The 72,089-nt window shown below is 37.2% G+C and overlaps 1 protein-coding gene across 3 annotated transcripts; it reads right to left on the bottom strand.

The window, feature by feature from the left end:
- Positions 1-39,892: 39,892 nt before the first annotated feature.
- LOC127076068 (uncharacterized) lies at positions 39,893-47,270 on the bottom strand. Of its 3 annotated transcripts, none has more exons than XM_051017617.1 (9): positions 46,313-47,270; positions 45,855-46,049; positions 44,544-44,636; positions 44,253-44,435; positions 44,071-44,173; positions 43,775-43,960; positions 40,934-43,353; positions 40,232-40,821; positions 39,893-40,161 (listed from the first exon to the last, which is right to left on the bottom strand). In XM_051017617.1, the coding sequence occupies exons 1-9, from the start codon at positions 46,544-46,546 to the stop codon at positions 40,137-40,139; spliced, it is 4,029 nt and encodes a 1,342-aa protein (XP_050873574.1). In that variant the 5' UTR covers positions 46,547-47,270; the 3' UTR covers positions 39,893-40,136. The 3 variants fall into 3 exon arrangements, with proteins under 3 accessions (XP_050873574.1, XP_050873575.1, XP_050873573.1); XM_051017618.1 differs by having other exon boundaries at positions 40,232-40,824; positions 45,855-46,043; XM_051017616.1 differs by having other exon boundaries at positions 40,232-40,824; positions 46,313-47,269.
- Positions 47,271-72,089: the final 24,819 nt, after the last annotated feature.

Raw genomic sequence — 72,089 nt, 5'->3', positions numbered from 1 at the left:
CACCGTAGACATCCCTTGTTCTCCTTGAAGGCAAGTATATGAGGCAAGTGCGAAATAAACCACTTGTACAACAGAGGCAGACAACACACAATGGAACCACCACCCTTTGCATTACTCATATGCAAAGAGAAATAAGTGTCACTTAACAGAGTCGAAACGAGATTAAGAGAAGAGAAAATCCTAATAGCATTCACATCCACGAAGTTGTCGATGTTGGGAAATAACACTAGCCCATAGATGAGGAGTACAAATATGTATTCAAAAGCTTCCTTACTCATGGCCTTCCCAAACAAGGTAGCTTTGGCAATCAGAAAATCAGACTGGAGACCTTGAATTCCACCCTTGGTAGTCATATTGGCAACAATGGCAGATACCTCCACGTGAAGCATATCAACAATCTCTTGAGAAGACGGAATCTTCTCCAAACCACTGAACGGCAAATGGTCAAGAATAGGTATACCCACATGATATGCGTACTCCTCCAATGTAGGCAAAAGCTGGAAATTCGGAAAAGTGAAGCACCGATACAGAGGATCGTAGAACTGCACCAACACACTCATCAGACCCTCATCCACTTTGGTAGAGAGAATAGCTAGAAGCTTCCCATGGCGAGCTTTGAACTCCAAGGGCTCTAATACATAAGATGTCAGACGCCCTAACTCTCTTAAGTCGGGTTGTCTGAAACTGTACTTCTTCGTATTCCTTCTTTGCTTATCCATGTCTGAAAATTTGCAAATAGACCTCTTAAGTTCCTTGAAAATTCTTTATTGTTGATGATATCGATGCAAATGAAAATTCTTATTTATTGATGACATGAATGCGGATGAATGCATGAATGCATGGATGCAACAAACACACTCAAGGATCAAGCAAGTCACACCACACAAAGGTCACGGGATGGCTCAAGTCATCGTCAATATCAATCATCCATTTTGGTGGATTACGGTTTACACCTTATCAACACCCAAGTTCCATTGATTTTGAGGATATACGAGAATGGATCGACCGCGAATCACGGGTTTATTGTAAGTCACGAGCATGGAGTCTCGGTTAAGAACCACCCAACGGGAGTGTACTATGGTTTAAACCTGACAATCATGTTCTAAAAAGGTTCCCATAGTCATCATCCCATCTTTCAGATATTATCGGATAAAACGACTACTCGTCCTCCAAAAATATTCTCAAGAGGGACTCTTATGAGTGTAGTATCGCGTAACAATCGCATTAAGTCTTACACTTGAACGACCTTCGCACTACGTCCTAAAATAGGCCAAGATGGGCGAGGTATCTAAGGTCCTTGGTTTCTAGGGTTCCTATTGGAAAGAGTAATGCCTAACCACGACTACTCGTGTGACATTAGTGATCCCAATAAGACCTCCACCAAGTGAATGGACTTGCAAGTTAACTTGTTAAGGAATAACTCCACACAAGTCAACAAGACTATGCCATTCTCCTATCATAAGTGCACTCGATTTCGGGTATAGAACTCATCTCACAAGAAACCACCAAGCATACAAGCAATATATCAAGCAATTCATACATTACAAACAATACATTCATCCCAAATTTGCACAAAAATATGTCACAAATAAATATAAACATACAACACATACAAGTAAAAAGTAGGCTAAACCCACGCGGCAAGTTTTCCCTAGCAGAGTCGCCACTTTTCTGTAGCGGGGTTTTCGTTACCTTTAGGTTTATTGACTAAACCAAAAGTCAACATACAATTCAAGTCGCCACCGCACTTTTATTTGTCCAAAGGAAAGGCTAAAAAGCGAACAAAAGCCAAGTAAGAAGTTTTTCAAATCAAAAACTAATAAAAATGTCAGAGATCTAGGTAAGGGGGTTGGTTATGAAATGGGAAGGTTTTACGCACCCAAAACATCCTTAGTACTCTAAGGGAACCCTTTTTGCAAATATCTGTTATAGGTTGGTATTTGTGAAAAGATTTGTGCAAAATATTGGAGGGATGAGAAGAGAATAGATTATATTTACAAATTTTGTTGTTTGAATGATGAACCCATTGCCTACGTACCATCATAAAGGAGGATCAAAACCTCGTAGTTCGGGGTAAAAATCTCAAAGATTGGTGAATTGATTTTAATCAAAAGCCTTAAGGTCTTTTGTTATCAAAGGAAGAAAACTCAACCTAAACCAACAATCCACCATGTGAGGAAGGCTTCAACATGCTAGTGAGGGGTTAACCCTATAATAAGCATGGAAGGCTTATAATCCAACACTAAGGATGAGGTGAGATTTACACCAACCACTATGATAACTGTAGCGGGGTATTCCTTAGCTTTAGATTTATTGACTAAATCAAAAGTAAATCATACAATTCAAGTTGCCACCGTACTTCTATTTATCCAAAGGAAAGGTTAGAAAGCGAACAAAAACCGAGAAGTTTTATCAAATCAAAAACCAATAAAAATGTCAGAGATCGGGGTAAGGGGGTTAGTTATGCAATGGGAAGGTTTTAAGCACCCAAGACATCCTAGGTACTCCTAGGGAACCCTTTTCATAATTGTTGTAAGGTGGGTTGGTATTTGTGAAATTATTTGTGCAAACATGATTGGGGAGATGAGAGAAGAATGTACAAATTATTTTCAATTTTTGTGTTTGAATGGATAAACCCACTACCTACGTACCATCTTAAAAAAAGATTAGGATCAAAACCTCGTAGTTCGGGGTAAAAATCTCAAAACAAGTTGGTGAATTGATTGGTCCAAAAGCCTTAAGGTCTTTTGTTATCAAAGGGAGAAAACTCAACCTAAAACCACAAATCCACCATGTGAGGAGAGCTTCAACATGCTAGTGAGGGGTTAACCCTATAATAAGCATGGAAGACTTATTGTCCATCACTAAGGATATAGGTGAGTATTATATCAACCTCAAGGATAACTCAAACCTAATAGCTAATGTTTATGAAAAGCTTTGGCAAGAAGTGGCCATTGAAACCACAAAAACAATTGAGTGAGTTGTATTTACCAATGAAAAGTATTTACAAAGTATGGTCAAAGTTGACTTAGAATTCAATTCAAAATAAGTGTTATGGAAAGAAGTTTGGAAAATCAAAAGCATAGTGCTTAGCTCCCATCCTTTGGAATAAGCAAGCAAATAGGCAAATAACTCAAGCAATCAAGCACACAATCAAGCTCCTAGGAATCTTCCAATGGCTTTTGTATCTCTCGCTTTAGATGCTCATGACAATGGTTCTTCTATTTGGCTCAAGTTGGAATCCCTAGCACAAGAACACACACATCAAGAAGTTCTATAATACAAACAAAGAATGGCCAAGAGGGAGTTTAGAAATTAGGATCCTTTCAAGTTCATCTTCAAGATTAAGCATTCTAAAGGCATGAGGCCTAGTTGCTCTTTGACATTATTTCTTCTTTTATAGCATTCTAAAGGCATGAGGCCTAGTTGCTCTTTGACTCCATTTTTGCATAGGGAATGTCCTAAAGTCTAAGTCCTTTTGTCCATTTGCATTTGGTTCACAACAATCAAAACAAAACACAAGCACAATAGTATACACACAATTATGTGCTCAAGTGAGCAAAAGGCAAATTGCATTTGCATAAACATGAGCTCAAGTGAGCAAAGGGCAAAAGCAAATGAATAATATGTACAAGAATATTAAATTGAATAAAAGTAAATTGCAAGAATTAAATTACTTGAATTAAAAGTTAATGGTCAATAGTTAGTGTTAGTGTGCCATAAGGCAATTTAGCGCTATGTTACGCAATCGTAAGTGGACTAATGTAGTAGTCACACCTATCTGAGACCGGTCAATAAAAATATAGGCAACAAACACAAGTTAAAGACCTTGACTAGTAAGCCACTCTCCTACAACTTGCCATGCCAAAAGAAAAGAAGAATGATCTTATATTCATTTTTAATTGTTTAAAAATAGTTTCTGGTTTCTAAAAATGCTGAAATTTTTTGTCAAACTTTGTTTGACCTAGTTGAACTTAGGATGATCCATTTGGACTTTTCAAAGTTGATTTGAAATGGATTTGAAGTTTGACCTTTAATTTTTTATTTTAATTCAAGTATTATTTTTATTTTGAAAAATGCCAAAAATATTTTATTTGTTTCTTGACTTCTAAGTTTCATTTTGCTTTTGTTTACTATGGTTTGACCTTGATTCCATTCATCTTTTGTCAATGTACCTTGCTTGTTTCATTTGAATCAAGGAAGGTTAAACTTCCCCTATATCAAGGCTAACCACCAATCTCTAACTCATTGATCAAAAAGAAAAAAGATGAAAGAAGAAGATAAATAAGAATATACATGAATTGAACTTCAAATGAAACAAGCAAGGTACATTGACAAAAGATGAATGGAATCAAGGTCAAACCATAGTAAACAAAAGCAAAATGAAACTTAGAAATCAAGAAACAAATAAAATATTTTTGGCATTTTTCAAAATAAAAATAATACTTGAATTAAAATAAACAATTAAAGGTCAAACTTCAAATCCATTTCAAATCAACTTTGAAAAGTCCAAATAGATCATCCTAAGTTCAACTAGGTCAAACAAAGTTTGACAAAAAATTTCAGCATTTTTAGAAACCAGAAACTATTTTTAAACAATTAAAAATGAATAAAAAATAACCTAATTGAACTAAAATCTAAAATAAATCTCAAATTAATTAATAAATTTGTGAGAATATTTTTCATAGATTCATCATCATTCAAAGAGGGCAAGAAAATATTTTTGTATTTTTTGGATATTGGAAACTATTTAAAATGAATTAAAAATAAACAGAAAAGAGAAAATTCACAAAAAAAATATCAAATGACAAAATAAAAAATATTAAAAATCATTTTCAGAAACTAGAATTAAAAAGACAAATAATGCAATTGGTCCCATATTTTTTGGAATTAAAATGAAAGAGTTATGATTTTTTGAAATAAAATGGAATTAAGAAAATAAAATGAATTAATTCAGAAATAACAAAAATCCACGCGCGTTGGATTGAATCTCATTAATTGACCTGGCACATCAAACGATCCACATGCGCGCGCTCACCGTAAGCCTGAGTCAACTGAGCAACATAGCGAATTAATAAAAGTCATAACATCCAATGGACCTGATTAGATCTGGAAGCATGATCACACGGCTCACATTTAATCTGGCAAAGAGACGGTGGTGTACACCACCGTCTTCTCCGGGGAGTTCACCAGCGCGGGTGGAAGTTGCAGGTTCAAAAATCTCAATAAAAATAGGCGATCCTCATATCATTGGAAAGCTGGGGTGATGTACATCACCCTTGTACAATTGGTTTCTCCTCTAGACTCTCATAGGAAGAGAAATCAGAGAGAGAAAATCATGGTGTTCAATCTGAACTTAATGGATTTGTAAAAGTAAGAACACAATTCAAATGCCTCTTATGAGAGGACTTCAGCCAAGCCAATAAACACAAGAAATGAGCTATAATTAGTGTGTTTCGATTGAAAAAAGTTTGAGCATCAACCTTGAAAATGCAGATCTATGGAGCACGATCCTTCACCAATCTTGATTGCAGTTTGCACTTGAGATGGAGATGGAGCAAGGCTTAGGAATTTAAGTCCAATAATCAACCAATGAAGTTGAAAATTGGATCTGAAAAATGAAAGTGAAATTGCACAATTCCTTTAGAGTGAGGTTTGGATTGATTTCTGCAGCATATGAGGCGCCTTAAGGTTGGTTTTTGATGAAGGTATGCACCTCTATTTATAGCAAAAGGAAAAGGGAAGCATGGGAATTTCATGTGTGCATGAAGTGAGGGCCTCCATGCATGGGCCTGTACAGGCGCATGGAGGGCCCAAATCCAATTTCTTTGGCATGCTGAAGTCACAATAAGATGAAATGGACGTGCAAATGCAATTGATTTGGAGTGTGCATGCAGTTTTCAAATGGTTTCTAAAAATGCACATAATTCTTCATCTCTTCGAAACTACCTCTTACCAAAGTGAAACATGGCCTTGTGGGTAATGGGTGGAAAGGTCTTGACATGAGGATCAATTGTTATGTTGAACAAAACTCCATTTGGAATTGGGAAATTAGTGAAAATTGGTCATAAAGTTCAAGGTGCAAAACATGTGCATGTGAAAATTTCCAAAATGGACCAACTTCAAGCCCTTCTGTTTCAATTAAGAAAGCCTCAAATGGCAAACCCTTCAACATTAAAGTTGTAAATCCTTTCAAGAAAATCACATTGGACTTAAAGTTTTCATCATTTGGATTTTTTATGTGAAAGTTATGGGCACTTGAAGTTGGACTTTTTCACATTTCAATGCCTTTGGTCCAAAGTGACCTATAATGTTTTGCATTATCACATGTGTTTCTTTTAGGATTATGAAAATTTGTTCAACAAAACAAATGAGTTAGACATCTTAAACTTTCCAATGCATTTGATCCCACCTCAATATCATGAAAAATGAGTGAGTTAGGTCCTTGGGAAGTTGACCCAAAATTAGGGTTTCAGTCAAAATGACCTATAATGTATTGAAATGGATGATGACCTTCCAAGCTTCAAATAAATTTTTGATGAACATTAACGTTGTTCATATGGTTCTTAAGAACAGTTTTTCTCTTGGGATCATCTTCATTTGACAAACACATTAAAAGTTAGGCCTCAGTGGATTTCAAAGTAGTCAGATGAATTGACTGATCAACTTCTCAAGTCCAAACTTCAAACCTTGATGCATTGATGATTGAGGACATACAAATAAGCTCAAATATGCATAAAATGATGAATGAAATAACTTCCCTTTATTGTATTTGATCATGGGTTGAGGTTGCTTCATGAGCAAGGCACAGTTGATGCACAGATGAATTAGGGTTTCCTTGGGAAACAAGCCTCAAGCCCTTTGGTTTATCTTGATCAAATTGACAAATTGAGATACCTCGGAGGCATATATGATGAATTAGAGCTTTGTGAACCATTGTCATGCTTGCCTTCAACTTCACCTGGCCATTCTTTGAGTATAGGGGCCTCCTAGGAGCCTTGGATCTTATGATTGCTCAAGCTACAAAACAAAAGATGTTAGTGACATATTTTTGTGCTTTTGGTTAGTAAACAAAAATAATAAAAGCAATAATATACAATTCAAGCATGCTTGGTGGTCTCAAACCAACTCAACAAGTTCCCACCCTAGGGTTAAGGAGTCGAGATGCTATGATCCTTGAGGCAAATGCAATGTGCAATGAATATGATGCCATGAGGAATCTTAGGGTAAAAATTAGGGTCTTACAGATGCCCCTATTTAAGGTCATTCTAGTCGGAGATATGAAGGTTAAAATCTTCGTCTCGACGAGATAGAATGGGCTTAAATAATAACAAAGAGACGAATTTTGGTCCCTAAGAGACCTCATGATGCAAATGTGTGTATGCAAAAGTTAATACTCTGTGGGGATATATGTCCACAAAGGAAAAAGAAACCAGGAGAAACTGAAAATCCATATGAGTAATACACTCATAGATGGGACAGAGACTCTGGGGAGTAAAGGGGAAAGAATGTGTGAGCAGGTCACGACTTAAAACTTGCTGAGAGACACGAAGGATTCCATGAAAATAAATCAATGGAAAGACTCGAGCCGAAGCAAAGGTGCATGTATTGGGGAATATGCCAATACAGCAAGCTACCCACAAAGGATACTTCGGATAAAAATCCGAACTCGGATGGGGGAAACCCACCAAGGGACTCAGGCTGGGAATGTCCACAAAGGACTCAGCTGAGGAAACAACAAAATGAGGTATTACCGGTTACTGGGTAATAAGCTCAAAGAGACATGTGATCAAAACACCGGTATAAGGGTGAGAAGTCAACACGCTCAGGGAGAATGAATAACTAATACTGGTATAAGGGTGAGAGATATCAATCATCCAAAACATCTGAGGAAGACCTAAAAAGGTATATTTCAACTCAGGAAGTCTGACTCCACAGGGGACAAAAAGTCATAATAGGGAGCAGAAAGGAAGGAACACCAGGGATACCGGTTACTGGGCATATAATAGGTGACCAACCAGGCGTGAATTGGGGAATATTTCCAAGACACTCATCATCTGAATGGAGGGCTGAAAAAGCAAACTCGATTACAAGATGGGCATTCGATTCCATAAGGAAATACGAATCTTACTCAACTGGGGAAGAAAAAGACTTCGACCGAAGAGCGTATGAGATATATTATCTATTATCGTCAGAACGTAGATAACATACTCGCATGGAAGATTATCCACAACCGGTTACTAGGTTAATAAAGGATAAATCGACCGAAAAGAAAGGACATCGGGATACCGGCTACTGGGTATAAAATGATGACCAATCAAGGGGAGAAACAATCATTACCAAACAGAGGGTAAATGAAAGATGACTTGCTGGGGATGAATTTCTTTATCAGAGAAATTATCCAAGAGATATATCACCGGTTACTGGGAGATATACTCGAAATGAAGGAATATCAATACCGAATATTGGATAAAGATAACCGTCAAAGAGGGGATTACATCTACCGATTACTGGATAGAAAACCACAAAGGAGAGTAACCGTCATCGGTTAGGATGAATAAAAATAAGGTTAACTCTGCAAGGGGATAAAAATGGGGTTTACAACTACCGATATGAGGTTAGAAAACCACAGCAATAGGACTTACAACTACCGGTATGAGGGTAGAAGGCCACAGACTCCGTCGGGGAAGAGATGGACAATTACTGGTTACTGAGCAATTATTCATCTAATCTACGGGGAAGTGCAAGGGAAAAAACAAGAGGAGTCAATCTAGGAACGAACTAGAGAGACACAATGAAACAAGACTCAGCCCAATGAGGATATAACTCAGGGGAGTAATTCTATCCCAACACATGTTTTGGGAGGAAACAGAAATAATAATCATCCACGAGGACATAACTCTGTGGGGAATATGGAAGAAAGGGTAAACACTTTCTGCCTATGGGGCTGACTCTAAATGGAGAGATCAAACATCAACATCTGCTTGGGGAAATATATATCACCAAGTAACAGGAGATAACAAACAAAGATATTTTGCAAAGAATGCAACATGAATATCTGAATGTTATAATTATGCATATATATGCATGGTTTATGTATGATGAATGCTGACAAACAGACATATCTAACACAACCCGGTCCAAGAATCAATGGACAAACATCTGGTACTACATCTCAAAAGAGAAAGCCAGGCCTACTGGGGAACTCCCAATCTGATGGGGCAAAAGCTACCAGGAAACACCAATCTCTGCAGGGGAACAAAGGCCACTGCTGAGAATCGGGCGAAGTCGCTGCTAGGGACAAAGATCACTGCTAAGGGGATAAAGAGGATCACCGGGAATCAGAGACTACTGTTGGGGATAGTCCAGGGATCACAATCACCAAAGTTGGGGATCTTCCAACAGTACGCAGAGACAAGGATAAGATCAATCAGATAAGCGACTATTGAGGATCTTATCTGGAAGTGACGTAGAATTCTGTGGGGAACAACCACCAAACAGAAGCACATCAAACAAATATTCACTTCTAATCTCTGCTAAGGAGAGGGAGAACCAGTCACTCCGTTGGGGAAGGAATCAACACATCTTCCTCAGAAATTCCAACGCCAAACTGTCATCAGACAAAGTCTTGGTTGGGAAGCTAAACACGGATAAGATCCTCCATAGAAGCAACTCTACTGGGGAAATTATCAAGGAGAGAGATGAAACTTTGTGGGGAATAACCACCAAACAAAAGTCCCAAAACCGACCTATTTCCTCGTACTGTTGGAGAAATCATCTCTGCCGAGGAGAAGAGAAACACAAATCCGCTTAGGGATAGAAAATAAACATTTTCATCACCCGCTCTGCTCAGGAGGAATCAACAAACAGGCTCTGATCAGACAACTTCACTAGGGAAACACTACTGATGACTGAACCGGGAATATCCTGTAGGCAATCAGCTGGAGATAACCTACTGGTGACCGTACTGGGGAAGTTAAATGGGATCAACGCTGCTGAGGGTGAATCAAGAGGCAAATCTGCTGGAGATCAATGTAGGCGAATCCATAGGGGATAAGCTACAAACCAACTTGTTGAGAATTCCACTCGTGCTGGGGATTTCCCGCTCACTCTGCGGGAGAATTCCAATCTGAATGAGGGAATACCAACTTCCTCGAAAAGAGATAGCATATCAATTTATCAATCTATAAGGGATTTTAGGTCAATCCAAACAAGGGATGACAACCATATAATTGATAACACAAATGTCAGATCCAACCTCAACTGGGTAGCAAGAAGATTAAGACCAAACTCCAGACTCTCTGGGGATTTGGTGGGATGTTAGAGATATACTCCTCTAAACAATATAGGGCCAAAACTCCATACTCTCTGGGGAATTTGGTGATGCATAACCTTCTTCTGCACTCGCGGAGGAAACAACCTGAAAGATAATGAAGAGGATACAAGTATGCTAGGAACATGAACAAATGTCTTACCCTTTTGGAGATCATACTATCCTTGGGAGAGCACTGAAGATGTCCCAATTATCCTTTTTGTCATTGTGAATGTTCACTTTGTTTAACCACAGTTTATAAAAACTTTATTTATTTAAAACAATGATATTTATCAATTAAAACATCCAAATATTTGTTGAACAGAAACAAATAAGAGTGCAAAGAATTGGATAAAGGCTTAAATTTATTTGATGGAATGGTAGTCTGCAAATGGCAAGACTCCATGGATCTTTACAAATTTGAAATTGGTGATATATATTGGAAAAAGGGCTACATTGAACATAATGACCATTTCTCCACCAACTCTGAATCCAATGTATTTGAAACTTCAGTTGACGATGACTGAGCGAGAATCTTTGACAGGAGACGGTTGTAGAACAAAGTCTTGTCAGGATACAGTTACTTGCCAAATCCCTAATTTTTGCCTAGATTTCCCCAGAGTGAGGTACTCAATCTAGCGGGATATATATTCCTTTTTTATGTCTCTAACTTTTGCCTGGATCGCCCTTTCAGGTTTTCAATCCACCGAGACGCTCATTTTTGCCTAAGCCGCCCTTTCGGGTTTTCAACTTAGCGAGCTATTCCATTTTTATTTTAGGCGAAGTATTTCTTGAATGCATCTGAATTCACATGAAGAGTGAAATCCTCCCCATCCATAGTTGTAAGTATCAAAGCACCGCCTGAAAAGGCTCTCTTAACAACATATGGACCTTCATAGTTTTGAGTCCACTTGCCCCTGGAATCGGGGGCGAAAGACAAAACTTTCTTGAGGAAGAGGTCACCTTCTCGGAACATACGAGGCTTGACCTTCTTGTCAAAGGCTTTCTTCATCCTTTGCTGATATAACTGACCATGGCACATGGCAGTCAATCTCTTCTCTTCTATCAAATTCAGTTGGTCGTAACGACTCTGAACCCATTCAGCCTCAGTCAACTTGGCTTCCATCAAGACTCTCATTGATGGGATCTCCACCTCTACTGGGAGCACAACCTTCATGCCATAAACAAGGGAGAAAGGGGTTGCCCATGTTGAAGTGCGGATAGATGTACGATAACCATGCAAAGCAAATGGCAGCATCTCATGCCAATCTTTGTACGTAACAACCATCTTCTGGATAATTTTCTTGATATTCTTATTAGCAGCTTCAACAGCCCCATTCATCTTGGGTCTATAAGGAGAAGAATTATGATGCGCAATATTGAATTCGCTACATAGCTATTTCATCATCTTGTTGTTCAAGTTAGATCCATTATCAATAATGATCTTATCTGGCACACCATAACGGCATATGAGTTGATTCTTAATAAACTTCACAACCACCTGCCTGGTCACATTAGCATACGACGCTGCTTCAACCCATTTGGTGAAGTAATCAATTGCTACGAGAATAAACCTGTGACCGTTGGATGCTTTCGGCTCTATCATGCCAATCATGTCAATTCCCCACATAGAGAAAGGCCATGGTGATGAAATCACATTCAGAAGTGTCGGGGGAATATGAATCTTATCCGAATAAATCTGACACTTATGGCATTTCTTCACATATTTACAGCAGTCAGACTCCATTGTCAGCCAATAGTAGCCTGCTCTCAACATCTTCTTTGCCATGGCATGTCCATTGGAATGAGTGCCAAATGACACTCATGGACTTCAGTCATCAACAGGTCTGCTTCGTGTCTACCCACGCATCTGAGCAGAACCATGTCAAAATTTCTCTTATAAAGCACATCGCCATTGAGGTAGAAACTGCTAGATAATCTCCTCAAAGTCTTCTTATCTTTAACAGATGGCCCAGGCGGGTAAATCTGACTTTGGAGAAAGCAGTTGATATCATAATACCATGGCTTATCATCTTTTACTTCTTCAACTGCAAATATATGAGTTGGTCTATCCAAGCGCATCACAGTGATATTGGGGACTTCATTCCAGAATTTCACCACAATCATTGAAGCAAGCGTAGCAAGTGCATCTGCCATCCGATTATCATCTCAAGGAATATGATGGAAGTCAACCTCAGTAAAGAAAGTTGAAATTCTCCTCGCATAATCTCTATATGGGATGAGGCCAGGCTGATTCGTCTCCCATTCACCCTTAATCTGATTAACAACAAGGGCCGAATCACCATAAACATCAAGATGTTTGATCCTAAGATCAATACACTCTTCTAAACCCATAATACAGGCCTCATATTCCGCCATATTATTCGTGCATTTGAAAGTTATCCTTGCTGTAAAAGGAAAATGTGTGCCCTGAGGAGTAATAATTACTGCCCCAATACCATTTCCATATTGATTTACAGCGCCATCAAACACCATGCTCCGCCAGGAACCAGGCTCTGGCCCTTCATCGAGCGTAGGCTCATCGCAATCTTTCATTTCAAATACAAAATCTCCTCATCTGGGAAGTCGTATTGAACTGACTGATAATCCTCAATTGGTTGATGTGCCAAGTGGTCAGCCAAAATACTACCCTTAATAGCTTTCTGAGCTCGATACTCAATATCATACTCAGATAACAACATCTGCCAACGGGAAATTCTCCCAGTTAAAGCAGGCTTCTCAAAGATATACTTAATTGGATCCATTTTGCATATCAACCAAGTCGTATGATTCAACATATACTGGCGTAAGCATTTAGAAGCCCAAGCCAAAGTACAACATGTTTTCTCAAGCATTGAGTATCGAGACTCACAATTAGTGAACTTCTTACTCAGGTAGTAGATAGCATACTTTTTCTTCCCTGATTCATCTTGCTGACCAAGGACACAACCCATAGAGTCTTCAAGAACTGTCAGATACATAATCAAGGGTCTCCCTTCCACAAGCGGAGACAGAATCGGAGGCTCGGACAGATACTCTTTAATATTGTCAAAGGCCTTCTGGAAATCCTCAGTCCAATCATGACTCTGATCTTTCCGGAGGAGCTTGAATATTGGCGCACATGTGGCAGTCATGTGGGATATAAATCTGGAAATATAATTCAAGCGGCCAAGAAAACCTCGGACTTGCTTCTCAGTTTTGGGCGCAGGCATCTCTTGTATTGCTTTGACCTTGGCAGGGTCAACTTCAATACCTCTCTCGCTGACAATAAAGCCCAATAACTTGCCGGAACGGACTCCAAATGTACACTTGTTAGGATTCAGGTGGAGTTTGTACTTCCTAAAACGCTGAAAAAGCTTCAACAAGTGCTCAATATGTTCAACTTTTGTTCTTGACTTTGCGATCATATCATCAACATGCACCTCGATCTCCTTGTGCATCATATCATGAAACAAGGTAGTCATAACGCGTTGATACATGGCTCCGGTGTGACGAATGTTGTCTTCTCCATATCCCTGGGTGCCATTTTAATCTGATTATATCCGGAAAATCCGTTCATAAATGAGAAGACGTTGAATTTAGCTGTATTATCTACCAACATATCAATATGTGGTAGGGGAAAATCATCTTTCGGACTAGCTTTATTCAAGTCTCTATAGTCCACACAGTCGGACTTTTCCATCTTTCTTAGGCACGGGCACAATATTGGCCACCCATTGAGGATATGTAGAAGTCACCAGAAACCCCGCATCAATTTGCTTCTGAACTTCCTCTTTACTCTTCACTGCCATATCAGGATGAGTTCTTCTGAGCTTCTGCTTTACAGGCACGCACTCAGGCTTCACAGGCAGGAAATGTTGCACGATATCAGTATCCAGACCAGGCATGTCTTCATATGACCAGGCAAAGACGTCGACGTATTCTCGTAGCAACTCAATCAACCTCTTCTTCACAGATTCTTCCAGGGGTGCCCCAATCTTCACTTCTCGAACATAATCTTCAGATCCCTAGTTGATTGTTTCCAGATTCTCAAGATGTGGCTGAATGATCTTCTTTTCGTGCTCAAGTAGACGGGTAATCTCATCAGGAATCTCTTCAACATCATCTTCTTCGGCCTCAAATACAGGGAACTCAAAGTTGGGAGATGGTGTTGGATCATTATGTTCAATGGGTTTGATCAACCTGCATAATGATTTTGGATATAAAAGAGATTTTAGAATTCAAACAAGGCAAATCATTATACAGATGAAAAGATTGATTTTATTATATTTTTAGGGTTTTATGTGATCACCAATTTCATGCAAAAAGCAAAAAGTAAAATAATTGGAAGAACAAACATTTAACATGAATTTATTGAATGAATATAATTGTATTTATGGGCCAACAATGTCATCACTTCTCCTTTTGGCATGGGAGAAGGGTTTTTAAACAAAAATGAACATTACGTTGACTTATGGACAATTGTTGGAACATCAACAGTGACTCATTTATTGCAGGCCCCTCTAGGGATGACAAAGTTGTCAGAATCTTCCTCTGCATCATCTTCCACAACAGCAGTAGCTTCCTAATCTTCAATCGTGTGGATAAAACCACCACTCTGAAACAGCCCATGCTTGTTGAAAGTCCCTGAAGAATACCCTATGTCAGCCCGTGATTTATTGTCTTCCAGCTTGATCATTTGTCCTAAACCAGTAGTTGCACCATGCTTAATGGCCAACTTTGCATCATTGTAGGATGCAAATGAAGAAGTTCCTTTCTTAGAAGGCTCAGCAATAGACAAAGCTTGGAACAGCGTCCCAACTTCGTCCTCAGCATCAATATAAGAAAAGGAAGACAGATGGCTAACCAAGAGAGCCTTCTCTCCCCCTACCACCACCAACTTTTTGTTCTTAACGAACTTCAACTTTTGGTGTAGGGTGGATGTCACGACGCCTGCCTCGTGAATCCATGGTCTGCCCAACAAACAACTATATGATGGGTGGATATCCATGACCTGAAAAGTGATCTGGAAATCACTTGGTCCAATCTTGATTGGGAGTTCAACCTCACGAATTACAGTTTTGCGGGATCCATCAAAAGCTTTCACGACCACTCCACTCTGCCTCATGGGAGGCCCCTGGTATGAAACTTTAGCCAGAGTGGATTTTGGTAACATATTCAGTGATGATCCAGTGTCTACCAGCACATTAGACATGGCATCATCCTTACTGTTCATGGAGATGTGAAGTGCCAAATTATGGTCTCTTCCCTCCTCAGGGAGATCAGCATCACAGAAACTCATATTGTTACAAGCAGTAATGTTTGCAACAATACTACCAAATTGTTCTATTGTGACTTCATGATCTACATACGCCACGTCCAACACCTTCTGCAGAGCTTCTCGGTGTGGCTCAGAATTCATTAACAAAGATAACACAGATATCTTTGAAGGCGTTTGTAGAAGCTGATCTACAACGTTGTATTCACTCCTCTTAATGAGCCTCAGCATCTCATCACAGTCCTCTTTCATCATGCCATTCTGGCCAGCAGGGACAGAAGTTTTAACAGCGGCGGCAGGTCTATTAACAGCAAGTGCCGGATTCGAAGAATTGGAAGAATTTCCCACAGGACGAACGACACTATCAATAATATCAGCCTTTCTGGTGTCAGCTTGGGGTTTCGGCGGCGCCGAAAAAACATGACCACTACGGGTCAGGTCACTGACATCAGCAATGTTAACAACAGAAGTGGAGGGTAGAGGCACCTCCTTCCCATCTTCCAATGCCACAACATTATAACGATAGGGAACAGCTTTGTCAAAAGAATATGGCACAGGGCCAGCTGGCTTTATTATGAGAGTAGGAGAAGCCTTCTGCTTGCTGCCATCATATCGGATGACAACAGGCTCGGGAATTCTGAATACTGGTGATATCACATTAACTTCATCATCCTCATTATGATTCTGAAGTATCTCTATTACACCTTGGTCCAGCATTTCTTGGATGTCTTTTCTAACTTGACGGCATCCCCTCTCATTGACAGTGCAAACACGGCAATTGTCATGGTTATGCTCGTAGTGACTGTATCCACACAACAGTCTGTGCATCTTGACCAAAGATTGTCGGATATGGATGACATATCGGACCTTATATTTTCCAGGGCAACCCTGAACCATGTTGACAGCAGATTTCCCATGCTCGGGCAATGGGTTTCTTCTTGACGTTAGGACCTACGTCCTCGAAAAACAGAATACTGCTTCTCACAAGGTCTTGAACCTTGGTCTTCAACGGGTAGCAATTCTCCACATCATGTCCGGAAGCACCTGAATGATAAACACAATGAAGCTCAGGATTATACCACCACTGAGGGTTGGTAGGTATAGCAGGTGGGTCACGTGGAGTTATCAGTTTCCTTTCTATCAAAGAAGGATATAGATCTGCATAGGTCATGGGAATAGGATCAAAACTGACCCTCTTCCTATCATAACTTGTACTGGTCTGATTGTTGTTTCGAGGCTGGTAGGCCTACTGTTGAGGACGGTGTTGTTGTTGTTGATACTGTTGATGATGTTGCCATTGTTGGTTCTGATGCTGATATTGCTGATTATCTCTGAAAACAGGTGCTATATGAGCCACCTGATGCTGATTACCGGCGGAACGCACGGTCTTCCTCTTCATAGAGGGTATTCTGGATTTGATATGGGAGGTCACAGCATGTGCCTCACCATCTTTATTCTTCGCAAACGCCCCATAACGTTTGGCAGAAGAGCCTTCTTCTCTAGTCAGGCGCCCTTCCCTGACTCCTTCCTCCAGACGCATCCCCATATTCACCATCTCGGTGAAGTCAGAAGGAGCGCTGGCAATCATCCGCTCATAATAAAATGAGCTCAAGGTCTTCAGAAATATCTTGGTCATTTCTTTCTCTTCTATCGGAGGCACGACCTGTGCAGCTAATTCTCGCCACCTCTGGGCGTACTCCTTAAAAGTTTCCTTGTCCTTCTGGGACATGGCCCTCAATTGATCCCTATCGGGAGCCATATCAACATTATATTTGTATTGCTTGACGAAGGCTTTGCCAAGATCGTTGAAGGAGCGGATGTTCCCGTTGTCCAAACCCATGTACCATCTCAGGGCAGCACCGGACAGGCTGTCCTGGAAATAATGAATTAGGAGCTGATCATTGTCAGTCTGAGTCGACATTTTTCGTGCATACATAACCAGATGGCTGAGAGGACAAGTATTTCCCTTATACTTTTCAAAGTCAGGCACTTTGAATTTTACAGGGATCTTGACATTTGGTACCAGGCAAAGCTCAGCAGCAAATTTGCCAAAGAGGTCCTTCCCTTTGAGAGTTTTGAGTTCCTTGCGAAGCTCAAGGAATTGGTCATTCATAGCATCCATCTTTTCATACACATCTGGGGCCTCAGATGGCTCAGAGTGATAAATGGTGTCATCTACTCTCGGCATAGTATGCACGACCGGAGGTGGCACAGCAAGGACCGGGCTAGATGCCGACAGAGAAGCAAACGTTGGGGCGAGACCCTCAGGAACAAAATTCACAGGCATCCCCCAGGGAAACCCGGCTGGCATAGCAGTAGGCGCGAAGTGGGCACTGGTAGCAGGCACTGTTGAAGAGGCAATCTCAGAAATGACTATCCTCTAGGGAGGAGTTGAAGGCGTTGAAGTAGACTAGCTTTGGGCGGCCAAGAAAGACTCCATCAGGGCAGTCAATCTTGCCACTTCCTCCTTCAGTTCTCTGTTCTCTTGTTCTAGGTGATCCATCAGCTTTGAAGAGTTGGCTCTGGTGTAGTACCGGTGCGTCAGCTTGTCTTCAAAATAAATGAAGAACACAGAGTTAGACCACTGAACAAGAAGCCTGGAGAAAAACCTCCTTATGCACATGATGCATGCAATGCTTGTGCATATGATTTATTTTTTTAATCAAAGGAACTTTAGAGTCCTATTTGCAAATATCTGGAAAATATTAATCATTTTAGACATATATGGAAATATCACATCAATAATATTTGGAAAATATTTTTACACCAAAGAAGTACAGTCTTGGTAACCAAATACAATACAAGAGAGAAGAAAAATGAACATCCTATGGAACCCGAGAAAAAATTGTCCAAAGCTCTCGAGACCGGAAGATAAGCTGCACGAAGCCTCTTCACCTCTCTCTCATAGGCTGCCTCCATATCTGCCTTCTCTTTGGCGAGTCGATCATACTTCCTCTTCCAAAACCTGGAAGAATGGGGAAGAAGAGAAGTCACCACATCATCAGGCTCGTCGATAACCTGATGCTCAAGAAACTCTATCAATGCATCCTTATCTCTAAGCTACTGAACTAGCTCCTCTCGCTCACGGACCCAAGCACGCGAACGATCTTCGTCTCTCAACCCCTCTACTCCTTGGTCAGGGAAGGTTGAAGACCCAGCCATAACCAAAGGTGTAGGTCTCGGATATTCATAAGGCATAAGGTACTCAGAAGCTCTCCTCCTCACCCACGAGGTATAGGGTTCCAAAGCAATACAATTCTTCGGACCAAGCTCTTTCCTTCCCTTCCTATGAATCTTGCGCCAAGCGCGGACCATCCTGCCCTTCAAGCCTTGGGGATCTTTACCCTCTTTAAAGAACACACCCTCTATCAGAATGTTATTAGGTTTATCCTTTAAGGGGAACCCAAGCTGACGACGTGCTAAAACAGGGTTGTAGTTAATCCCACCACATGTTCCAAGAAGAGGCACATTGGAGAATTCACCACAAGAGTCAATAATCTACACACCATCATATACACGGTTATACCAAAAGATATCATCATTAGTGAGAGACATAAGTCTCGTGGACCACCGTAGACATCCTTTTTTCTCCTTGAAGGCGAACGTATGTGGCAAGTGCGAAAAAAACCACTTGTACAACAGAGGCAAACAACACACAATGGTACCACCACCATTTACGTTCCTCATATGCAAAGAGAAATAAGTGTCACCTAACAGAGTCGGAACGGGATTAAGAGTAGAGAAAATCGTAATAGCATTCACATCCATAAATTTGTCGATGTTGGGAAATAACACTAGCCCATAGATGAGAAGTACAAATATGGCCTCAAAGTCGTCCTCACTCATGGCCTTCCCATACAAAGTAGCTTGAGCAATGAGGAACTCATAAGGGAGACCTTGAATTCCACTTTTGGTAGTCATATGAGCACCCACAATAGATTCATCTATATGCAATAGATCCGCAATCTCTTCAGAAGTAGGAACCCTCTCCAACCCACTGAACGGCAACTGATCTAGAATAGGTATACCCACAAGATAGGCATACTCCTCAAGCGTAGGCAAAAGCTGGAAATCCGGAAATGTGAAACAACGGTACAAGGGATCATAGAACTGCACCAATACACTCATCAGACCTTCATCCACCTGAGTAGCAAGAATAGATAGAAGCTTCCCATGACGAGCCTTGAACTCCAAGGGATCTAATACATAGGATGTCAAACTCCTTAACTCTTTCAAGTCGGGTTGTCTGAAACTGTACTTCTTTGTATTCCTTCTTTGTCTATCCATGTCTGAAACTTTACAAATAGACCTCTTAAGTTCCTTGAAAATTTTCTCATTGTTGATGATATGGGTGCAAATGGATGCATGAATGCATGGATTCAATAATCACACTCAAGGATCAAGTAAATCACACCACACAAAGGTCATGGGATGGATCAAGTCATCCTTAATATCAATCATCCATTTTGGTGGATTATGGTTTATACCTTATCAACACCCAAGTTCCATTGATATTAAGGATATACAAGAACGGATCAACCATGAATCAAGGGTTTGTTGCAAGTCACGAGCATGGAGTCTCGGTTAAGAACCACCTAAAGGGAGTGTACTAGGGTTAGACCTGCCAATCATGTTCTACAAGAGGTTCCCATAGTCATCATCCCATCTTTCGGATATTATCGGATAAACGACTACTCGTATTCCAAAAATATTCTCAAGAGAGACTCTTATGAGTGTAGTATCGCGTAACAATCGTATCAAATCTTACACTTGAACGACCTTCGAACTACGTCCTAAAAATAGGCCAAGATGGGCTTGGTAAACTAAGGTCCTTGGCTTCTAAGGCATATATTGGAAAGAGTAATGCCTAACCATGACTACTCGTGTGACATTATTGGTCCCAACGTAACCTCCACCAAATGAATGGGCTTGCAAGTCAACTTGCTAAGGAATAACTCCACACAAGTCAACAAGACTATGTCATTCTCCTATCATAAGTGCACTCGAGTTCGGGTATAGAACTCATCTCACAAAGTCAACCAAGCACACAAGCAATTAATATATCAAGCAATTCATACATTACATACAATACACTAATCCTAAATTTGCACAAAAATATGTCACAAAATAATATAAACAATACAATACAACAAAATGTGAAAAGTAGGCACAACCCACTAGGCAAATCTCCCCAGCAGAGTCGCCACTTTTTTGTAGCGGGGTATTCGTTACCTTTAGATTTATTGACTAAATCAAAAGTAAATCATACAATTCGAGTCGCCACCGCACTTCTATTTATCCAAAGGAAAGGTTAGAAAGCGAACAAAAACCGAGAAGTTTTATCAAATCAAAAACTAATAAAAATGTCAGAGATCGGGGTAAGGGGGTTGGTTATGCAATGGGAAGCTTTTAAGCACCCAAAACATCCTAGGTACTCCTAGGGAGCCCTTTTTACAATTGTTGTAAGGTGGGTTGGTATTTGTGAAAATTATTTGTGCAAACATGATTGGGGAGATGAGAGAAGAATATACAAATTATTTACAATTTTTGTGTTTGAATGGATAAACCCACTGCCTATGTACCATCTTAAAAAAAGATTAGGATCAAAACCTCGTAGTTCGGGGTAAAAATCTCAAAACAAGTTGGTGAATTGATTGGTCCAAAAGCCTTAAGGTCTTTTGTTATCAAAGGGAGAAAACTCAACCTAAAACCACAAATCCACCATGTGAGGAGAGCTTCAACATGCTAGTGAGGGGTTAACCCTATAATAAGCATGGAAGACCTATTGTCCATCACTAAGGATATAGGTGAGTATTATATCAACCTCAAGGATAACTCAAACCTAATAGCTAATGTTTATGAAAAGCTTTGGCAAGAAGTGGCCATTGAAACCACAAAAACAATTGAGTGAGTTGTATTTACCAATGAAAAGTATTTACAAAGTATGGTCAAAGTTGACTTAGAATTCAATTCAAAATAAGTGTTATGAAAATAATTTTGGAAAATCAAAAGCATAGTGCTTAGGTTTCTAATTTTGAAAACAAATTTTAATGTTTGCACAAAAGTTTTGGCTTGGGTTAGAGTGGAAGGAAGAAGAAGAATGGCTAAATCCTAAACATACAAAGAGATTAAGGAAGATAAATAAAACCACAATGGAGTTCCCTTCTTGATATCATAGTGATGATCCGAGTAACTCTCATCCTTTGGAATAAGCAAGCAAATAGGCAAATAACTCAAGCAATCAAGCACACAATCAAGCTCCCAGGAATCTTCCAATGGCTTTTGTATCTCTCACTTTAGATGCTCATGACAATGGTTCTTCTATTTGGCTCAAGTTGGAATCCCTTGCACAAGAACACACACATCAAAAATACAAACAAAGAATGGCCAAGAGGGAGTTTAGAAATTAGGATCCTTTCAAGTTCATCTTCAAGATTAAGCATTCTAAAGGCATGAGGCCTAGTTGCTCTTTGACATTATTTCTTCTTTTATAGCATTCTAAAGACATGAGGCCTAGTTGCTCTTTGACTCCATTTTTGCATAGGGAATGTCCTAAAGTATAAGTCATTTTGTCCATTTGCATTTGGTTCACAACAATCAAAACAAAACACAAGCACAATAGTATACACACAATTATGTGCTCAAGTGAGTTAAAGGCAAATTGCATTAACATAAACATGAGCTCAAGTAAGCAAAGGGCAAAAGCAAATGAATAATATGTACAAGAATTAAATGACTTGAATTAAAAGTTAATGGTCAATAGTTAGTGTTAGTGTGCCATAAGGCAATTTAGCGCTATGTTAAGCAATCGTAAGTGGACTAATGTAGTAGTCACACCTATCTGAGGCCGGTCAATAAAAATATAGGCAACAAACACAAGTTAGATATCTTGACAAGTAAGCCACTCTCCTACAACTTGCCATGCCAAAATAAAAGAAGAATGATCTTGTATTGATTTAGGTTTTTTTTACTTGATCAAGAAGCAACATATCCTTAATGCAAAGTCATTCACTTGATCTTTGATCAAGATGAATTAGATTTGAATCAAGGAAGGTTAAACTTCCCCTATATCAAGGCTAACCACCAATCTCTAACTCATTAATCAAAAAGAAAAAAGATGAAAGAAGAAGATGAATAAGAATACACATGAATTGAACTTCAAATGAAACAAGCAAGGTACATTGACCAAAGATGAATGGAATCAAGGTCAAACCATAGTAAACAAAAGCAAAATGAAACTTAGAAGTCAAGAAACAAATAAAATATTTTTGGCATTTTTCAAAATAAAAATAATACTTGAATTAAAATAAACAATTAAAGGTCAAACTTCAAATCCATTTCAATTCAACTTTGAAAAGTCCAAATGGATCATCCTAAGTTCAACTAGGTCAAACAAAGTTTGACAAAAAAATTCAGCATTTTTAGAAACCAGAAACTATTTTTAAACAATTAAAAATGAGTAAAAAATAACCTAATTTAACTAAAATCTAAAATAAATCTCAAATTAATTAATAAATTGGTGAGAATATTTTTCATAGATTCATCATCATTCAAAGAGGTTAAGAAAATATTTTTGTATTTTTTGGATATTGGAAACTATTTAAAATGAATTAAAAATAAACAGAAAAGAGAAAATTCACAAAAAATATCAAATGACAAAATAAAAAATATTAAAAATCATTTTCAGAAACTAGAATTAAAAAGGGAAATAATGCAATTGGTCCCATATTTTTTGGAATTAAAATGAAAGAGTTATGATTTTTTGAAATAAAATGGAATTAAGAAAATAAAATGAATTAATTCAGAAATAACAAAAATCCACGCGCGTTGGATTGAATCTCATTAATTGACCTGGCACATCAAACGATCCACATGCGCGCGCTCACCATAAGCCTGAGTCAACTGAGCAACATAGCGAATTAATAAAAGTCATAACATCCAATGGACCTGATTAGATCTGGAAGCATGATCACACGGCTCACATTTAATATGGCAAAGAGACGGTGGTGTACACCACCGTCTTCTCCGGCGAGTTCACCAGCGCCGGTGGAAGTTGCAGGTTCAAAAATCTCAATAAAAATAGACGATCCTCATATCATTGGAAAGCTGGGGTGATGTACATCACCCTTGTACAATTGGTTTCTCCTCTAGACTCTCATAGGAAGAGAAATCAGAGAGAGAAAATCATGGTGTTCAATCTGAACTTAATGGATTTGTAAAAGTAAGAACACAATTCAAATGCCTCTTATGAGAGGACTTCAGCCAAGCCAATAAACACAAGAAATGAGCTATAATCAGTGTGTTTCGATTGAAAAAAGTTTGAGCATCAACCTTGAAAATGCATATCTATGGAGCACGATCCTTCACCAATCTTGATTGCAGTTTGCACTTGAGATGGAGATGGAGCAAGGCTTAGGAATTTAAGTCCAATAATCAACCAATGAAGTTGAAAATTGGATCTGAAAAATGAAAGTGAAATTGCACAATTCCTTTAGAGTGAGGTTTGGATTGATTTCTGCAGCATATGAGGCGCCTTAAGGTTGGTTTTTGATGAAGGTATGCACCTCTATTTATAGCAAAAGGAAAAGGGAAGCATGGGAATTTCATGTGTGCATGAAGTGAGGGCCTCCATGCATGGGCCTGTACAGGCGCATGGAGGGCCCAAATCCAATTTCTTTGGCATGCTGAAGTCACAATAAGATGAAATGGACGTGCAAATGCAATTGATTTGGAGTGTGCATGCAGTTTTCAAATGGTTTCTAAAAATGCACATAATTCTTCATCTCTTCGAAACTACCTCTTACCAAAGTGAAACATGGCCTTGTGGGTAATGGTTGGAAAGGTACATGAGGATCAATTGTTATGTTGAACAAAACTCCATTTTAAACTTTCCAATGCATTTGATCCCACCTCAAAATCATGAAAAATGAGTGAGTTAGGTCCTTGGGAAGTTGACCCAAAATTAGGGTTTCAGTCAAAATGACCTATAATGTATTGAAATGGATGATGACCTTCCAAGCTTCAAATAAATTTTTGATGAACATTAACGTTGTTCATATGGTTCTTAAGAACAGTTTTTCTCTTGGGGTCATCTTCATTTGACAAACACATTAAAAGTTAGGCCTCAGTGGATTTCAAAGTAGTCAGATGAATTGACTGATCAACTTCTCAAGTCCAAACTTCAAACCTTGATGAATTGATGATTGAGGACATCCAAATAAGCTCAAATATGCATGAAATGATGAATGAAAGAACTTCCCTTTATTGTATTTGATCATGGGTTGAGGTTGCTTCATGAGCAAGGCACAGTTGATGCACAGATGAATTAGGGTTTCCTTGGGAAACAAGCCTCAAGCCCTTTGGTTTATCTTGATCAAATTGACAAATTGAGATACTTGGGAGGCATATATGATGAATGAGAGCTTTGTGAACCATTGTCATGCTTGCCTTCAACTTCACCTGGCCATTCTTTGAGTATAGGGGCCTCCTAGGAGCCTTGGATCTTATGATTGCTCAAGCTACAAAACAAAAGATGTTAGTGACATATTTTTGTGCTTTTGGTTAGTAAACAAAAATAATAAAAACAATAATATACAATTCAAGCATGCTTGGTGGTCTCAAACCAACTCAACAAGTTCCCACCCTAGGGTTAAGGAGCCGAGATGTTATGATCCTTAAGGCAAATGCAATGTGCAATGAATATGATGCCATGAGGGATATTAGGGTCAAAATTAGGGTCTTAAAATAACTCAAACCTATGACTAATGTTTTGAAAAGGTTTTAACAAGTGGCCATTGGAACCATAAAAACAACTTGAAATGAGTTATATTTACAAGTTAAATTTATTTACAAAATGAGGTCAAAGTTGGATTAAAGTTTATTTACAATGAGTATTTATGAAAATGGTTTTGAAAAGTCAAAGGCCTAAGGCCTAGGTTTCTAATTTGAAATAAAGTCAAAGTTTTGAAAATGATTTATGGCTTGGTTAGAGTGGGGAGAAGAGAGAAAGGTTATTCCTAAGACATACAAAGATAAGAGGGGAAAGATAATCCTTGGAGTTCCTTTTCTTCGAGTCATAGAGATGACTCAAGATTCTCATTTCCTTTGGACTTAGCACACAAAACAAGCAATCAATAGTTTGAATTCAAGCTCCTAGGATCTCCATTTGGCTTGGCTCTTAACTTGGATACTCACGACAATGGTCCTCTTTTCACAATCTTAAGATGGAATCCCTATCACACAAAAGCACACATCAAAAAGTTCATAACACAATAAAGGGAATGGACAAATAATAAGTTTGAGGAGAAGTCATTTGAGGTCAACTTTGAGTTTTAGCATTCTAAAGGCATGAGGCCTAGTTGCTCTTCAACAAATTTTGCATTCTAAAGGCATGAGGCCTAGTTGCTCTTGAACTCCTTTAAGCAAGGGTAAATCCTAATTCTAAGTCCTTTCTCATTTTGCATTTTGGTTCACATCAAAACAAACACAAACAACACAAAATAGCAATATATTTATATACAATAATGGGCTCAAATGAGCAAAAAAAATGACATAAACATAAAATATGTGCTCAAGTGAGCAAAATGAAAAGCAAGATGAATAATTAGCAAGAAATAAATGACATTAAAAGTAAATGACAAGTATATAAAAGCTCAAATTAAACTTAGTAGTTAGTAGAGTTATGTTAGCTTGTCATATGACAATGTAGCGCTATGTTAAGCAATCGTAAGTGGCCTAATATAGTAGTCACACCTATCTGAGGTCGATCAATAAGAATATAGGCAAAGAACACAAGTTAGAGGTCATGACTAGTAATCCAAGCTCCATAAACTTGCCATGCCAAACAAAAGGGGAAGGGCCTTGTATTGACTTTTGGTTATTTGCTTGACCAAGAAGTAACCTATCTTTGACACAAAATAACTTACTTGATCATGGATCAAGTTAAGTTTGGTTTGGATCAAAGAAGATTAAACTCCTATTTTGTCAAGACCAACCTCAAGACTTTAACTCATTGGTCATTAAGGGAAAGAAAGGGATGAAGATGAAAGGGAGTCAATAACCAATCCCAATTGATCAAGGGATAACTCATCCTTGATCAAATTCATTCATCTTTCTAGGTGATGATCCTTAAGGATTTTCAAACCACAAGATCCAATGAATTTCATCAAAGTTGAATCAATCCAACCTCAATCAACACCAAGCAGAAGGAGAATGAAGATAACAAGTCAAGAAGTCAACAATGTTTTTTTGGTATTTTTTGAATTAAAAGAAAATACAAATAAAAAATAAACAAACAAAGTTGAACCTCAAATTCAATTCAAAACAACTTCAATGAGTCAAATTAAATTCTCATAGGTTCAACATAGTCAACCAAACTTTTACTAATTTTCTCACAAATTTTTGAAATCAGAAAGCAATTAAAATCAATTAAAAACAACCAAAAATAGAATAATATGAATTAAAATCTCAAATAATCTCAAAACAAACAAGAAATTGTTGAGACTATTTTTCATTGACTTATCATGATCCATAGATGCTATGAAAATATTTTTGTATTTTTTAAAAGTCAGAAAGTATTTTAAAATGAATTAAAATCAATAAAAACCAAGTAATTCATAAAAAATATCAAATGAAGTCACAAAAATAATTAAAAATCATAATATGAAACTAGATTTTTTAAGAAAATTTTTGGAATTGGTCTCATATTTTTCTAACTTCAAATAAATTTTTAATGAATTTTTGAAAATGAAATGAATTAACAGAAAATAAAAAGAAAATGGAATAAGTGAAAAAGCCTCAGCCACCTGATCCACATTCATTAATTGACGTGGCACAATGCACGGTTTAGATTTGATGGCACACGCTACACATAAGTCAAACGCGCCACATCATGAATTAAAATAAGTAATTGAAATGGACGCGTGAGATTAGATCATGGAAGCAAGATCCAAGGGCCAGGGAGTAACACACGTGGTGGTGGTGGTGGAAACCACCGTCTTCTCCGGCGAAGCAACAGATTCCGACCAAAAGCTGCAGAAAATAAATCTTAACAAAAATAAGAAACAAGCATATGGAAATGAAGCTCGTGTGATGTAGATCATCATTGTACCATTGGATTTCCCTCACTCTTCCTATATTGAGAGAAATATGAAGGAGAAAATCATGGTGTCCACACGGATTGCTCATGAAATGGAAAATTGAATGCATCAAAGTCTTGCCTCAAGTATGAGGACTTCAGAGAACCACAGAAACACAAGCAAACTACATTGAATTAAGAGTTCCAGATCCAAAAAGTTTGAGTTGATACCTTCAAATTGATGAACTTCTGGCCACGAATTCTCCAAGATCCTTGCTCCTTCTTTATCTATGAATGTAGTGGAGGTGATTGACTAAGGAATCTGGCTTTAAAACTCAGCTAATGATGCTGAATTTCAAGCTCGAAAATCTGAAAAATTATGAGTGATTCCTTTAGTGAGGGTTATGGTTTCAGTGCAGCAGCATATGGTATCTCCAAAAGGTTGTGAAATGAAGCTCATGAGGTGTTTATTTATAGTTGAATATGGCTGATCACACACTTTGCTCATGTGCATGGAATTTGAAATTTGATTGCATGGGCCTTTGTGAGCGTGTGAGAGGCCCATGGATGGCTGAAGCAACTTGCTGAGTTCACATGAAAGGCATTTGGACGTGCACATTGGATGGAGAATGTTTGCATTCCAAGTTTCAACATAATATATCAAGTATGCACATAAATGAAAAGAATTTCAAAACTCACAAATGGTAGATCCAAATGAGCATTGTGAGTAATGGTTGGAAAGCTATTGAAATAAGGAATAAAAGTCATGTTAGGAAAAAAATCATTTGGCGTGTCCAAATTGATGAAAACTAGCTTGGAAAATTCAAGTACAAAACATATTCAAGTCACTTTGAAAAAGTTCACCAAAAGCAAGCTTAATCAAACCCCTCTGTCTTCATGATAAAAGCTTCAAATGAAAACATATTCAACATAAAAGTTGTATATATTTTCAAGATGGTAAATCTAGACTCAAAGTTTACATCATTTGTATTTTCTATGACAAAGTTATGGGCATTTGAAGTTGGGTACTTTTTCAAATTCAATGAATTAGGTCCAAGATGATCTATAATGTTTTGCATTATCACATGTATTTATTTTAGAATTATGAAATTTTGTCCAACATAACATTTTAATTATACATCTTAATATTTCCAATTCTTTTGGTATCACCTTAAAATCATAAAAATTGAGAAAGTTATGCCCTTGGTAAGTTGACCCAAAATTAGGGTTTCGGTCAAAATGCCTATAATGTTTTGAAATGAAAGATGACCTTCCAAGCTTCAAATGGATTTTTTATGAACATTAAAGTTGTTCATATGGTTCTTAGGAACATGTTTTCTTTTGGGGTCATCTTCATTTGACAAACACATCAAAAGTTATATCTCATTGAACCTTAGTTTAGTCAGATGACTTGATTGATCAACTTTTCAAGGCCAAACTTCCAATCTTGATGAATGAATTATTGAGGGGCCTCAAATAGGCTCATATGTGCATAAAATTATAAATGAAAGAACTTACCTTGATTAAATTTGATCATAGGTTGAGATTGCTTCATGGGCAAGGCACGGTCAAAGCACAGTGAAATTAGGGTTTCCTTGGGAAACAATCTTCAAGCCCTTTGGGTTATATTGATCAAATTGGAAAATTGAGATACTTGGGATAAATATATGATGATTAGGAACTTTGTGGACCATTCCCATGCTTTTTCGCATCTTCATCTAGCCATTGCATTAGGCTTAGGAGCCTCCTAAGAGCATTGTGGAGCACATGATCACTTGAGCTTCAAAACAAAAAGAGTTAGTGACATATTTTTGTGCTTTTGGTTAGTAATAAAATAATAAAAGAAATAATATAAAATACAAGCATGCTTGGTGATCTCAAAACACTCAAACAAGTCCCAACCTTAGGGTGAAGGAGCCAAACATGCTATGATCCTTGAGGCAATGCACTTGTGCAATAACATGATGCCATGAGGGATCTTAGGGTCAAAATTAGGGTCTTACATAACGGATAATCTTAATTTGGTAAAAGTCCTCCTTTGACCAATTTGTGTTGAATCCATTCCCCTTCCTCTTCATCTCATTCCCCCTCTTCATTCATTCATGTAATGGACCTATGACATCTCTATATCCTAAGGCTAGTTGATTGAAAAATCAACATGAGTATGGATGAGATTAGGCCCCCCATTTTGTATATTCTTTTTGTGTGTGGTATGTTTCATGAGCGTAGTTCATCATACTATGTCTCTAACATGCATTAACACCAAAATTCTATTTCCCGACCTCAAATAGTTGTGACTTCTACATAAGTCCAATTACGATTACTTAACATAGCGCTAAATTTGTGACACAAAAGACATAGCATTCTAGTTAGTGAGATTGTAAGTTTCCCCTCTTTCATGGTATTATGTGGAAACTTAGCCTTTTTTCCTTCCTTTGGAAGATGTCTTGGTTCAAGGATCCATGCTTATGATAAGTGAGTTGAGTGTTCTCCAAAGAATGACTTAAACAAAACAAAGCAAAAGCAATACTAACTTCTAATCAACTAACAACTAACATTTAATTTCAAGTCATTTACTTTTATGCACTTTAATTTTTAAGCTTTTTATTCATTTGCCATTATTCATATTATTCAATTTGTTTACTTTAATGTCATTTTCTCTTTGATCACTTGAGCCATGCTTTGTGAATATATTGTGTTTGTGTATATTTATTTGTTTGTTTGGTCTTTTGACCTTAATGTACATAATAAGAACAAAAACCCTAAAAAAAAATCTTGTGTGGACTGTTGGTTTGATCTAAGACTGTTGGACTTAGAATTTATGCAACATTCTCTATGCAAAGGACTTGACCAATGCCAACTTTCATAGAACCAAGTGCTTGTGAAGTGAACATTCATCTGATACAATATTGAAGATCCATTTGATTTCATCTGCAACATGATCATTGTGAAGCTGTTATTTTGAACCCGTGTCTCATGCCATCTTTGAAGTCATCTGATACATGGGAAATTTTGAAGAAGATCATGGAGTTGCTAAGCTTGGATGTGACTATCTTTATTTGATGCCTTGCTTTTCACCTTGCTATTTGTGTATTGATGTTGCTTGATTCTAAAGTCCAAGGGAAATTTGGGTTTCTATATGACATTCTTGTCTATTGGATTGCATCCCATTGGTCAGATCTTTTCAACTCTTAACTTTTAATTTTGTGCTTAGGATTAGTCTCTTCATCTCCTCCCCACTTCTTTAATTTCAAATCTCTCCCTCCTTTTAAAATCTTCTTTGCTTGTTTTTGTTTTCTAAACTTAGACCATTTTGCACATTAGAAACTTTGGCCTTACGCCATTGCATTTTTAAACTCTCTTCTTAATCAAACTTGTAAATGAACTTAACTATACTTGACTTAAAATTTCAAAAGCCAAAAAGAACTAACACTAATTCAAACCGTCTTTTTTTAGGCCTTTTGTGCCTTTGTTAAACTTAAAATTTTGTTAAAAGCAATGCACTCATTTTGAAATTGTTACCACGAACTACGAGGTTTTGATTCCTTATTTTTATGTTGGTGCGTAGGCACAAGTCCGAAGGTCTTGTCAAACACAAAAAAATATAATTAATGAATTCTTTTCTCATCCCCCCATTATATTTATTGCAAACATCATTTGTACAAAAAAAATATGCACACAGGAAAGGGCTCCCTAGGAGTATCTAGGACACTTTGGGTGCTAACACCTTCCCTCTGTGTAACCAACTCCCTTACCTGTAATCTCTGGCATTTTATTAGTTTTGATTTGAAAACTTCTTATCTTTTGGGTTTTGTTCGTACTTTTCCTTTTTTTCCTTGGAAACAATAAAAGCGCGGTGGTGACTCTGGTTTTATTGACGTCTATCTTATTCATAGCTTGATGGTCATGAATTTACCGCTACAGTAACCTATTTTAAAAGCAATTTATGAACACTCACATATAAATGGAATTAGTTGTGAATGTTATAGAGAGAATGAAATGTTGTAAAGTATGATTCATTGATCGATGAATAGAGAGCCTTACAACTCATTTATAATGCTTTCTTGTGGGTTAAGCAATAAGCACAATCAACTAACTATCTAATTAACTAGTTAGTTATTCAACTAACTTTGAACAAACTAACCAACAAATTCACATTGTGGATTAAAATTTAATACACCCCCACTGATCATTCTCAATTGTTCCCTTAAATAAACAAACCTATCAAATAATCTTTAAGGCTTTTGTGAATTTGTCTAATAGTTGCTTTTCTGTTGGACAATCTAAAATCTCAAGCATTCAATTCATGAAGTGGAATCTAATCTCTATATGTTTGCTCATCCTTTCATGTGAGATTGGATTTTTGGCTAAAAAATATAGTATATATTTTTGTTTTGTGTTATTGTTCCTTCCTTGACTTTCACAAATTCCAACTCATGAAAGTGTGAGAATTTACCCAAATCATTTATCTCAAATTCAGCCTTCATTTTGCCTTTTAAGGTCTCAATCTTAGCTGAATTGCTGCAAGTGATGAGCCTTATCACAATAAGGACACTACACCCCTTCACAAAATTTATCCACAAAGGTTTCTCCCATATTTCTTTTGGCATTCTTCATGGTTGAATTCCACCAAGAACTCGTAAGCTCTATCCACGAAGCTCTTAGGTGATTTACATACTCTTATTTCTCTATTTAGCAACTACTGTTATTACCCTTACATGTATGATTACCCACCATTTATGGATTTAGTCTAAGTCTCTTCGAATGATTTTCAAATTTTCTTTATTGTATTGATAAGCAAGCAAGTGTCGTTGATTTTTGGAATCAATGAATTTTTAAACTTGACGTGTGTTTTGGGGAGGTTCGCTGATTAAGTGTTCTCTTTTCTCTTTGAGACCACTTTGAAATAATTCTTCTCATTTAACTGGATTTAACGAAAAATATAGTAGTTTTTAATGATCTGTCTAATATACTTGTGTCACAATATTTTTTCTAGTAAAAATCACGTATTTTCTGCTCGCAGTAACTGCAAAGACTAATCTCTCAAATCAAAGATAACCATAATAGACAACAAAACTCAATCTCAAAAGAATTAGTAGTGTTGTGTGTTCAAGACTGAATTCAATCACAAGACCTTTGATTTAATCTATACAAATGCTCTTGGTGAATATTTGTCACAACAATGATGGAGGATTATGGAGATGTATATGAAGGGAAATTAAGAATTCAAGATTTAGGAATAAGGGTTTGACTTAAAGAATTTCTTATGGCACCATAGATGTTTCTAATGCATTATGTGAATTTTCACAAATATTCCTTAATTTCGGAGATGCATTTTCGGATGCACCCCAGCACACACTCACAAAGACCATTTTGAGTTACGCTTTTTTTTTGTTTACTTTATTCTGGAGATGCATCTCCAAAACGATTTCGTAGTTACATCTTTGATGGACGCTTGCACATCTTCAGAATATCTTTGACCGATCTTTGTAGCGTCGCTTCCAACTCGTCAAAACAGAAATACGTATTTCACATAGCCATAACATCCGCTTGCACCTTAAACTCAAATATGAATTGAGAATGAAAAAAATTTAGGATGAAGGGTTTAGTTGAAAACCAACTATGTCAATTTTTTATAAGATTTGAATAAAAAATCATAACTTGTGTATTTCATCTTGTCATTAAATACTTGCGCTAAACTTAAACTTTCATCATGGACTAAAAATGATGGAATAGAAAGGAGCGTTTAAAAGTGATATCTGAGTGTATGAAGAGGTGTCTGGAGAGAAAAGCAATTGTGAGTGAGAGAGAGAGAGAGAAGAAAATGAAAACAAGAGGTATGAATGAAAAAATAAAATATACTAGTCCTACATAAGAAATACACGTGAATATCATAATAGTTTTGAAGCAAATTATATTAAATAAACTTTAAATGATAAATTATGAGTCTCAGGGTCATACATAGTGTAAGACCCTAATTTTGACCCTAAGATCCCTCATGGCATCATATCATTTGCACAAGTGCATTGCCTCAAGGATCATAGCATGTTTGGCTCCTTAACCCTAGGGTTGGGACTTGTTTGAGTGTTTTGAGATTACCAAGCATGCTTGTATTGTATATTATTGCTTTTCTTATTTGATTACTAACCAAAAGCACAAAAATATGTCACTAACTCTTTTTGTTTTGAAGCTCAAGTGATCATGTGTTCCCATGCTCCTAGGAGGCTCCTAAGCTCAATGAAATGGCTAGATGAAGATGAGAGGAAGCATGAAAATGGTCCACAAAGTTCCTAATCATCATATATGTCTCCCAAGTGTCTCAAATTTCCAATTTGATCAAGATAACCCAAAGGGCTTGAGGATTGTTTCCCAAGGAAACCCTAATTCAACTGTGCTTTGATTGTGCCTTGCCCATGAAACAACCTCCACCTATGATCAAATTTAATCAAGGGAAGTTCTTTAATTCATTATTTTATGCATATATGAGCCTGTGTGAGGCCCCTCAATCATTTATTCATCAAGATTGGAAGTTTGGCCTTGAAAAGTTGACCAGTCAAGTCATTTGACTAAGCTAAGGGTCCATGAGATACAACTTCTAATGTGTTTGTCAAATGAAGATAACCCCAAGATACAAAATGTTCTTAAGAACCATATGAACAACTTTCATGTTCATAAAAAATCCATTTGAAACTTGGAAGGTCATTATTCATTTCAAAACATTATAGGTCATTTTGACTGAAACCCTAATTTTGGGTCAACTTCCCAAGGATCTAACTTCCTTAATTTTTATAATTTTGAGGTGAGACCAAATGCATTGGAAATCTTAAGATGTATAATTAAAATGTTATGTTGGACAAAATTTCATAATCCTAAAATAAATACATATGATAGTACAAAACATTATAGGTCACTTTGGACCTAAGTCATTGAATTTGAAAAATGCCCAATTTCAAATGCCCATAACTTTCTCATGAAAATCCAAATGATGCAAAATTTGAGTCTAAATTGATCATCTTGGAGAGATGTATAACTTTTGTGTCGGACGTTTTTCCATTTGAAGCTTGCATCATTGAAACATAAGGGTTAGAAGAGGCTTGCTTTTGGTGAAAATTTTCAAAGGGTGACTAAGACATGTTTTGTGCCCAAACTTTCACAACCAGTTTTCATTAATTTCCAAATGCCAAATTAATTTTTGCCCAACATGACTTTTGTTCCTTATTTCAGCGGCTTTCCAACCATTACTCACATTACTTTTTTGGACTTTCATTGTGTGAGTTTCGAAGAGCTTTCTCTTTATGTCCATTTTTACATTTCATGATATAACTTGATGTGCAAGCTTGTGTGGTTCATTATGCACATCCAATTCATTTCCAGTTGACCTCAGCATGGTGTATCACCCATCATTGGGCCTTACATGCGCTTGTACAGGCCCATGCAAGGAGAATTCAAATCCCATGCACACGAGGGAAACATGATCTCAGCCACATTTCAGCTATAAATAAGTGCTCAATCCCATTCATTTTTCAACCAAGTGGAGACCTGAATTGCTGCTGAATTGAAATCCCAACCCTCACTAAAGGAATTTTCAGATTTCTCTTTCTCTTTCAAGCTTGAAATTCAACATCATTAGTTGATTTTCAAAGCTCAATTCCTTAACCTATCATCTCCATCACACTTCCAGAGTAAAAGCAGATCAAGATCCTAAAGAATTCGTGGCATTTGAAGCTTCATTTCATAGGTAGAATCTCAAACTTTCTTGATCTAGATCTTGCAATACAATGTGATTTTCTTTGGTTAATGAAGTTTTCTGAAGTCCTCTCACTTGAGGCAGGCCAGTGGTGGTCTTAATTGTTCAAATCGTGTCATTCCAGTTGACACACCATGATCTTACATCTCACATTTCTCTCTAAATAGGAAGAGTGAGGATGATCCATGGTTATAGTGGTGATGTACATCACCTGCGCTTCATTTTGATGTCCTCATTTTTTATTTTCATTACAATTTATTTTCCTGCGCGTGGTGGCCGGAACTTGTTGAATCGCCGGAGAAGATGGTGGTTTCCACCACCATCCCCACGTGTTTGCTGTACAGCCCTTGGATCGTGTCTAAACGTTATAATCTTGAACATCCAATGTGATTACTTGTTTTAATGCCATGTGTTGCGCGCTTGACTTGAGTTCACCATGCATCCGCGCCTCAGAGCATTTGATCCCTTGCCACGTCATTTTATGAATTGATCTGATGGTTGCGCATTTTCCTATTATTCCTATTTTTTTAATTTCTGTTAATTCCTTTTATTTTCAAAAATTCACAAATATTTTATTTGAAGTCGCAAAAATATGAGACCAATGCCAAAAAAAATCTTGAAAAAACTAGTTTCATATTTTGATTTTTAATTATTTTTGTGACTTCATTTAATATTTTTTGTGATTATTTGATTTTTAATAGTTTTAATTCATTTTAAAATACCTTTTGATGTTTGAAAAATCCAAAAATATTTTCCTATCACCTATGGATCATGATAAATCAATGAAAAATAGTCTCATCAATTTCTTATTTGATTTGAGTCTAATTTGAGATTTTAATTCATATTGTGTTATTTTTTGTTGTTTTTAATTGTTTTAAAATAGTTTCTGATTTCAAAAATTGTTGAAAAAATTTGTCAAAGTTTGTTTGGCCATGTTAGACCTATGAGAATTTAATTGGACTTGTTGAAGTTGATTTGAATTAAATTTGAGGTTTGACCATATTTTGTTTATTTTATTTTGCATTTATTTTTAATTCAAAAAATACCAAAAAAATATGTTTGACTTGTTGACTTGTGACCTTCATTTCTCTTCTGTTTGACATTGATTGATGATGACTTGGTTCACATTTTAATCAATTGAGTTTGATACTTGAATTCTTTTTCCATCCATTTCATCTTCATCCCTTTCTTTTCATCATTTGGCAAATGAGTTAATGTCTTATGGTTGGTCTTGAAAAATGAGAGGCTTAACCTTCTTTGATCCAAACCAAACTCAACTTGATCCAAGATCAAGTGAGTTGCTTTGTGTCCAAGATAGGTTACTTCTTGGTCAAGCAAAAAACCTAAAGTTCATACAAGGTCCTTCCCCTTTTATTTTGGCATGGCAAGTTTGTGGAGATTGACTTAATAGTCATGATCTCTAACTTGTGTTTATTTGCCTATAGTTTTATTGACCGGCCTCAGATAGGTGTGACTACTACATTAGTCCACTTACGATTGCTTAACATAGAGCTACATTGTCTTATGACAAACTAACATAACTTCACTAGTTACTAACTTTAATTTGAGCATTTAATTTCTTGCCATTTACTTTAATGCAATTTATTTCTTGCTCATTTATTCATATTGCTTTTCATTTTGCTCACTTGAGCACATATTTTATGTTTATGCCATTTTTCTTTTGCTCATTTGAGCTCATTATTGTATATAAACATATTGTTGTCTTGTGGTTGTTTCGTCTTTGTTTTGTGTGAACCCAATGCAAAAAGGAGAAAGGACTTAGAATTAGGACATACTTATGCTTAAAGGAGTTCAAGAGCAACTAGGCATCATGCCTTTAGAACGCTAAACTCGTTGAAGAGCAACTAGGCCTTATGCCTTTAGAATGCTAAATTTCCAAGTTGACTTTAAAGGACTTCTCATCTAAACTTATTCTTTGTTCGTTCCTCTTATTGTGTTGTGAACTTTTTGATGTTTGCTCTTGTGTGATAGGGATTCCATCTTGAGATTGTGTAAGAGGACCATTGTCATGAATATCCAAGTTAAGATAGACAGGCCAAATGGAGATCCTAGGAGCTTGAATCTAAATTGTTTGATTGCTTGATTGTGTGTTAAGTCCAAAGGAAATTAGCATCTTGAATCATCTTTATGATCTCAAGAAAAGGAACTCCGAGGGTTTTATCTTCTCCCTCTTATCTTTGCACTGCTTTAGGACTAGCTTTTCTCTTCTTCTCCTCACTCTAACCCAAGCCAAAAATCATTTTCAAAACTTTGACTTTGTTTCAAATTAGAAACCTAGGCCTTATGCCTTTGACTTTTCAAAACCATTTTCATCAATACTCATTTGTGAATGAATCTTAATCCAACCTTGACTTCATTTTGTAAATACCTCTAACTTGTAAGTATAACTCATTTCAAATTATCTTTGTGGTTCCAATGGCCACCTTTGTTAAACCTTTTCATAGGTATTAGTCATAGGTTTGAGTTATCATAGTGGTTGATGTAAATCTCACCTTATCCTTAGTGATTGGATTATAAGTCTTCCATACTTATTATAGGGTTAACCCCTCACTAGTATGTTGAAGCCTTCCTCACATGGTGGATTGTTGGTTTAGGTTGAGTTTTCTCTCTTTGATAACAAAAGACCTTAAGACTTTTGATCAAATCAATTCACCAATCTTTGAGATTTTTACCCCGAACTACGAGATTTTGATCCTACCTTTGTGATGGTACGTAGGCAATGGGTTCATCCATTCAAACAACAAAATTTATAAATATAATCTATTCTTTTCTCATCCCTCCAATCTTTTGCACATCTTTTCATAAATACCAACCTACAACACATATTTGCAAAAAGGCTTCCCTTAGAGTACTAAGGATGTTTTGGATGCGTAAAACCTTCTCATTTCATAACCAACCCTCTTACCTAGATCTCTGACATTTTTATTAGTTTTTGATTTGATAAAACTTCTTACTTGGCTTTTGTTCGCTTTTTAACCTTTCCTTTGGACAAATAAAAGTGCGGTGGCGACTCGAATTGTAAGTATACTTTTGGTTTAGTCAATAAACCTAAAGGTAACGAAAACTCCGCTACACATAGGAAAGAACAACTATAATTATTAGTCCATCTATACCTATCACTAGGAATGTTAATTTGCATCTCTTAATGAGGATTTCTGTGGAGATTATCTGTGTGGAATTTCGAATTTAGTGAATTTTTTTCGTGGGGATGGGGTTGAGGAAAAAGTCCCCCCGATAACATTTCGGGACAGGGACTGGGAAAGTATCATCCACCCCGCGGTTTTCCTGACTCCGACTATATTATTTAGATTTTATATATAATATATAATTATATAATTTTACTTTTTTTTATTAAAACAATAATTAATATATTAAAAATGAAGAGTTAGCAATGGATCATTTTATTTTTTTATTTTATTGTATAATGCATAGTTTCACTATCCAAGTACTCAATTTTATAAAAGTGCATCTATTAGATACAGAGTATACACACAGTTTCTTATTCTTCTTTTCTCAATTTCTTTGCCTCCTCCATTCCTCATTTCCTTTGTTCTCATCATCACAACAACCACACTCCTTTGTTTATTGTGTTATGGTAATTACTCTTCGACTTCATTATACTTCAACTACTAACAGATAGTTGTGTTATGGTAATTACTCTTTGATCAAAAAATATATAAAGTTTTTTAAGACTCAATCTCCGCGGATCTCTGATTCTCCGTGAGGATGGGGAATAATATTTCCCCGTGACGGAGAATGAGGATGGGAAAATATTGAGGGACGGGACGGGGAGTGGAAAAACATCCTCCGCACATTCCCTGCCCCGTTACATCCCTACCTACCACACTATTGAGATGAGAATACTAACAGATTCGATCGAAATCCGACCGGAACAATCCATTGAAATTCGATATTTTCAATCTTTTCACCCAACACCCATTTGTACCCGACCGTTTCAATAAAATTCAGATTGGACATTACGGATCTCGGACATGTCCTGTATTTTTGTTCACCCCTATCCAGAATAAAAATTACCCAACATATAGGACGCATCTCAAAATTACCATTCTTGAGTAATACAGATAGAAAATACTTTAAGAAATTCTCTTGACTTAATATAATATTAGACTCTCATCATTTTAATAAAAAATATGCAACAATTTTAGTTCAAAATTTCACAAAAAAACTGAATTCATGAACATGCTCAGTTGCATTTAGCAACTCAAATTTTGAGCTATGATATTTAACATCATCTCATCCGTCCTGAAGCCATCTTTGGAGTGAGGCCAGATTACTTCAATGACTATATATATATAATCTTGACACAGTTGGATCTCAAATCAAATATATAGAAGATTATTTAAAGATGAATTGATAAATGCAAGCAGACAGATCTCAGATCAATTCATTTGTGTAAATGGGTTGAATCCAAATCCTTAATTAATAAATAATGCATGGAAATGAAAAGACAAACGCAAATTACATCTAACGTTATTTTATGACAATTTCATTGATAAGCTGTGTAACAATGTTAAAAAGTTGATCAACAAAAATATTCAAGTACCTAGTACTGTAAAACTTAACCTCACAAATCTGTAACATGGTAAAATCTCTAAATTCTGAACCTACTAAGCCAGTGAGTGTCTACTTTCAATTATATGATAAAGGGAGGAGGTACACATCCTCATCATCATCTCTTTCAACAGTTAATCCTCCTTGCCACTTATCTCACATTAGAATCAGGACCCCTGTTGAAAAAACCTTTGAATTATATACCCAAATCAGGGAACAGTTGAAAGGAGAGAGAAAAAAAACTACCTTGAGACATGGGGTGAAGAGGGTTGATCTGGTGAAGAACGTTGAGCAGGGCCACCATGAAACCTTTGCTCTTCAAGTATTCCACCACCAGAGCGACTTCCCTCGTTCGGCTGCGACAGTTCATTGGTGCCCGAGAAACCCATTGGTCCCAATGACCCAAACTCTAGCTGCTCGGCCGGCGAACTGTAGCCAGCATTATGATCATAAGGATACAACATAACAACAGATGGCATTGTTGGTCCATTGGATGATACACCACTAGGATTCATGCCAGGTATAGAGTACATTCCGTACGCTACATTCGTGTGACTGTTCTGCGAGGAATTTCCACGGACTGGACCATTCTGGTGAGGAATAAATGAGTCGTGTCTGTGTGCACTCCATGGCCTCTCAGTGCGACTCTCACTAGTCGCCAACCGCTCCGATTTTGAGATTGGCTTCTCTCCTTGGTTGCGATTATGGCCACGTCCGGTTGATCGCAACTTTGAATTCGTATTCCAGTTCCCTTCTCTATCACCGTGATGGTCACTTCTTTCATAGTTGTAGTTCCCCCTTCTGGAATTTGTTGAATGGCGATCTCGAACAGAAACCTTCTGAAAGGAAGTTAAAAAAATGAACATAGATCTAGTTGGATACACACAAGATGTAGGAATGAGAAAAAAGACTGCATGGGGATAAAAGATAAATATATATTTATCATACCGGATTAGGTAGGTAGGTTCCAGTACCACTTCGGTACCGAGGCATATCTTCTACAAAACGTTGGTAAACATTTGCAGGTCTACTAGAAACCGATTGGAGAGGAGGAACGGGAACAAGACGTGGCCCATAGTTAACGACCTGAGAGACAAGATTCATGTTAGCTGAAGGAGGTCTCCCAGGACCATCCCAAGGATATCGACCCTGCAAATAAACAGGAGGCACCATAATAGGCGAAGGATGCATCATTGAAGGAGGTTGAAACGGGCTTTGGCAAAATCGCCCGAATTGCAAATTTTGCCAATGGCTAGCAAAGTCACTATTGAGAATGTCAGGCCTGTGGTCAGATGACTCTACACCCGCCCTTGTTATTGAGTTTGAAGGGCTTGACACTTCAGAGTGGTCATATACCTCAGATGAATCAAAATTTAGAACAGAATCATTGTTCTCTGTCCTTTCTTCCCCACTGAAGTTGCTTGTTGATGTCTCAGAAGACTCTGTTGGAAAATTAAAAAAGGGAAGCATTGTAACAAAGGGTACAGGAGGACCTGTAGGGTAGAATGCAAATGGAACAACTCCAGAATTATCAATAGCTCTTTGGCGAGAACCAGGACCTAAAATCACAGGAGCCATGGGTAATTGAGAATCTGATCCACTTGTTTGAGCAGTTTCAAAACCAGATATTTGATGCCTCTGAACTTGCAAAGACAAACCAGTTGCGGGTTCGGTGCTTCTGTCCGCCATATCAGATGTCATAGTTAACAAAGGAGTCCACTCTCTGTTTTCGTCGTCTGCTCGATTAGATGAAGTTTCGGAGACATTTTTACCCTTACCGTGAATAGTTGTGGGTACTGAGGGAGTACTTTTCTTCCCCCTTTTTTCCCTAGTCGACTTTGAGGATTTGGCTGACGATCCATCCCATGAGCTTTCGGAAGGGCTCTTACTCCTGAAGGAGCTTGAAGGTGGTGCACTTGGTAACTCAGAATTTGCTATTCTATCGTCAAAATAAACCTCATTTCTACGGCCATCTTGATAGTGGAAATTATCAATATGCTCTTCTCTTGTTGACCCTCGATTTTCTCTAGTAAACTTCTGGTGATTTCTGGCAGAACTACTAGAGCTGCCTGCTCGAGAAGACGTGGCAAAGTTATAACTACCTGAAGTTGATTGTTGCTTATCATCTGGAAGCATTTCGAAATTTCCATTATCAGATTCAACTCCACTGGCAGAACTTCTCTCCTGCTCATGCCAGTAATCATTATCAGCTTCTGCTACATTCATTTCAACGGTACTGAAATTCTCGTTGCCAGGTTCAGCTAAATCTTGAGTAGTTGAGGTCAACCCAAATCCAGGGAAATATGAATGCAATGGCGACGGGACTAAACCTTGAGGAAACTGCATATTTGAACCCCAAGGAGCCTCGATAAAAGGAATGTTAGCCATGTTCCGTTGACCATATCCCATTGATGCAAGAATGGAAGGTGGAAATGGGAATGGTAGGTGACCTGGAGGTAAACTCATTGGAACATGAGTCTGGCCATTGAAACCTTGAGCGGCGGGAGATGCCATCATATTCAAAAGGTCTTGCTCCTCCTGATTCATCATCTGCATTCCACCTGCTCCGGTAACAGATGCAAACTCTTCACCCAGGACACCTGAGCTTGGTTCATCATGATTACTGATCGATTCAGCAGCACTGACAACAACTTGACGAGATGAGTGTCTACCGGATGAGTCATCGACTCTTGCAGCTACAACTGGCTCAATATTCTTCCTACGACCATTCTCCAATTTTACAACGGAATTCTGGCCTTTAATGTTATCTGTTCTTGCACGCCTTCCTTGGGAAGAAACTTCGCCGTAAGAGTCAGTCAGCTCAGGGCTAGAACGTGTCCTGGCAAATAGAAACTTCCCACGAAGATCACTAACTGGATTATCAGTTTTCATATTTCTCTGAATTTTATCAACATAAGCACCTTGAGTAGAAGTAGTTTCCCTTCGAGCTTGACCCGTGTTCCTTGAATTATTTTGGTTTACATGACTCTTTTGACTTTGAGTATGGGAAAATGTAGATACATCACTATTTTTCGACGAGTTTTCAGATGATAAATTACTATGCTGAGATACACCAGTATGTGAAATTTGTTCTCTTTCCACATGAAACTCGCGATTGGAGGTATTATCAATCTTATGACTATTGTTCCGGATATTCTCAGAACCCAGTGATTGGTCATGATTAGATAACCTCAAACGCCATAGGTCATTGCTTGGAACATCAGGTCTTTGCCCACTTCCATGCCTGTCCCAAGTGTTCAAGAAGAACTGATTGACTTCAAGAAACAACTCATCTTTTGGACAATCAAGTAATCTAGCCAACTTTTTAGCCCCAAATGCAAAGGCACTGCGTATCCTGAAGAAATTACCTGGTTCACAAGTATCAAAAATGCAAAATTAGCCTAATCACAAAAAAATACATATCCTGAAAAGTAGTTAAGAGAAACTAATAACCCATTAATATAGTATAAGCTTAGTTGTACTATTAATTATACATTCATTATACATTCATTATACATTCATTGCATAATTTCTTGAGGGGAAAAACAAGAGATTACATGATATCAGAAAAAGATATCCAATGTACATAAAAAGATGATAATCATTGGCCCATGTATCACAATTCTTCAAGGTTTACAAAATTCATATTCAAGTTTGAACAACTGTTATATTGCCACGATAAAAAATCAGAGGCAAGGACTGGTCCATATAAAATGAATTATGATCAAATTATTAACCAAACAACGATGCATATGTATAAAATAAGACAATTTTTTAAGATCAACATACCTTTGCTGACACTGCGGCCAAGGTTATTGTTCACACGCAAAGGATCAATGACATTGAAATACTTAGAAACAAAGGGTTGCCCCTGATTTTCTGGACCACCCGGCAAAACAGCATAAACTGAGCTACAGGCATCAAGAAATGATTTACTGAGCAGTAACTCTCCAGCATCTTTTCGAGGAGGCTCAGCTGTAGGAATCGAAAAATGTTAAGCAGCAAAGAAGAAAAACAATCAATACATATGACATGACTTAAATCTATATAGAACAGGAATCTTTAATTACAATGTAGCTAACTACCTGTCACATCTGGTAGTGAAATAATTGGTACCGGACCCCATAGACTTACGCAGAAATTATCCCAGTCAAACTTACTAAAGAATTCCAAGAATCGATACAAAACCTACATAAGCAAAGACAGTTCCATGTTGAATCAATAGTCAAAAACACTAAACTAAAGGAAGTGGTGTCATGTCTTCTACCTCAAGTGGTCCAGCAAAGGAATTGTTGAAAACATGAAATATGTAAAGAACCAAGGTTTCTAATGCATAAGTAGAGATAAGTCCATGGTGGGCACCAAGTATTCGGCTCTCATAGTAACACCAAGCTTTTATCAGTATAATGCTACGCTTGAATAAATGATTTTGATTAATCAGACTATCAACCTACAGCAGCAAATTCAAATTCTTGTAAATTGATGTAAAAAAATAGTATCATGATCATACTTCAAAGAAAATGATATAGAGGTGGGCTTCAGGATTACACCAAATTACCTCCTCAAGAAAACAAAGGGTGCACAACCCTCCAAGCTGGTTAAATGAAATGTCTACTACGATATTCTCGACAAGACATTTTATAATCTTCACCTGCAAATATGAATGGAAGAAATATAAAATATTAATTATACAGGTGAATTAGCAAGAATTATAACTGCAGAAACAAGTAGCTAGTACGTCAAGTCGTCAACACCGAGAATATGTATTTTAAATGCAGTCATATTTAACAATTAACTTCGAAAAAATTAAATGAAATCCACAATTAATTGCAGAAAATGCGTTTTTCAAGCTAGCAATTGTTTTAACTAGTATTAGATCTTTCACCGCAGCACTACAACCTAAAATTGCGTTAATGCTTCACTATCAGGTACACTATCCTCAAGCTTCTAGAACAATCTGGAATATTACCTTAAAAAGTAATACGACAAAAAATGTAATTAATATCCTCTCCCCATATTAAAAATAAATGAACTATTCACAAGAGACATAATTAAACCTTGTATTTATGGATACCACAGTAACACTTCATATGCATAATCTATCAATTTTTAATATAAAAAACTGGGACTATTGTTCCATGACCTTAAGCTTTTGTAACAAACAACAGTCCCGAACAACCGCCTAAATGTAGTCCTTTTCATCCTCAAATAAAGCAGTGCTCTAGTGATGAAAGGAAGCATGTGCTTGTGCACACTCAAACCAACATAATGAAAGGAAGCATGTGCTTGTGCACACTCAAACCAACATAATGAAAGGAAGCAAAACAATAAATTCATCATGTACTCCATGAGTGATTTAGCTAAAGATAACCCACCAATTCTACTCCTTAGCATACTATTATGTTTTCTTTTTTGTGATGAATGGGAGAGGTGGATTTTTTATAACATTTTCCTCTTTGGTTCCCCTCCGACGTTGGAGGATTAGGAGGGAAGAGAAAATTGGTAAAATTAATGTTACTTATTTTAAAATATTTACCATCAGAGGTATAGCAATAGTAATTAGTAAACTAATTTTGCTTTCCCACCTCTCCTTGCAAACCAAAGAAAGAGAGGGTTATTTACGCTCCCCCTCCCTTCCATCCATTAAAATCCCTCCTCTGCACTACCCTCCCCTTCACTATATGAAACTTTCATTCTCACTGAATGTGACAATGCCTAGAATAAACTCGAGAAGATTCCAAACTTAAGCCCGGTAGAGACGGCACTGTGAGAAAGTAACTAATATAATGAATTCATTGATTAGTCAACACTATAAGAACAGAGACATAGTTCAACAATTATAAGTATATTGTCTTATTAAAAAACATACTTCCGCTTGGATGTACTGAACTTCCTTGACATGAAAATCTGCATTCTCATTCTTCTCCTCATTCTGCAGCATGTCACGAACCTGATGTGCCCAACTATCCTTCAAAGTTTGATTCTTACAGAATGCTGTTAAGTCAATATCTCCATCAGGCAAATAAGTTTTTAGGGGAACAGACCCAAAGGTGAACACCTGTAACTGAAAAAAAAAGTTCATTCACACAATAATGTCTAATTAGAAATGAAAAACAACATCAACAATCGATGAATCAAAATGGCGTGTGCAGAAGAATTACTTCACTATCAAAACCAAATTGGAACACTCAACAACAAACATCAATAACTGCAGTATCGTAGCACAGTTATAACTTAAAAGCTAACATAATGCACAACTAGACCTAATTAATCAAAAGTTCTCAAGCAAGAAATAATCCACAACCACCAACACCACATAACACTCACCTGGCAAGGAAAGCACTTTGTGATCAGCTTTTGGACATACTCAGCAACCGCATTTCTGCGTTGCTCAGAGGGCGAATTAGGCTGAATGCAAGCAATTAGCTCTGCAGTTCTTTGTTCAGCCTTCGACCACCGCTCCGAGTCAAGCACCTGTATCACAGAAGCAGCTTCATTTGGTAGCAAACCATTTGGCAGTAGCCCACTTTGTGGCTGTGCCCACTCTTCTTGTTCTCCCATGCAAAAGCCTTTACCTTTCAACCCTACCCAATCCAATAAACCACCACAACTTCTTCTTGATATAACAAACCCCAATAACCAATGTTGAAATTGAAATCAACTAAAACATCACACAAAAAGCTTGCAACAGTGGAACTTCCCCTCAAACTCTTGAAGGGGAAAACAATTACAGCGCATACAATACAACAACAAAAATCAGAATACAAATTATTATTCAACTTAACCAATTCTAGGTTATATCTAAAACTAAAATCAACAACAACAATAAAAACCTAGAACACAACAATTTCAGAACCTCCAGCAACTACCAAAAACGAATCCCAAAATATAAAAATCAGACTTTGGAACAAAAATCCCAATGAATGAAAACAAGAAAAGAAAATAAAAATAAAGTTGCTTAAAACCCTAACGAAAAAGGTTGAATCCCAACACAGTTGGAGAGTGAAAGGGGAAAATCAAAAACGAAGTGAGGAGATAGATAAATGCGTAAAAGAGATTATGGGCATTCAATAGAAAGGACGAGGAAAGTTGGGTTCCGATCAAAAACGAAACTTGGTATGGAGATTGAGAGAAAAGGGTTCTTCAAAAGGAGGGTGTGGTTATGTGGAAAATGAATATTAGGGATTGAACAAATGGGGTTCGGCGTTTGAGAGAAGAGTGTTGTTTTTTCGTTAATGTTGTTTGCATTTAAGAGGGTTTTTGTATTTAGAACTTTTCATTTTTTTTAATCAATAAAATTATTAGTATAAACTTAGGGTAGATGAGAATGTGATAAGATAATAATAGTAGAATCTCGAGAGATGGATAGATGGAGAAGGAAAATATGAAGCATCATAGAGAAATCAACAAGAAAAAGAATAGATAAAAAGTAATTATTTTAATCATTAGTTTAACTTCATAACCAATATAACTTTGATTTCAAGAAAATTAAACTCAAAAATCTTTAAATAAAATATAGATTCAAGCTTTATGGAGGAGGGAATAAATGTTGTCAGAGAATTATAGATAATTAGACAAATTCTCCTATAGAAAGGAATAAATAGGTGAATATTCTACACTAATAATATAATTATTAATTATATCATTTCCTTGAAATATATAAATGATTTTTTCTATTGTCTCTCAATTTTGGAGTATTTTTTTACATGATGTCTAAAGTGAACCAACTATAAGTTGGTTTGCAATGAACATGAGTATAAAAAATTAGATTGAAATGTTATATCATACCTTAAGATGCATATATATTATTGAATTTGATACATCATTCATAGTCATCACTCATGGTAATCTTTTCTCGGGCATTAGAGAGACACTTCTTTTATAGTTTCATGTTATACAATACTTTTCTTATAAACATTCTTTGCATCATTAATGGTGGTCATCTAACACTTTGATTATCACATTTAAGAGTGATAATTCGATCTTGAAGTTTCAGTTCCTTAGTAAAACTTTCAAGTTGTAATGCTTCTTTCACAACTTCACTAAGGGCGATATATTCTGCTTCAGTGGTTGATAAGGCAACAACCTTCTTGAGTGTTATTTTCCAACTGATTGATGTGCCAAACATAGTGAACACATATCCAGGAATAAATTTTTTGGAATCCATATAACTTGTATAATCATAGTCAACATACCTTTCGATTTCTACTTTACTATTTTCACCATATGCTCCACCATAAATCAGGACTCTGTTCATAAACCCATTTATGTACCTTAGAATCCACTTCAATGCTTGCTAGTGAGCCTTTCCAGGATTCGCCATGTACCTGCTTACAAGACTTATTACATATGTTATGACGGGTCTAGTATAAATCACATCATACATCCAATAACTTATTATGTCAGCAAATGAGATGTTATTCATATAAGCTCTTTCGACCTCAGTATTGGGACATTAATTTGTACTCAGCTTGAATTGAGGGTTTGTCGGACTCACAATAAGCTTTGAAGTTGACATTCCAAATTTATCGAGAATCTTTCGTAGGTATGTCTCTTGAGATAAGCATAATTTGGTTGCTTTATGTCTCTTCGGATGTCAATCCCAAGAATCCTGGATGGAGCTCCCAGATCCTTCATATCGAACTCCTTATTGAGTTCAGCCTTCACCTTTATTACATCATCGACATTGTTGCTTGCTAGGAGAAGAATGTCATCCACATAAAGCAACAAAATAACAAATGAATTTCCAAGTCGAAATCTAAAGTAAACACACGGGTTGAATTGACTTCTAATGAAACCTATGTGTGCCATGAATTTGTTGAATCTCATATTCCACTGTTGAGGAGAATGTTTCACTCCATATAAAGATCTATTCAGCTTTCACACATATTATTCCTTTCACTTTTCTGTATACCCTTCAGGTTGCCTCATCATGATTGTTTCATCTAGATCTCCATACAAGAAAGCAGCCTTCACATCCATTTGTTCTAGTTCTAGGTCGAGCTACACCACCACGACAAGTAACATTCAAATGGACATGTGCTTCACAACGGGAGAGAATACATCATTAAAGTCGACACCTTCTTTCTGAGTAAAACCCCTTGCAACCAATCTTGCCTTGTATCTCTTCGATGTCACTTCTTTGATTCCTTCCTTAACTTTGAAAATCCATTTACAACTTACTAACCTGGCTCCATCAGGTTTCTTAGTCAGTTCCCAAGTGTGGTTATCATGAAGAAACTTCATCTCATCATCCATGGTCTTCGATCATTCAATCTTATTTCGACTCCTCATAACTTCCTTATAGTCTTTAGTTTCTTCATCTAGAACCTCACTTACAAATATTAAGGCATAAGTTATGAGATATGTATACCCAAGTCTTTGAGGTGGCTTGATTACTCTTCTCGGCCTATCTCTTGCCAACAGGTAGTCATCGACAGTTTCCTCAACTCCCTCAGTATCTTCAGCATCTTGTGCTTCTTCTTCGACTTGATCTGGGATACGCAATTAAGCATCGACATGCTTCATCTATACAGGAATTTCTTCATGTTCCAGCTCTTATTCAAATATCTGTGCACTTCGACTAATGTCATTAGTTTTCTTGAAAGTCATCCCAACTTCATTGAAAACTACATCTCGATTGGTGATACACCTCATGTGACCTGGCTTTAGGCATCATAGCCTATAAGCTTTGACTCCTTTTGGGTATCCAATGAACATACATATCATAGCTCTAGTTTTAACCCTATCTTGCCTAATATGAGCATAGGCTATGCAGCCAAATACTTTAAGTTTGTCGATATTTGGTGGGTGTCCCGACCAAACTTCTTCAGGTTTTTTCATATCTAATGCAGATGAAGGACGTCTGTTTATCAGATATGTTAATGTCGAAACAACATTTTCCCAAAACACCTTCTTTAACCCGACACTAATCAACATGCATCCAACTTTTTCCAAAATGATTCAATTAAACTTTTCATCCAAACCATTTTGTTAGGGAATACCTACAGTAGTTATGTGTCTTACAATACCAGAGGCTTCACAAAAGATGTTGAACGCCTCATTGCAAAATTCAAGGCCATTGTCGATTCTCAACCTCTTAACCTTTAAGTCAGTCTGATTTTCGACCAGAGTCTTCCAACTTTTGAAGTTCTCAAAAGTTTCATCCTTAGTCTTCTAGATGAATACCCATAACTTTCTAGAATAATCATCAATTATGGATAGAGAATACATTGCTCATGAATGTGATGGACACCTTACAGGCCCCCAAAGATCAACATGGATGTAATAAAGGGATCTGTGTGTTCTTTATTTTCCTTTATTGAACTTCACTCTACAAGATTTTCCAAGTACACGTGGTTCACAAAACTTTAGCTTTTCGACTTTGTCTTTGCCAAGTAGATTTTGTTTCCCCAATTCGACCAGGCCTCTTTCACTGACATGTCTCAATCTCGTGTGCCAAATTCCTGTCTTCAACAAAGGTTTTGTGGATGCAAGATCTACAGAACCACTGATAACTTCAGCCTCAAGGGTATACAAGCCTTGTTTTTCCACGCCTCTTAAGACTTCCTTCGACCCTTTCATGACTTTTAGAATACTTTTCTCTCCTTGGAAAACATATCATTTCTTGTCGAATTCACCAAGAGAAATCAAATTTCTCTTCGAATCAGGTACATATCTGACTTCGGCTAACAACCTTATTGACTCATCATGAAGCTTGAATCTCACAGATCCAACACCTTCAATTTAGCAATCTTTATTGTTTCCAAGCAATACAGATCTACCATCTTGATCACATAGTTCCTCAAACAAGTCCTTGTTTGGAGTCATGTGTCGAGTCCAACCTGAATCCATAATCCATTATTTACTTTAGTCATCACTTGAAACCACAAGAACATCAGATGAGTCGAAATCATCTTGAACAACGGTCATGTTTCAATTATCCTTGCCTCCATGATCTTTCAGGCGTTTAGGGCACACTTTTCCTGTATGACCCTCCTTCTTACAGTGATAACATTGAATACCAAATGCATCACCAATATAAGACTTATACTGACTTTTACCCTTCTTCTTGTCGAACTTGTCATATCTCTTTGTGAATTTTGCCTTAACAGATAGGCCTTCACCAGTAGAAGATGGCTTGTGCTTATTTCGTTCGTTCAAATCCTTAGAATATAAGGTTGATTGAACTTCTTCAAAGGTCAGAGACTCTCTTCCATACAAGAGAGTTTCTTTGAAGTGAGCATGTGATATGGGCAAAACACAACAATATCAGTGTTTGATCTTCATCCTCGATCTTGACATCGATATTTTCAAGATCAAGAATCAACTTATTGAATATATCCAATTGCTCAGCCAGAACTTTGTCTTCACTCGTCTTGAATGAATACAGAGCTTGCTTCAGGTAGAGGCGATTGACTAACAATTTGGTCATGTACAAACTTTCGAGTTTCACACATAACCTCGATGTCGTCGTCTCCTTCAAACCTATTGAAGAACCGTATCACTAAGGCTCAATAAGATGGCATTGTGGGCTTTATCTACCATAGTAATTTTTTCTTTGTCCGTTAACGCAATGTCCATGGCTTTGGCTCCCTTCAACACTTCTAAACAACCCTACTAAACCAGTATGGCTCTCATCTTCAAGTGCCACAGATCAAAATCATTCACTCAGGTGAACTTTTCAATCTCATACTTTGTTGACGACATCTTCTCCATGCTCACCGCATAAATGTTTTGTGAAAACGATATTGGAATAACAAAGTATAATTGGTTTATTGATCGGCAAGAAACCCACAAGGGTAGAAAAAAGGGAAGCAAAAAGAACATAACAAGTTGGTTATAAACTGTTATTCTTTATTTTCTCTTTGAAACAAGATTACAAGTGTTACAAAATAGGAAATAACCTCTCTCACCATAATTAGGATTTGCATTATGAAATGATGAGAGACTAGTATGTTATTTATAAGAAAACTAACACACTAAACTAATGGGCTTTTACATACAGACCCATTACACAAGCTAATCTAAAGAACAAACTAACTTAAACAATTGAGCATAACAAATGGGCCAAATTCGACATGTTAGCAATCCTAGCATACTTCGAATACAACATGTGAACAAACTTTGACGATATGCTAATGATCTTGTCGGATTGTCGAACCAAGAAGTTACCCTTCGACCATACTAGAGTTTGATCCAATATCTCACAAGTTTACATAACCTAATGTCTAGTAGTTATTTTTCATGATAGTTCACTAGTGAAGAATTTATTAGAGCCCTGATCCTAGCCGCAACCACTTTTTATATTTAAATTTTAGAATCTTAATATTGTAATTTTTTTTTAAATAATAGAAGTAGCTAACACTTTAAGATTTTAGAATTCAAACATGTAAAATTTAAAAATTTAGATGTCTTGATTCTAGAATCCAAAAAATGTATATTGTTTTTAGTCAACTAGCCTAGTGTCTATATGTTAGTATGCCTTATATCAAATTTGCTTATACTGGGCATGAAGCCAAAAAGTCCAAGTAATTAGCCCCAATTTATGTTATTTAGTATGTTTTAAATAGCATAAGGATGACAATTATTAGTCATTGGATTATTGTTAATCGTGGTTTGGTCAAGTGAGAGACTATGCTCTATAATTCATAGAGGTTGGTCGTCATTGTGTCGGTTATTTATTTTTATTTGGCAGTTATATAATATTGTTGTGTTGCAACAATTTCTATTGCATAAAGACATTTATATTATAATTGCTCTTGCATACATTAACTACTGTTGTTGTTAGATGATATCATTGGTGTTAGTAACATTGATCTAGTGCATGGTACTTGCAAGATTAAATATGGATGCAATAGTGGGATTTCTCGAGAAGGCCTATAGTGATTTAATTACATCTCGTACATATTTTTCAGAATTGCAACAGAGCGTGGAAGCCGAGAAATCGATTTCCCAAAAGCGTACTCATGAATTGGAAGAAACTGTTTGTTGCCTTACAATTGTGACCCCCAACCATAATGGTTCCACTTCGTAGAATAACCAGTAAGGCTTTACGTTTTAAACCCATATGATAATCGTTTTCCAGAAGAAAGGTGGAGGAAACTATCCATCCATGTGTCTTGACAATGATGATGTGTATGGATGAGTCAATCAAGTTGAGCGATGTTTTGAGTTGAAAGGTGTTCTGGAAGAAGAAGAAAATGCAGGTTGCCATGGAAGGAAAGGCATTTTCATGGTATCAGTGTTAGGAGTTCTCTGATCTAAATCCTACTTGGACGAACTTTAAGGTTGCGCTTCTGAAGCAGATTTCTACCAACAATGGTGAGTAACACCAACTAGCTCTTAATGAGTCTCAAACAAACTGGTATTGTTGAAAAATTATGGGCTGAATTTGAATTATATGCATGACCACTCTGAAGTGTCGAACCTAAATATTTGAAATGTATTTTTCTAAATGGTTTTAAATATGTTATTACGACTGAATTGAAATTGCATTCTATTGGTTCTTTGTCGGAGATGATGGAATTTTTGCAATGCATTGATGATCAGGATAAAAAGTTACCCAAACCTGCAGAGAGCGGCCACAAACCACACAATTTCACCAAATCGCATCATTTCTTGGGAACCCTCGGCCTAAACAACCCACACAAAAACTCTTCAAAACAACAATTCCTAAGAAACCGACATAAAATAGTCTTATAACACTAAGAATGGCTTTCAAGAGGCTTTATGATACATAAATGCATGATAAACTTACCGAAGGCCTTTGTTTTATTGTGATGAATATTTTATGCCGGGACATGTTTGTGTTAATAAACAACTTCATATGTTGTTAATCGAAGAGGGTGTTAACTTTGGTGATACTAATAATGTTAACATAGTAGCCAATCAATTCTAGAATTTGCACCTTTCCATGTTTAGAATTTCAGGTTTTATTGCCAAGAAAATAATTAAATTGTAGGGAGAGATAAAAGGTCTGAAATTCATTGTGTTGATTGATTGTAGAGCCTATCACAACTTTATTTCAACCATTTTGGTGGAAGAAATAGGTTTGCTGGTTGTGACGATGCATGCTTGCACAATGGAAGTGGGGGATGGCCGAAAATATCCTTGTGAATGACTTTGTGAGGATATTTGTTTGCATATGCAAGGTCTTGCCATATATCAAGACTTTTATGTCTTTGATATTGAAAGAGTTGATATAACTTTATAAATGGATTGGTTGGCTCAATTAGGCAAAATTCATGAAAATTTTGGTGAACTAACTCTACAAATTCCAACAAAAGAGTGGTTTCTTGTATTACAAGGAGATCATACATTAGCCAAAGATGTAATTTCATCGAAGACACTCATTTAGGAGTTGCACCGGGAAAAGTTGGGCTTTGTACTAAAATGTTATGTATTTTCTTTGTCTTTAGAACCAGGATAACAATCGCCAACATGGTTGCAGACTATTGTAGACAACTATTCAAAAGTCTTTGCAGATGTCTAAGGACTTCCCCTGTAAAGCGTTCATGATCATTAAATTGTTTTGAAAGAAAGGGTTGTCATTCCCAACCTTAGGCATTGTAGATACCCTCATTATTAGAAGACATAAATTGAAAATTTGATGGATGATATGTTAAAATCATGGATTATACGTCCAAGTGTAAGTTTGTATTTTAGCCCTATCATTCTTGTGTAGTAGAAATATGACAGTTGGCAGTTCTGTATGGATTACCGGGCTTTGAATAAGATCACAATTCCAAATAAGTTTTCTATCCCAATCATTGACGAATTACTAGAATAGTTGGTATGGGCCAATATTTTTTCAAATGTGGACTTAAAACTAAGATACCACCAAATCTGGATGCGATTAGAGGACGTTCCTAAAACAGTACTTCATACTCATGAAGGCCATTATGAGTTTCTTGTCATGCCCATTGGTTTTAGAAATGTTCCATCCACATTCCAAACACTGATGAATAAAGTACTTTGGTCTTATTTAAGGAAGTTTGCTTTGGTATTTTTGATGATATTTTAGTGTACAACAAGACTAACGAGGATCATTAGTTTCACCTTCAAGATGTCTTATTGTTTCTTAAATAGAATCAAATCATAGTGAATTTCAAGAAAAACACTTTTGGTCAGTCTCAACTTGATTATTTAGGCCATATGATTTCAGCCTAAGATGTAGCAGCAGATCCTCAAAAGATTAAAGTGATGCTTACTTTACCAACATCCAAATATCTCAAGTCCCTAAGAGATTTTTTTTTTGTTTAACGGGGTATTATCACCATTTTATGAATAATTGTGGTAAGTTAGCAAGGCCTCTAACCTAATATCTCAGGAAAGATAATTTCCGTTGGCATGAGGAGGCACATGCTGCATTTTCTATTTTGAAGATAGTAATGAATGAATTGTCGGTGCTTACGATTCCAAATTCCAGTTTTCCATTTGTGATAGAAACATATGCTTCTAACAAAGATTTAAGTGTTATTTTAACACATAATGGTCAACCAATGGCTTTTTTGAGTCAACCATTATCTAACTATGCTCTACATAAGTCAGTTTATGAAAGATAATTAATGCCCATTGTAACGGTAATACAAAAATAATGTCATTATTTGATGGGACAACATTTCATTGTGCAAGTAGAACTTTTTTTTTTTGAATTTTTTGATGGATTAACGTGTTTCAAGAGAGGAGCAATTTAAATGGACTTCCAAACTCATGGGCTTTGATTGTGATTACAAACGAGGATGTGATAATAAGGTTGTAGATGCATTTTCATGTAAAATGACCTTTTATACTTTATTCATGGTTCACTTATCAGAATTGGAAAAGTGGGAAATCGAGGTGCAAGCTGACCCATAGTTTCAATGCATCATCCACTACTTGATTCAGCATTCTCAATCACATTCAGGTTACACTTTTGTTGATATGAACTTGTTCTATAAAGGACAGTTGATGTTTCCCAAGAATTCATCTAAGATACCAAACCTTTTGAAAGAATATCACACTTCAGCAATGGGTAGCCACTCTGATTTTTTTCAAATTTATAAAAACAATTCAGCTTTGGTATATCGGGAAGGAATGAAAAAAGGCATCCAGTTCTTTGTGGCATCTTATGATGTGTGCCAACAAAATAAATATCAAACTTTGTCTCCAGCAGGTTTACTACAACCCTTACGTATCGCACAATAAATATGGGTTGATATCTCCATGGATTTTATTTAGGGTCTTACAAAGAGCCATGGAAAGGATATTATATTGTTGTGGTTTATCGGTTTACTAAATATGCCCATTTTATTTCCCTTGCATATCATTTCACCGCCAAGAGCATGGTTGAATTATTCCTCCTAGAGATTATGCATTTACATAGGTTCCCGACAATAATAGTATCTAATAGAGATAAGGTATTCCTCAGTAATTTCTGGACTGAAATTTTCCAGTTGGCTGGTACAAAATTAAAGTTTAGCATTGCTTACCACCCTCAAATGGATGGATAAATAAAGGTGGTAAACAAGTGTATGGATACATATCTCTGTTGTCTCATAGGTTCTAAACTGAGGTTATGGTCTAAATGGCTTAGGTGGGCATAATTGTAGTGCAACTCCAACTACAATGGCTCGACTAAAATAACATTGTTTCAAGCCCTTTATGGGCGCGACCACATCGCCTTATAAAAGGCACAATGTTTCCATACTCTCTTGTTGAAGTTACCAGACTAGCAAAGGAGCGTGACACCATTTTTAATGAACTCTAAGCCAATTTGCTGAAGGCTTGGAATCATATGCAACAATAAACGAATAAGCATCATCGTGACATCTCTTTTATGGTTGATGATTTGGTTTACTTGAAGTTGTAATCGTACAGATTGAAATCTTTGGCAAATAAGATCAATCAGAAGCTTAGTCCTCTGTTTTATGGTTTATATAAGATAACCAAAGTTGTTGGATAGGTTGCTTATCAAATGGAATTGGCACCCGGTACCAAAATTCACTTAGTCTTTCATGTTTACTAAATAAAGAAGGTGATTTACCCCATCCAATTATGGGTGCATTATTCCGTTTAGATATGTTTTGCATGATGTCAAAATTAGGAAGTAACGTTTAAGTACATTGGACGGTATCATCTAGTCTAGTTGTGCATTTTAGCATTCTTGCATTAAGAAATATGTCAACACTGTTAGAAATGGTCTATAAAATATTTGTGCATCAAAATAGTGTGTTGTGCATCAGAAACTTGTTTAAAGTGAAAAGTCCTCATTATAGATCGACACATATGACTACAGGTCAACTTATATATAGATTTTTAGAGCTTTAGGTTGACACATAAATGGTATAGGTCGACATGTACACTGCAATATTAAAGCCTGCATCTTCTGTCTCATGTGTCGAGTCTTCAGGTCGACCTATGGGCAACACATAACCTTACAGGTCGACACATGCTTCCTATAGGTTGACACATGACTTGAATAAGTCGACACATGATTCATATAGATCGACCTATTGGTTATATTTTTTGAAAAATTGCATTTGTTTTCATTCATTTTGCATTTTCCTTTGCCCTAAATCAACCATGCATATAAATACTCCATACATGCATCATTCTCTGGTAAGGTTTCTAGAGTGAGTAAAACCTACATGAATCCTGGATTTTAAAGCATCTCATCATCTTCAATTCAATATATGCATACACACAATCAAACTACACATAATTATTTTTTGATTGGGTGTCATCTATATTAGGATTGATAACGTCCAATTAGGTTTGTTGTACCGAGAATATTGGGTTGTGATCTTTGAGGATTCAAATAAGAAAATCGGTTTTGGGTTTTCCTTCAATATCTTTAGGGTTTGAAGATTTTCGACAAGATTGTGCAATTCAGATTCGATCGAGTGAAAGCCTTGAGACTAGGTGTGTCAGCAATGGAGTAGTGTGAAATGGTGGATCATGTTGATAAATCTCGGGTTCAACAAGTGTGCGCTTGGGATTAATTCAACCAGGTGAAAGCCTTGAGACAAGGAGGTCATGCAAGGAAGTAGCAAAAACAGGTGAATTGAAGCAACAATGTTGGTGACTTGATCAATCTTTGATCAAGGTTTTTGGAGGTGCTAGAATGAAGAACAAACTTAGGGTTTATGGGATTTGATTTTTCACCTCTTGTATTCATACATTTGCAAAGTAAGACTTATTATATTAATATCTCAATTCGAATTCGAATTGAGGGTAGACGTACCCATAGTGAGGTCGATTGGGGAACTGCCTAAACAAATCCTTGCATACTCTCTCTCTCTCACTCTTATTTTTTGACTCGCAAATTCTCAATTGCTTTGATCACCGGATCGACATAGTTTGGATCATAATTTTGATTACATTTTGAATCTTGTGTTTGTTGTATTGATCATTAAACATTTGGCTGTGTTTGTATTTCTTAGAACAACAAACACCATATAAAATTCCAAACTTTACTTTTCGCACACCAAGTGTTCGATAAATTGCTTAACTTAGTTTTTTGTGTGTGAATATCACTGGAGATAGACTTTTACTAGTGTAGAGTATTCAATTAGTTGTGCTTAATAGTTGTTGATCAACTTGTGGATTATTATCATTCTATTAGTACTATTACGCATATCCAAGCTTTTCAATAGAAGGTTCAGTTAGACGATTTTAGATTCGGGAAATATTTTAAACTTGCTTCTGTGCCATAAAGTTTTCTAAATCAAAGCTTTAAAATAAATTTTTATTTTGGGATCTATTCACCCCCTATAGATATAGGCATGTCGTTTAACAAGTGGTATCACGAGCTCCGGTTGTTTCTGGTCTTAAGATTTTGATCGCGACTTAGTATGTCTATCGAAATGGCTAACTGCAAGTGCACAATTGTATCGCGTAGTTTTAAAAAGATATCGAACCCAAAGGACCAAAAATCAAACTATCGTTATCTAAAGTTACTATGTAAAGCTAAGGCTAATGATTGCTTTCTTTTTCTTAGATTGATTAAGAGAGACGGGGAAATAAAATTTAAGTAGAAATACTAATATAATTAAAATATTCAATAAAGAGGCATCGGTATGTAAATCACAACATTCTTCGAGGATTCGACAAACAACTAGTATTAAAATAAGGTAAATCACTTTTCAGTAGAAAATATCATATTAAAAGACTTTGCATCACACTCTCGTGTTATTGACTCGGACTATACTCTTAAGCCAAAATGTCTTGCTCTCGCTGACCCACCTGAATCAAAAGTAATTTTTGAAAGTTGATAAATCTTAACTAATCCTAAAGCGCCATCGCTATGTTTATGATTAATGCCTAGAAACCATTATCCAGTTAAAATCTCAAACTCTCGCTATGTTGATTTATAACCTTATTGACTTTTCACTCTCGTGCAAAAAAACCCTTTTAAATTAGAATTGGAAACTAGAGCCAGAAAAATAACTCATAAAAATTATCATTAATTATTATTGAATCCCGTCGGAACGATGGTCCTTACATACCGATGTCGAAAGGTTTAGCCGAACATGGTTTTAAACTTAATCATACACATACAATCCTTAAACATAAACATAATCAAATTTTAGAATTGTAAATTAAAGCGGAAAGTAAAGAATTAAGCAATTAAAAGAAACCTGGTGAATAATAACAATTGGATTAAACTTCGGAGGATTCTTCGAGTACAAATAGAAACTGGAAAATTACAACGATGTCGGTATGCTTAATCCAAGCAATTTGTAAACGTAAAAACAAAGATGTTATAACCTTGTGCATCAACAAATACCTGAAACAGGGCACAAACATCGGCATAATACAAGAAAACATACACAAAATCATACTAAAATGCATGTGAATCGAGTAAAACAAATGGTATAGTTTCATGTTATCAAACTCCCCAACACTTGAACCTTTGTTTGTCCTCAAGCAAATGTTACACTTGTGATATGAAATTTCAGAGACTCGTAGCATGTAGATCCATGAAAAAGCACATAAACAATCAATTAATCATTCTAAAACTACAAACTTCGCTTTGGTTATAATTGCTTAACTAGGTACTAATCGGTACACTAAGGATATCGTAATAACGTTATTCTGCAATTTCGGTCACGAGTCTCCTTACATGCAAGAAAATCTAAATGATGTCATTATATCTCAAACTTGTCAACTCACCTTTTATTTTTTTTCCGTTCAGGTGCGATCACATTAAGTCTGTTATCTTTCACACTTATAGTAGGAAGATATGTTAGTGACTTTGGTTTTTCTTTTACTTTTGGTTTCCCAGTTTGGGGGTTGATTATGGCATCTAAGTGGTTTAAGCCCCCTCCCAGATCGTAATCACGGGGGATCGGACCGTAGTCCGTCCTACCAAGTTTAGCACCAAACACCATTAAACCAACTATGATTGGTATTTGTAATTCAAGTCTTAACATATTTCATTCAATATCATATTTATTCTTTAGACCAAACACTTATTTGCATCAATTCCTATGTAAAGCATGAGTAAGATGGTGCTGACCGCCTGGACTATTTCATTGGGTAAGGATACAAGGTTTTCGACATAATGAATATTCAAATTAATTCGCATGTTTAGGAGACTCAAGGCGTTAAAATGATACCGATCTTGCACACAAATTTCCTAAGATTTTACAATCAAACCTCAATGTCATTTGTAACTTAGAACTTAATAATTGTGAAATGATTTTCATGAAAGAAAAAAAATTGTTTGTTATGGCTCAAGAAACGGGAAGATAAAAAAATAATGGAAACCACGCATAAAGACTCGACAACACATGTATTGACTTAATTAACACTAGACAATTAAATAAAAATGGAAATGGATAAAACATCAAATCTACCTAAGAAATAAATAAAAGCGATAAAGTTCCTCCCCTACACTTAAACCGAATATTATCCCCAATGTTTCAATAAAAGGTGGAAAAGGAAGACAGAACCTGGATGTAGTGCTCAATGACGGCCTCAGCCTCGTGCTCGTCCATACATATCATGATGAGGAGGTGGTATACCTACGTGCTGCATGTACTCAAGAAGGTCCTCGGTACCCACACGCATGCCCTGCATTTCTTCAATCAGGACCGATAAGTTTTGCTCAATCCTTCCTACGTAGTCGTGCTGCTGGTCCTGTATCTGCTGGATACATGTCATCATGTCTATCTCTATATATCTCATAACAGCTGGTCTCATTCGGCATCTACATCGTTACGGTGTCGCAGCTCACAGAGGACATCGTCAAGTGCGGTCCTGATGCTGACATAATCATATTCCTCTCGGGATTGGTGTCGAGGAGAGGTACCTGCAAAAGTGTTAAAAGGGCCAGGTGCGGTATGTGCACATTTAGTAGGGTTATAAAAAGTGGAAGCATCTTGCTCTATCTCATCATATTCATTATCGGTCTGACCATTTTGGTTATCATGCACGGGTATGTCATTAGGGGCAGGATGATCGGGTTCAGGGGAGATCAGATCATAAAGCCGATTGTTCTTGTTATGCATATTTGTGCATGTGTGACAGGGTAAAATGATACTCCTAATCTCGCGGTTGCCAACCATGAGAGAGTATCTGTTGTCCCTCCTGGACTTAATTAAGTGTTGGGCTCAACAGGAATCGATATTCAGGGAAGACGTTGGTAGGGGCTGTAGAGTTGCAAGCTCATTATCTAAGCCTAGTGTTGCACAAAACAACTACAAGTGAGCCAACATAAAAGGAGTCTCATTGACTTGTGTCAGTGCGAATGTGGCGTGTAAAAAGAAAAGCTCTTTAGAATTCACCCTAGTGTTGTTTATTTGGCCAAAAAATGTGTTGGTTAGTATGTGATACACATAGCGTATGGCCGAGTTATTGATATGTGAAGCTTTTAGCTCTTCCTAATCGTAAGTCCTCTCACCTATCAATTGTTCCCAAAAATGGAACGCTTCATACTATCATTCTTCTTCCAAGGGACAAAAATAAGTTATACCGTTCCCATGGGGAAAATGCAGCATGTCCCCAAGAGTATATTGGCTCAATTCGTAATCCCTATTAAACATTCTAAACCCCACCGTGCCGGAAGAGTGTTGATCTAGCATAGATGTATAGTAAGTGAAAGAACTTAAAAATTTCAAAGTTAACCTCTCGTAGGTAGCGTCATTTAATGAACAAAAATGTGTTAAATTTAGTCTATCTAGTATCCATTGTACACTACCGAGTAGTCCTAATTTACATAGATAAGATTCATCGGCCTACCTTGTTGGAGTTACTGAGCGTTTGTAGAACTTCAAGTAGCTCCCCTTTTGTAATTATCCAACTTCACCTTCACTGAAGACGAGATTTGACAAGTCTGTTGTTGGCCTTCTTGTTCTAGCTTGGACTCTTGGAGACATGATGTGTGTGTGTGTGTGTGAAGAATAATTTTAAAATGGGGTTCAAATGAGGTTTTGTAATATGGTTGAATTGGTTGATGGGAGTTTAAATAAGTGAATTAACTCTTGGAGGCATGATGTGTGTGTGTGTGTGTGTGTGTGTGTGAAGAATAATTTTAAAATGGGGTTCAAATGAGGTTTTGTAATATGGTTGAATTGGTTGATGGGAGTTTAAATAAGTGAATTAGAGAGGTAGTTTGAAAGGTTGAAGATGAAGGGTGTTAGTGGGGAGTGGTTAAGGTGAGTTAATGAGTTTGGGAAGTTGAAAAAGTAGGAAAACATGGGGTTGTGCATTAAAAATCGCATTTTTATGTTTCTAAGGTTTGTGGCAAATGTCATAGGGTTGTGGCAAATGCCACGAACCTTAAATGTGGAAATTTCATTTTTACCTGCGTGGCGAACGCCACAAGCTTCAAAAACATTATTTTTTTTATGTTTTGCGGTTCAGGAAAAAGTTAAAATGCATACAATGATATAAAATAATACATGATAAAAATAAAATAAAAAATAAAATGACATTAATAAAATATAAAACATTCGCTATGTTTTACGTCGGTAGCACAACACAATACAAAAAATTGCCGAAGAAGCATAAAATAAAAGTCTTGAGAGCAAATTCTAAATAGAAAGCATGAAATGATATTATCCCCCACACTTAAAATAAGCGGTGTCCACAGTGCTTCAGTCTCAGGCAGGAATGCAGAAAAAAAAATCTTATAGATCAACCACTACGATGATCGGTAGGATCGGTAATAGGGAGCCTAGAATACACCACTTGGTGAAGGTGATCAAATTTTTCGTTAGTAATGTCCATAAAGCGGTATAGGTCTTGGCAAATGGTAGTAACATCATCTCTTATAGCAGCGACTTCGGTCCTAAGGGTGTCCAGTGCCAGATTATGGTTGTTACAAGAAGTGGCACGAGCAACGAAAATAAGCGTAGGTGTATCAGAGATAGGGGGAGGACTACAAAATTCATAAACATGAAGTGTTCTAGGAGGTGAATGTGACTCACCCTGGCCTTCTAAATCATAAAGCCAGTTGTTACGATCGTGTACACTGGTTCGCTCAATGTTGGGCATGGTGAATTGGTGAACTACCTCATAGCTTATTAACAACTAGAATTCTCTATGTCCAAGGTTTCTTATTAATCTTCTATTAAAACAAAAGGTAATGTCCATTGGTCGGATGCCTCCTATAGTGGTTAGACGGGAGAGTATGGTTCTTAGGGCTAAGGTTGCAGCAATCATGGTGACTTGTCCACCAATCAGGATAGGACCATGAGTAGCATGAGCAATCCTATATAGGTTTGCAAGCATGAAGGTCACAACATTAACTGGCCTGGACTGAAAAACACAAAACAAGATGAATAATTCATCTCTAGACACAATGGTACTGCTTTCCGGTTTTCCAAAAAGGGTATAAGCTAAGATCATATGGAAACAATGAATATCAGGGTTATGGATTTGGGCAGAGTGCCTGGAATCAGGTTCAGTTTGTGTGTCTCCATAAACTTTAGTCCATAAATAGTCAAGTTCACGGGTCATAGATGCATCCTTTTGTGCTATAGTGAAAACGCCAGGTCCATTAGGAAATCCTAACAGATCAGTCATCTCACGATGGTTAAAATTATAGGTGTACCCAAAAAGCCTAAATGACACTCGTCCTCTATTGAATCCCCTCCATTGGTTAGGGTCATAGAGAAAGGAACTTAGGAATTCTAGTGTTAGCTTGTGGTATGTTGGGAATTTCTTCCTAGTAAAGCTTTCCCACCCAAGTTGGTTGAACATAAAGTTGATGCTCTCTCCTATACTTAAGGTAGCCATGGTATGTCCATCAGGATATTTGGTCAGTGCCACCTCTCTCTGAAAAAGAGTTTCATAATGTTACCTTTATGCCATGTTTCTAAAAGTAACAACCATATTATATACGTTTTCCATTCGTAAAGTTAATATGAAGTTAGTAGCCTAAAAGGAGACATGAAAATAGTTAGTACTGATCAAAACAAGTAAACCGCTTATTGGGGAATTAGTAACTAGTAACCGTGGGTTGCCTCCCATGTAACACTTTGTTTAATGTCGTAAGCTCGACACAGATTAACAAATCAATAACTTGTTGAAAGAGCTGGTGGCTCGCCTATCTTTAAGCTAGTATAAAAATCTTTATTGTTAACACAATGATAGTGTTTCAGACGCTATCTGTTCATGACAAAGGCTTCATTAAATTTACCTTTTATTTCTATAGCTCCATTTTGAAACACTTTGGTAACTTCAAAAGGGCCAGACCACCTAGAACATAACTTTCCTGGAAAAAGTCATAGTCGGGAGTTAAATAGTAGGACTAAATCCCCCTCGTTAAACTATCTCCTTGAGATACGTTTGTCGCGCCAATTTTTTGTCCGCTCCTTATAGATTTTGGCATTCTCGTATGAAATTCTGGTATCAGATATGAGATATCGAAGGTAATGTCACGACACTAATATCTGAACAATATAAGCAGGATAAAAGATAAAGAAACAATAATACAAGTGACACAAGCAATTGTTAACCCAGTTCGATGCAAACTCACCTACGTCTGGACGCTACTAAGCCAGGAAGGGAATCCACTAAACATAATTAGTTCAAAGACTCTCAGTAAACAACTTCAAGTTACAGTCTTTCCACCTAATCTCTACCCGTGTCACTTCTATCTAAGAACTCTTAGATAAGAGACCCTACTCACTCCCCCTCAATCACAGTAGTGATGTAAAAACAAACATTACAAAGAAAGAAGACACTCTTCAAGAACACATACTTGATCTTGCTTAAAAGCTTCAACCAAGTAAACACACACTCATGCTTCAAAGCTTAGAGTGGACAAATTACAACATAAAAGTCAGTCCAATTCAATCATCAATAGGATGAAAGAATGACTCACAATACACAAGCTCACACAAGACTAAAACCCTTATTCTCTCTCACGATTTCGTTCGTTCTCTTGTGTGTGTTAAAACCAGGTTTTCCATGCCCTTTAAATAGAAGCCTTTGAATGGGCTTGGACATCATAAACCCTAAATCTATTTTCCTTTCGTATCTTCTTATTCATGACAGCTGATCATATCTTATTGGAAAATAAATCAATCTGGTTTTAATTACAGCTTGAATGTTGCGTTCAATCTCCACATCAATCACACACAGATTTGCATGAAAAGCGCAACCATAAGATACATAACATTTAGACTGAATGTTCTGTATACACATGTCTTAACATCGGGTCTGACATCTCAGCTAAATCCTGCACAACCATATTTAAACATCCTGCAGGAAACTGATATCTCATGTCAAGACAACACTCGTGACAACTTGTGATAACTCTAGGTTTTACCAAAATTGATGCCAACACATAGAACCAACAAACTCCCCCTTTGGCAAATTTTGGCTAAAACATACATCAGATCATACGTATCACAAGAAAATAATCACAGTATCAGTTCAACAGCAAAAGTAAACAAACACACATTACTAGCAAAAATAGCAACTAGTAAACACATACTAAACACACATGCACTTGTGCTCAGAACACACCACCCCCCTCCAGCTGGCACTAGTCTACTCAACACAGACATAACACTTCCCCCTCTAACATCACCTGTAACATAGAACACCTCCCCATCTAACATCACATTCAACATCATCTCCAACATCATTTGTATCATACAAATCATCTCCAACATCATTTGTAACATCATCTATAGCATATAGTATAGCATAGCTACTTCTCCCCCTTTTTAGCCAAAAGAGACCAAAGAGACAAAATAAATGTCTATTCAGTCAAACAAATAGAATGTCAAAGCAGAATGTTAAGTGTTACAGATCCAAGAACATACATAGCTTTAGACAAGCTGAGATAAAATGCATCAATCCAGAAAAATACATATCAAAGCAGCAAAACATAACTGCAAAAAAAAAACCCAGAACATCCATCACTGCAAAATAAACCACACCGAAGAATGGGGGCCAACTTTAAAAAGGGCTAATCAGAGGAGCTTGAGCTTGCATCTTCATTAACATCAGAAACAGAATTGCCACTTGTCTCATCTTTAGTTGCAGACCTCTCACTAGAGGTTTGGGCTTCAGCTTCCTTGGCTTGTCCAATATTCTCACTTTCAGCTTGCTCCAAGCTTGTAATCAGAGCCTCCAATGCTTCTTTCCTGACTGTTGCTACCCTTATTCCTGTATCCAACTCTTTACAAGTTTCCTTCAGCTCAGCAATAAGACCACCTTTTGAGGCTGGCTTTTTCATAGTAGATGTCATGACAATGTCTTCGACATGACTGCCTTCAAACAATTTGTAGTGTACTGATAGAGAAGGTTTTCTTCTACTTGGAAGGTCATTGGTACTCATAATCCCAGGGTGTTGACTCAGGATAATCCCACAAATCATAAAGGGAAAAACTATAGGCAGCTTTACTACATTAGTATAAGCATGCTTGACAATTTGTTCAAACATAAATCTACCATAATCAAATTTCATCTTGGTTCCAACAGCAAAGATAAATCTTCCAAGGGCATTTGAAATTGTGGAAATGTGGTTGGTAGGCACCTAATTTGCAGACCCTATTTTATGCAATATGGCATACTTAACAGTCAACTTCCCATCAGGGAGATGCTTTTTACTAGGCCACCTATTCACCTGTCTTGTTGTGATTTCTCTATAGACCTCATTGTTTGTGGCTTCCAATTCACATGCACCTTCTGTACCTCTTCCTAGAAACTTGTTAATCACAGTGGGAGAAAATGTGATACACTTCCCTTTTACAAAAACTTTACAAAATTCCTTGCTATTTTTATCAGCAATATCTTCAGGAATGTTGACAATGAATTTCTTAACCAATCCTTCATATCACTGAGATAACCCAGCCACAGTCTTCATTAACCCAACATTTTTAATTAGGTCCATGACATCTTTGACCTCAACAACATCCTTGCCTAACTCTCTCTCTACAGCCACCCTTCTTTAGATCACAAACTTCCATTTTGCAGCTTCATCTTCAAGATGGAAAGAGATATTATCCAAATGTACTGCAGCAACCTTTATAGGGGACTTCCTTACAGTTGTCCTCTTCACAGGGGAGATGTCAGGGACATCTTCTTCAACATCTTCGTCAGACACAAAAACTTCTCTCACCTTCCTCTTCTTCACATCAACTTTGCTCCAAGATTTTGAGGGACCTACACCAGTAGTCTTCTTAGCTGTTTTGGCTGACATCATTTCAGCCACAGATTTACCTTTTCTAGTCTTCATTCGCTTAGCCACACTAGGCTTTAAGTGGTGAAGTAAACTATCATCTTGATCATTAGACCTATCATCCTCTAGGTCAATCACATTGCTTACAACGTCATGCTTCTCAGACTGTGAAGCATTGGCAGTAGTAGATGCCACCGATTTTTTACCAGACACAGTTTGCCCTAAAGAGCACAAACCTTCAACAGCCATATCCTTCTCAGATCTAGAGGAATCATCATCCTTCTCACTCTGAGGTTCAACCTCAAGAGAGGGGTACATTATAGACAAAGGATTAGAGACTCCCTTCACAAAATGTCCTTCATTTAGGATTCTAGTGACTAGGTTTCTAATGACACAATTAGTGTGGTGCATTTCGTCCTTAGAGCTACTGGCATGAGTAGAGCTAGAAAGGATACTAGAGCTGTTACCTTGAGTGGGGCATGCAGAAGCAGATGCATCCATGGGATGGTTTGAGTTTGGAGCTTCGCCTGGAATAATAGATAGAGGAATCACATCCAAAATTTCTTCATCAAGAAAGTCCATTGAAGGCGTTCTATCCTTGTGAGTAGGCTTAGTAGTTTTTGAACCAGATGGTGTTTGATGTTGTGACATCTTATTGTTTTTGTGGAAAGATTTCAGTTGCCCTAGCAGAGGAGTTTGAGGAAGACGCATGGAGTTGGAAATGTTTGAGTAGAGGTCGCGTGTGAAAAGGTAATAGATGGTATTTCCAATACTAGGTGATGATTTACCATAAATGGGGAGCTTTATTTTAAGTAAGCAGATAATAATTTGATTACCTTTTCCACTCCAAATTAATTGCTATAAATTCTCATAAATACAAATCGGGATACCTGCTACTGGGTATAAAATGATGACCAATCCAAAGGAGAAACAATCATTACCAAACAAGGGTGAATGAAAGATGACTTGCGGGGGGATAAATTGCTTAACAAAAGCAAGTATCCAGGAGATATATCACCGGTTACTGGATGGTATACCCAAAAATGAAGGAATATCAATACCGAATATTGGATAAAGATAACCAACAAATAGGGGATTACATCTACCGGTTACTGGGTAGAAAACCACAAAAATATGACTTACAACTACCAGTTACCGGGTAGAAGGCCATAAGATCCAATGGGGGAAGATGGACAATTACTGGTTACTGAGCAATTGAACAACTAAACCACAGGGAAACTGCAGGGGAATAACAAGAACGAAGTCAATCTAGGAACAAACTAGAGAGACACAATGAAACAAGACTCAACCCAATAAGGATATAACTCAGGGGAGTAATTCCATCCCAATACATATTTAGGGAGGAAACTAAAACAATAATCATCCACGAGGACATAATTCAGTGGGGAATATAGAAGGAAAGATAAACACTTTCTTCCTATAGGGCTGACTCTAAATGGAGAGATCAGACACATACATCTGCTTGGGGAAGAATATTTCACCAATAGCAGGAGATAACAAGTAAAGATATATGGCAAAGAATGCATCATGAATATCTGAATGCTATAATTATGCATGTATATACAGGGTTTATGTATGATCAATGCTGACAAACATACATATATAACATAAACAGGCCCGAGAATCAATGGACAGGCATCTGATATAACATCTCAAAAGAGAAAGGCCAAGCCCACAGGAGATATCCAATCTGGTGGGGAGCATCAAATACCAGGAAACACCAATCACCGTTGGGGACAAAGACCACCGCAGAGGATCTTCCAACAATTATCGGGAACTTGTAGAGATATCAATAAGATCTGTCTACTAGGGATCTTATCAGGGGATAATGAGAAATTCTGTGGGGAACAACCATAAAATAGACACACATTAATCAATCATTCTCTTCTAACTGCTGAAGAGACATCTCTACTACCGGCAGAAGGAGCAAACTGCTCTGCTGAAGAAAGGGAACAACACATCTTCCTCAAGGTCCCTCAATACTGGAAAATATCTTCCACTCGGAGGGCGTACCAACGTTAAACTGGGATCAGGCAAAGTCTCAGTTGGGGAACATATAGAGTCACCCCCAGGGATTTGCTGTTGAACAAACGAAAAGATCCAATCGTAGAGAAAACTCTACTGGGAAGCTCAACACGGATAAGATCCATCGTAGAAGAAACTCTACCGTAGAACTTATCAAAGAATGATATGAAACTCTGTGGGGAATAACCACTAAACAGAAGTTCCAATAGTCAAAACCACTTCCTCTTATCTGCTGGAGAGACATCTTTGCTAAGAGGAGAGAGAGAACCATTGCTCCGTTGGGGAAGGAAACAACATCTTCACCGCCAACTCAACTTGGAGGAAACTTTCCAATACGAGAGGGGAAACAAATCAACAGGCTCTGAACAGGAAACTCTACTGGGGATGGATTGTAGGCGACCATACTGGGGATAGTCTGTTGTGAGCAACCTTACTGGGGATGAGTTGTAGGCAAACCCGTTGGGGATAATTGGCCAAACTTCTCTAGGCAATTACTACCGAGGAGATATCTGAAAGATAGCTTTGCAGGGAATACATGCTCACTCTTGTTGAGGACTTCTACTCATGCTGGGAATTTCTGCTTAATCTGTTGGAGATTTCCATTCACGCTAGGGGAAGACCAACTTCCTCGAGAACAGATAATATATCAACTTTTATCAATCTATAAGGGATTTTAGGTTATTCCACACAAGGGATGACAACCATATAGTTGATAAAACACAAATGCTAGACTCAGACTCTCTGGCGAGTTGAGGATGTTTGAGATAGAGGCACACACGTCTCTAAAAAGATCAAGGCCAAAACTCCAGACTTTCTGAGGATTTGATGATGTATCACCCTTCTCTGCGCTTGCTGAGGAGACAACCTGAAAGATGATGAAGAGGAAACAAATATGCCAGAAATATGAACAAATGTCTTACCCTTTTGGAGATCGTACTATCCTTGGGAGAGCGCTGAAGACACTCCATTTATCCTTTCAGTCATTGTGAATGTTCATTTTGTTTAAAAACAATTTATAAAAACTTTATTTGTTTTAAAACAATAATATTTATCAACTAAAACATGCAAACATTTGTTAAACAGAAACAAATAAGAGTGCAAAGAATTGGATAAAGGCTCAAATTTATTTGATAGAATGGTAGTCCGCAAATGGAGAGACTCCATGGATCTTTACAAATCTGAAATTGGTGATATATATTGGAAAAAGGGCTACATTGAACATAATGACCATTTTTCCACCAACTCTGAATCCAATGTATTTGAAGCTTCAGTTGACGACGACTGAGCGAGAATCTTTGACAGAAGACGACTTGTAGAACAAAGTCTTGTCAAGATGTAGTTACTTGCCAAATCCCTAATTTTGGCCTAGATTGCCCCAGGGTGAGGTACTCAATCTAGCGGGATGTATATTCAATTTTTTTTATTTTTTGTTATATCTCTAACTTTTGCCTGGACCGCCCTTTCGGGTTTTCAATCCACCGAGAAGCTCATTTTTGCATAAGTCGCCCTTTCGGGTTTTCAACTTAGCGAGTTATTCTGTTTTTATTTTAGGAGAAGTATTTCTTGACTGCATCTGAATTCATAGGACGAGTGAAATCCTCCCCATTCATAGTTGTAAGCATCAAAGCACCGCATGAAAAGGATCTCTTAACAACATATGGACCTTCATAGTTTAGAGTCCACTTGCCCCTAGAATCGGGCGTGAAAGACAAAACTTTCTTGAGCACGAGGTCACTTTCTCGGAGCACGCGAGGCTTGACCTTCTTATCAAAAGCTTTCTTCATCCTTTGTTGATATAACTGACCATGGCACATGGCAGTCAATCTCTTCTCTTCAATCAAGTTCAATTGGTTATAACGACTCTGAACCCATTCAACCTCAGTCAACTTGGCTTCCATCAAGACTCTCATTGATGGGATCTCAACCTCTACGGGGAGCACAACCTCGATGCCATATACAAGGGAGAAAGGGGTTGCCCCTGTTGAAGTGCGGACAGATGTACGACAGCCATGCAAGGCAAATGGCAACATCTCATGCCAATCTTTGTACGTAACAACCATCTTCTGAATAATCTTCTTGATATTCTTGTTAGCAGCTTCAACAACCCCATTCATCTTGGGTCTATAGGGAGAAGAATTGTGATGTGCAATCTTGAACTCACTACACAACTCTTTCATCATCTTGTTGTTCAAGTTAGATCTATTATCAGTAATGATCTTGTCTGGCACACCATAATGACATATGAGTTGATTCTTGATAAACTTCACAACCACTTGCCTGGTTACATTCACATATGATGCCGCTTCGACCCACTTGGTGAAGTAATCAATAGCTACGAGAATAAAGCGGTGACCATTTAACGCCTTTGGCTCTATCATGCCAATCCTGTCAATTCCCCATATAGAGAAAGGCCATGGTGATGAAATAACA

Source organism: Lathyrus oleraceus, chromosome 4, assembly GCF_024323335.1.
Source record: "Lathyrus oleraceus cultivar Zhongwan6 chromosome 4, CAAS_Psat_ZW6_1.0, whole genome shotgun sequence".
NCBI classification, from domain to species: Eukaryota; Viridiplantae; Streptophyta; class Magnoliopsida; order Fabales; family Fabaceae; genus Lathyrus; species Lathyrus oleraceus.
Note: the sequence above shows the minus strand (reverse complement) of the source record. Positions and strands in the feature narration are given on the sequence as shown.

What these genes read in the sequence shown, in the direction of transcription:
- LOC127076068 (XM_051017616.1), bottom strand. Translation starts at nt 46,546, where the DNA reads ATGGGAGAACAAGAAGAGTGGGCACAGCCACAAAGTGGGCTACTGCCA. An exon ending in CAAAGTGCTTTCCTTGCCAG is followed by an intron (nt 46,050 to 46,312) that starts GTGAGTGTTATG and finishes TTTTTTTTTCAG; the next exon opens with TTACAGGTGTTCACCTTTGG. An exon ending in TCTTCACCCCATGTCTCAAG is followed by an intron (nt 40,162 to 40,231) that starts GTAGTTTTTTTT and finishes TTTTTTCAACAG; the next exon opens with GGGTCCTGATTCTAATGTGA.